This window comes from Arachis ipaensis, chromosome B3 (assembly GCF_059453495.1).
Source record: "Arachis ipaensis isolate K30076 ecotype BB chromosome B3, ASM5945349v1, whole genome shotgun sequence".
Lineage (NCBI taxonomy): Eukaryota > Viridiplantae > Streptophyta > Magnoliopsida > Fabales > Fabaceae > Arachis > Arachis ipaensis.
In genome coordinates, this window is record NC_142438.1 from 54255934 (window position 1) to 54328022 (window position 72089).

Genomic DNA, 72089 nt, shown 5'->3' on the forward strand with positions numbered 1-72089 from the left:
TGTTCCTCTCACGTAACTTTTGAAGGTGGGGGCCTTAGTTTTGTCTTCTCTGACCATATTTACATAGAATTCTTTGATGAGGTTTGCATTTATCTTTGCTTCTGGGTTCGTGAGCCTTTGCCAACCCCTTTGTTCGATCTTCTCTCGAATCTGTGGGCATTCATCTTCGTTGAACTGGAATGTTAACTCAGGCAATATCTTTTTGAGCTTTATCCGTTCAAATTCATGTTCATGAAATGCAGTTTTGAATTTCCCTTCATCAAAAAGGCTGCTCTCAACCGGTTCCTTTCTCTTTTGCCTCTTGGAGCTTGATGATGCCATGAATGATCTTTTGAAAAGTGAAGGTGTTGAGGTTAGTGATGAGTGGTAGAATTCGGTTGGGTTTGGATAGGGTGTAGCTTGGAGAATTGTACTTCGAGAGTGAGAAGTTTGAAGAAGTGGTTGCTGAAATGTGAAGGGAAATACGGACTAGGAATCACTTATATAGGGAAATGATGAGTAAATGAAAGGTGTAGATTGATGGGGTGGTTGTGTGATGGACGGATGGGGTTTTGCATGGGATGAGCACAAGGATCATCAACTTTATGATGGGGTTGGTTCAGTTTTCAAGCTTGTTCTCCTTCCAATGTTGCATGGCAATAATTTCCAATGCAATCCCCCTGGAGACACGTGTATAGTCTTCTCTTTTTGTGGTGGCCGAACCCTTCAATTGTCCCATCAATTCTCCTACAAAATAAAAGAAATGTGATTAAAAGAAAACTTGTGGAAAGTGGTGGCAAAATTTTAAAAAAGAAGAGAATAACTACTTTTTAAAGTTTTTGTTTCTAACTACTAAGTGCTGTTCATGAGTGCAAACCAACTGACTAACTGAATATCCATGTATACAATGTTGGCGACACCAAACTTAGTTTGGTGCTATGTGGTGTAAAAGATTTGTTCAAGGCTCTAAGAGTGATATGATATGGGTTACATTTATGTTCTCTTAGTGTGCCCTGAACACCAAACTTGTTCTTCACTATATGTTCCACAAAAGGGCTCATTCAAGTGCCTGTCGAAGTTGATTTGAAATTCATGAACCTTGCTTTATTAACTACTTTAAAAGCATGTAAAACATGGGTTGCCTCCCATGAAGTGCTTCTTTAGCGTCACTAGCTTGACGTTCTTCCTTTGTCAGGGTGGTTGGTAATGCCTCAGATCTTCCCCTCTTGCAGTAAACCTATGTCCATTGGCTTCATCAATGATCTCTATATGTTCTAGGGAGAGAACTTTGTTGATGGTGAAAAACTTAGGTAACTGAGATGGGATGGTGGGGAGATGAGGTGGGATATCTAGGAAGTAAGCTGAGATCACTTTATCCCCTGGAGAGAAATCTTCTGTAGGGATCTTTTGTTCCTCCATCTCCTTGGTATCTTCTTCTTTGTTTCTTTTGCTGTTATCCTACTCTTTGTGGTCTCTTTTCCTAGGGGGATTTTGTTGCTGGTCCCATATGATTCTGGTGGTTTTGGCTCCACTTGAGTTTCCTTTAACTGTGACAGCTGCTGATTACTTTGTTCATCACCCAAAGGAATTCCTGAGTGTATAGCTTGTGCCTCAATGCTTGTTTCTCCCACCATTGCTCTGTCATGCTCTGTCCTTAGTTCCTTGCCTTCCTGACTTGCTTCTTGTGAGGGTTTGAAGACATTGAAGGTGAGTTGTTCGTCATGTACCCTCAGTATTAGCTCTCCGCGCTCCACATCTATGAGCGCTCTGGCTGTAGCTAAGAATGGTCTTCCCAATATGATTGGGTAAAGATGACTTTCTTCCATTTCCAGTATGACAAAGTCTGTGGGAAGGAAGTAGTTCCCAACCTTCACCAGCACGTTTTCAACCACTCCTATTGCTTGTTTTTGAGTTTTGTCCGCCAGCCTGATGACTACGTCTGTGGGCATCAGCTCATTGATTTGCAGCCTCTTCATAAGGGATAAAGGCATTAAGTTGATGCTTGCTCCCAGATCACAGAGTCCTTTATCAAACATTGTTTCTCCTATGGCACAGGGGATATGAAAATTCCCTGGGTCCTTCCTTTTTGTAGGCAGCTCTGGTTGAATAAGAGCACCGTACTCCTTATTCATTACTATGGTTTGTCCTCCCTTGAGTGAGCTTTTCCTAGTCAGCAGCTCCTTCATGTACTTAATATATGAGGGCATTTGTTGGAGGGCCTTGATGAATGGTATGTTTACATGGAGAGATACAAATATGTCAAGAAACCTTGAGTCTATTCTCTTCTCTACACCACCATTGAGTAATTGGGGAAAGGGTGCATAGAGTCTCAGCAGCTCCTTCGGTGTAATTGTGGTTTCTTGATGATTATCTTCCTACTTTCCTGCTGATGTATCTTCAGGTTGTTCTGATGGTTTGTTCGGCTCTTCCTCAGTCTCCTTATCACTTATAGTAACCATCTTGCAATCTTCCCATCTGACTTTCTTTGCTTCACCTCTCGGATTTTTCTCTGTGTCACTTGGGAAGCTATCAGTAGGTTTAGGAATATTCTCAAATAGGTATCCCACTTGAAATTCCAGCCTCTTGATGGTGTCTCCCTGATTCTTGATATTGGCTCGCACCTCCTCTTTGAACACCTTGTTATCTTGAATCTCCTTGCATATGCCTTCAAGTAGAGTCTCAATCCTTGATAGTCTTTCTTCCGATGATGGAGAGTTGAGATTGGAAGGATGAGAAGGGCCATTTTGACTTTGGTATGGATGTTGAGAAGTGTTGTTGGGTGGGTGTTGGTATGGCCTCTGTGTGGAGTGTTGGTGAGTTGCATTGTTGTTGGGGTTGTGGCATCTCTGATCTTGGCCTTGGTCTTGTTGATTTCCCCATCCAAAGTTTGGGTGGTTTCTTCAACCAGGATTATACGTTTTGGAGTATGGGTCATGATTCTGCCTAGGTGAATTCTCAATGTAGTTGACTTGTTCCTGATCACCCTCTACTTCTTTATTCACTCCTTCTTGGGTTGCTGCTGAAGTGGTGATTGCTGCTACTTGATTCCTCTCCATCTTCTTGATGAGGTCAGCTAATTGCTTGGTAATCATCTTATTTTGAGCTAGCAGTGCATCCACATTGTTCAGCTCCATCACTCCTCTAGTGTTGCCTCTTTCAGAAGCATAGAAGTAGTCATTCTCTGCTACAGTCTCAATGACATCTATGGCTTCTTCAATGGTCTTCTTCTTGTTCAGAGATCCCCCAGATGAGTGGTCTACTGCCTTCTTTGATTCATACGAAAGGCCTTCATAGAAAATGTGCAACTGCACCCATTCATTGAACATATCTGGCGGGCATCTTCTTGTCAAGTCTTTAAACCTCTCCCATGCTTCATATAGAGTCTCACCATCCTGCTGCCTAAATGTTTGTACCTCAGCTCTCAACATGTTGATCCGTTGAGGGGGATAGAATATTGCCAAGAACTTGTTCACCACATCTTCCCAGGTTGCTAAACTCTCCTTTGGAAAAGATTCCAGCCATTTAGATGCTTTGTCCTTGAGCGAGAAGGGAAACAGAAGTAGTCTATAGGTGTCAGGATGAACACCATTAGACTTCACAGTATCGCATATCCTCAGGAAGGTGGTTAGATATTGATTGGGATCTTCTTGGACACTTCCTCCGAATGAACAATTATTCTAAACAAGGGTGATGAGCTGTGGCTTTAGTTCAAAGTTGTTGGCATGTATGGTTGGCCTTTGGATGCTACTTCCACAGTTTCCTGGGTTTGGGATGATGTAAGAACCCAGAACTCTTCTCTCTTGTCCAGCCTGATGCGCTGGACCTTCTCTGCCATGGTTGTGAGCCTCTTCTTCATGATGGTTCTCCATATTCTCATCCATGTCTGGTTCAAAGTACTCTTCCTCTTCCTCAGCGCCAACTACTCTCTTTCCTCTTGCTTCCCTCCTTAATCTAAGGAAGGTCCTCTCAGGTTCAGAATCAAAGGAAGTTGAAGCCCCGCTTCTTCTACCTGTCATACAACCAACAAGGCACAAGCAAGAAGGATAGGTGCAGACAGTAATTTCTACAGAAATGCTGTTAGCGTGAGTGATGTAATATATCAAACAGTTAGTGGGTTAGTGACTGAATTGTAAACAACTAAGAAAATGGGTAGGGGAAAGGGAAGAAAATAGCTAAACAGAAAGTAAATTACTCAAATGAACTTAAATCAAACAAAATAAAAACAAATGCTCAATCTAGTTATCCACCAATTTAATCATTGTTGATACAAAATCAATCCCCGGCAATGGCGCCATAAACTTGATGCACGGAAACTTGTCTCTCAACAATTTTCCCTTCGGCAAGTATACCGAATTGTCGTCAAGTAATAACTCACAAAAGAGTGAGGTAGAATCCCACATGGATTGATTGGTCAAGCAACTTTAATTGAAAGAATGTTCTAGTTGAGCTAAGCAGAAAGTGAGTTGAGAATTGCAGGAAATTAAATGGCGGGAAAGTAAATAGCAGAAAATAAATGACGGGAAGTAAATTGCAGAATCTTAAATGGGGAAGGGAAGTTTAGCATGAAAGTAAATGGTATAAAGTAAAGAGAATGGGTAAGATTAGAAATGGGGAATTCATTGGGCTTAGGAGATGTTGCATTCTCCGGATCAAGTTCATTTTCATCTCTTCCTCAATCAATGCATTCATTGATCTCCTTGGCAATCTTAAGTGATTGAATTCTAATTCCTTGGTAATTCAATCTCTCAAATCAGATCAATAGCCAATTCCTTGGTCTAATTGCTCATGAGAAGAGATGAAGTGTGGTAACTGATTATACCACATGTATTTCCAAATCAAAGTATTGGGAGAATTATATGTCACCATATCCGCCCAAACCCCAATTTGGTCCAATATGAGAAAATATTTCTAGCATGATCTCTTCATCCCTTTTCCAAGGTTTAGAAGAGATCCAAGTATGAATAGCTTCTTTTTCAAGATAACTACTCAATTGGATGAAGATTGAAAGCTTTCTAGTAAAATCAAGAGAAAAGAAAGAAGAAGAATAATGAAAACTATTATTGATCCATCAAATTACAACAGAGCTCCCTAACCCAATGAAAGGGGTTTAGTTGTTCATAGCTCTGGGAATGGAAAGAAAAAATGGAGACTACATTCTAAAAGTTAAACTAGAAGTGCAGAAAAAGTAAAATACAGAGAGTAATTCTAATAATGCCAAAAGCTCTTTTCTAGTTCAAAGCTCTCCTTATTTATACTATTCTTCTCATCTTCTAGTTGGCTCTTCAAGTCTTGGATATGGGCCTTTGGATCTTGAGTTGAAGCAGTTATCTTCTTCAGTGGGCTCAGCTTTACTTGCAGAGAAAGTGTGAAGTAGGCAGGGACTTTAGCTTAGGGCGTTAGTGGTGTTAACGTTAAGTGAAAATGTGGGTTGAGAACGTTAGTGACAATCACCTTTTTCACTAACGTTCCTAACCCAAAGTGGTCCACGTTAACTTCAACGTTAGTGGCACTAACGTGACCACTAACATCGACCCTTGGCCCTTCGCAAACGTTACTGGGGTTTACCTTTTTCAATAATGTTGAGAGTACCCCTTTCTCCCTACGTTAGAGTTCACGTTAGAATAGTTAACGTGGCATTTAACATAGGCTTGCCAAATCTTCGAGAGCGTTAGTGACACTTACCTTTGTCACTGACGCTTTAGAACGCCCCTACTTCCCACGTTAGAGTTCACGTTAACTAGATTAACGTGACTTCTAAGGTGGTATTGATAGCCATCTCCAACGTTAGTGACAAAGCTGAGTGTCACTAACGTTGGCTCATCATTCTCTCCTTCACGTTAGCTTCCACGTTAATTGAGTTAACGTGGCAACTAACGTGGCTCAAAGTGGCTCAAAGTGGCTTAGTCCAACGTTAGTGACAAAGGTGAGTGTCACTAACGTTGGCCATTCCTTGCTTTCCCACGTTAGAATCCACGTTAACTGAGTTAACGTGGCTCTTAACGTGGCCCTTATGAGCTTGGTCCAACGTTAGTGACAAAGGTGAGTGTCACTAACGTTGGCTTCATCTTTTTCTTCCTCGTTAGAGTTCACGTTAACTGAATTAACGTGACTCTTAATGTGGATAATTGCCACTTTGGAGCGTTAGTGGTACTTACTTTTACCACTAACGTTGGAGTTCTACTTCTCTTCCACATTAGCTTCCACGTTAACATAGTTAACGTGGCAACTAACGTGGGCTATGATGGCTCACGAAGACGTTAATGGCGATCACTTTTCTCATTAACGTTACAAGTTAGCCTCCATTCCACGTTAGTGGTCACGTTAGCTAGACTAACGTGGCTACTAACGTGGTTCTTCCATGCTTCCTTTGTCCTGAAATCAAGCAATAAGGTACATCAAAGCTCTAATCCAAGTTATGAGACATGCATCATTCAATTTGTCCTTTAATTCATGCATAATTCTCATGAAATCATGTAAAATTCACAATGTTTGTTTGAATCAAGATGTAAGTGATTATTTACCCAAAACTTGCTTATTTCCTAAGAAAATGCATGGAAACTACCTTAAAATCATAAAGAAAAGGTCAGTGAAACTGGCCAAAATGCCCTGGCATCACTCGTTATCGTCTTCTCTTCTGCAAGTTAGTTGTTCTTTCCTTTTGATAATCATCATTTCCTGCATGCTTTTATTTGTAAAGTTTTGATTTTTTCTAAAAAGGTTGCATCTTTGTGTCTGATTGTTTGGTTGTGACTTTTTCTTTGCTGCTTCTGTTTGGGGAAAATGTGTTCTTTCTGGTAATCTTGCTTTTTTTGTAGGGTTTTTTGCTTGTCACTGTTTTCATCCTTGCATGACATCTTGTTGCCCAAAGTTTTAGTTTTTGTTGAATTGTTGGTAGAAAAGGGTTGTAGCTTTCTTGATGATTTTTGTTGATGATGATGGCTTTCTTGCTGCTTATATGGGTGATGCTTATCAGGGAAGAATTGATCTTTTAGGAGGTGTTTAGGGCATAAATTGTTTCGACTTCTTTTTTGGAATTCTTGCCTTGTTGTTGCCTCCAAAGGGTGCCCCTGGACTTTGGTGTGAGTCCTGGGGTTTCCCTTTTACTGCCGTATCTGATACTTGCTGTTTTTTATTGTCCGAGTTATTTCCTTATTTGCCCGAGTTGTTTGGTAGTAATCCAATTTTTTTTTCTTTCTGTAGGGGTAGTTGGCCTATGTCTTCCTGAAAAAATATTGTTGAGATGTCTTCGAGAGTTCCCGCTGGTATGGCCGATAGGCTGGATTCGATAGTTCTTATGTGTGTGACTGTAGCTGACCCCGAGTATTGTGTACGACTTAGGAGATTTCATAGGATTTGTAGTAATAGAGATGATGAGAAGAACTATGAATTGGTGTCGCCTGACCCTGAGGAGAGGGTTTGTTTTCCTTCTTTAACTCAGGGAGAACGTCCCTTTTTCTATGCATATGACTACTTTTTTAGTCAGCTGGGTATCACCATCCCTTTTTTTGCTTTTGAGACCGACCTGTTATGGTCTTGTAATGTGGCTCCTTCCCAGCTCCATTCGAACTCATAGGGTTTCATAAAGATTTTTCAGCTGTTGTGTCAAGAATTGAGTGTTTGACCTACCCAAACTCTCTTTCTTCATCTTTTTGTGTTGACCAAGCCTGGGGTAGCTAAGAAGAAAGCCTCTTGGATTTCTTTCCGAGCTACTCAAGGAAAGAAAGTATTTTCGATGTATGAAGAGTCATTTCACGACTTCAAGAATTATTACTTCAAGGTCCGAGCTGTTGAGGGAGCTCGAACCTTCTTTTTAGATGAAAATAATGAACCTACCTTTCCTTTATCTTGGGAAGAGAATGTAGTAGTAGTAGTCAAGTATCCCTGAGAGAGTCTGAGTGAATTAGAACAAGCTTTGGTGGGTGTGTTAGAGGAGAACTAGGGGGAGCCTCCTTACTTGGACACGAAAAGGTTTCTGGGAGATCCTTCCCTTCTCTGTGCTGAACTGGATAGTGGCCGACTTCTTTTTAGCTTTCCTTTTTTGTTTATTTGCTAATTTACTCCTTTCTTACTTGTTTTTTGCCAGCTTCTTTTTTAGAATGGTGAAGTCCTCGGATTCCATGAAGGCCTTTCGTAGGGCAAAAAAGGCGACAGCTGCAGAGAATCTGTCTGCAAAAACTCCTACTGAAGGGTCTTCCCAACTACCTCCAAAGAAGCCGACCTCGAGTGCTTCTGGGCCGAGAAAGGTCATTCCGACCCCTCAGGTCCGGATGGTTCCTTCTGACCTAGTTCAACCATCTTCTGGTGCTACCTCTTCTCCTACTGCTGGTCCCCCTCCGAAAAAGCAAAAGACTATTAGTCCTTATAACCTGGATGCCTAGGATTTTGATGCTGTGGGGTTTGTTGATGAACAGATTGCTCCTTATGGCCAACTTCTAATGGATGATGTGTCCATCATTCGTCACTTGGATTTCATCACCCGCAACAGTGTTCGGATGGCCTATATGGGTGCGGCTTTATCGCAAATTGTTAGAGAGTCTCCCATTCGTGCCACTAAGGCTTTTATAGAAGATGCTAAGTCTGAATTTGACAGAATCACGGGTTTGAAGGATGAGCTTGATGCTAAGGTAATTAAACTGGAGTTGGATCTGGAGAAGGAAAAGTTCCGAGCTACCAGGGCTGAGGCAGCTGCGAACTTGGCTGAGGAAACGGCGAAAAAACACAAGGAGAGCTATACCCGCACATATGGTGAGCTGCTGGAGATCAGGGAAAGACTTCAATCTGCCTATGCTAATTATGCCGAGCTTCAGGGTCACATGGTGGGTTGTGTGACTGATGCCTATGAGAATTTGAAGGCCCAAGTCCGAGTTCTTGCCTCTGAGCTCGACCTGACTCTTTTTAGCCTGGATAATGTGGTAGAGGATGGCAAGATAGTGCCTGCCCCTGATGATGAAGATGAGGGTCCTCCTCCTGTGCCGTCAGCCAAAGCTTCTGCCGCTTCAGCCTTTTCAACTCCTTCAGCCGAGGTGGCTCCCCTTGGATACGATTTTGATGTGGAGATACTGAATGGCCCAGACGGGGTTGTCAATGCCGTCCCTCTTGTAACCAGACCTCCCTCTCCTAAGGATGCTACTACTGGGGAGAATTTGAACCCTTATGATCTCTGTGTTTTTGTATAGTCCGGCTTGTGGACTGCTGAATCTTTTATTTTTTTGTAATCTTTTTATATGGTTAACTATGGTGACACTTGGTTGCTTCTTTGTAACTTCATTTTGAAACACAAAACACTTTAGACTCTGAGGCTGCCTTTTTGGATGGCCTTTTGAGTCTTTAATGCTTGATTATGTTTTTTGCTGATATGTTCATCATCACTTTGCAACTCTTGTGGATTTTTATAGAGGTGTGGTATTTTTCCTATCTGACCTCTTTTGCAGTGTGGGCTTTTGGCCTTTTTGGATCATGCCTTGCTTTCTGCTTGAGCGAGGTCGTCCTTTGGTGTCTGGGGCTGACTTGTCTGATGACTTTTTAGTGTTCTTTATAGAACCTTTTTAGTCATCGACTTCCTTGTAGCCCTTTTCCTTTGTTTGAGCGGAGTTGTTCCCCTTTTGAGCCTTAAGTTGTTTCTCAACCTTTTGGCTTATCCTTTGAGATCGTGGTTTGCACCTTTTCTTTTCTGTCGTTCGACCTGTAGGACTTCATTATCCGGGCTTTTTAGTCACATTCCAACAACTTTTTAGGTAGTGTTCTGATTAGGAACCTTTTCTTTATAGTTTATTTGGATGACTTTTTAGCGCCGTCTTGACTTGTGCTTTTGCTTTTTAGGTAGTGTCTTTTTTGCAAGACTTGTACCTTTATAGCGGAGCAGCTCGGACCTTTTGGAGGTGTCTTTGTCCCTTTTTAGTGATCCTTTCACTGGTCCGACTTCTCTGTCGGGCCTTCTTAAGTTATTTTTAGCAATCCATTTTTAGTCAGACCTCGTCAGGTCTCTTTTTATGGACTACTTTTTATAAATTCTTGCATTAATATGCTTTTACGCTTTTCACCTTGCCGACCTTTTTGTAATCAGACGATGAATTTGGTTTTTACCTTGCCAACCTCTTCGTAATCAGACGATGAATTTGGTTTTCACCTTGCTGACCTCTTCGTAATCGGACGATGAATTTGGTTTTCACCTTGCCGACCTCTTCGTAATCGGATGATGAATTTTTGCATTTTATGAGCTTAGATTAATGCGTCTTGGTAGGAAACTTTTTAGGGAATCTGAAAACTTTATTCAAATAATAATAAAAGATAGAAATATGAACAAGAGTGTATAGATATGGGTGCTTACCCTTCTAGATCTCGACCTGGCGCCTCATTAAAAAAACCTTTCAGGAAAAAGAGTACACCTTGACCCCAGATCTTTTATTTTTTTCTAACTATAGTGCCTTCTTAGATTACAGGCATGCCATGACCTGGGTAACTCTCGTCCCTCGAGGTCGGACACCTTGTAGCAACCTTTTCCCAGCACTTCTATTACTCGATATGGTCCTTTCCAGTTAGCTGCTAGCTTCCTTTCTCCTGACCGACCTGCTCCGATGTCATTTCGAATTAAGATGAGATCATTGGTGGTGAAGCTTCACTGGACTACCTTCCGATTATATCTCAGAGCCATTCGATGCTTTAGGGCTTCCTCTTTAATCTGGACTCTTTCTCTGACTTCTGGAAGTAGGTCGAGATTTTCCCTTTGAGCCTGAGAGTTGGTATCTTCATTATAGAGGATCATTCTAGGAGATCCTTCTTCTATCTCAACGGGGATCCTTGCTTCCATTCCGTAAGCAAGTCAGAATGGTGATTCCCCAGTAGTTGAGTGTGGTGTTGTCCGATATTCCCATAGGACTTGCGGGAGCTCTTCAGCCCAAGCTCCTTTGGTGTCCTATAACTTCCGTTTTAACCCAGCCAATATAACCCGGCCAGATGAGCTCCTCGGGTGGAGCTATGTGGAAGTTAGCGTGCTTCTGGCATGGTGGGCATGGCTTGACAAACTCTGTAGCTTCCCTTTGTAAGGTCGGCCAGTAGAAACCAGCTCGGAGTACCTTTTTAGCAAGGGCTCGTGCTCCAAGGTAATTGCCGCACATGCCACTATAGACTTCTTCGAGAACTTCCTTTGTAGCGGAGGTCGGGACGCATTTTAGGAGAGGTATAGAGATTCCTCTCTTATATAGGGCGTCTTGTATTATGGTGTAGTACTGAGCTTCTCGTACTAGCCTCTTTGCCTCTTTTTTGTCTGCTGGGAGTGTTTCTGACTTGAGGTAGTTAATTATGGGAGTCATCCATCATTGATTCTATCCTAAGATGGTTAGTGTTCATACCACGGGTCGAGCTATGCGCCCGAGCTAACTTCGGATAGGAACGTCCGACCTCTTTAGGTTGGATGACCACCGACCTCTCACTTAAAGAGCTCGGCCAAATCACTACAAAGGCCCAAGTAGGCCCAAAGCAGAAGATCATAGCCCACTTAAAGGCGGCTAGCCAAAGTTAAGGGGACCCACCCACAAAAGATAAGATAACTAACTTATCTTAAAGGGAGGTCACTCCACACTACTATAAATATACTAGAGCACCCAGGTACAACTCATACTCTGATTCTACACAAAAACCTGCTTAAAGCCGGTGCTAACTTAAGCATCGGAGTCTCTTGCAGGTACCACCACCCTCCGGTGATCAAGGATCAACAGCTCTACCAGGATCAACAAGTCAGACGCAACTGCTCCGGCCACCACAACAGATCTCATCCGAGATCGACCTTCAGTTTCAGGTAACCCTCGGAATATTGGCGCCGTTGCCGGGGAACTTGGAAGTCATCCCCTCATCATAGTGGACAACCTCGACAACAATCACAACTCCGGTTTGGAAGAAAGAATCCCGCTAAAAAATACAGATGCTACATCAAAGGATGTACCTCAAAACAAGGGGGACAAGCAATCTCCAAACACCAAAATTTTAGATGCTCTCCGGGAACAGCAGAATCGCCTCAAACAGCTCGAACAGGATGCTGAACATCAGCGGGAAGCTGAGAGAGACCTCCGAAGAGAAGCGAGACGTCACCGAGAGCTAGAGGACAAGCTCGCAAAGCTCGAGGCCGATCTCAAAACCAAAATTGCTCATTCCAACCATGAAGATAACTCCCACAAAGATCAAGATCCATTCACTAAAGAGATCATGAAAGCTAAAGTCCCAAAGGACTTCAAAGCTCCTGACATGACTCCATATGATGGTACCTCTGATCCAAGCCATCATCTCAACAATTTCAGAAGCAGGATGTACCTCACAGACGCCTGATGAGCGGATAATTTATACGCTTTTTGGCATTAGTTTTACATAGTTTTCAGTATGATTTAGTTAGTTTTTAGTATATTTTTATTAGTTTTTAAATAAAAATCACATTTTTGGACTTTACTATGAGTTTGTGTGTTTTTTGGTGATTTCAGGTAATTTCTGGCTGAAATTGAGGGACCTGAGCAAAAATCAGATTCAGAGGTTGAAGAAGGACTGCAGATGCTGTTGGATTCTGACCTCCCTGCACTCAAAGGAAGACCTCTGCACATGAAAGCTTCAATACTCAGCCCAAGCACACACCAAGTGGGTCCGGAAGTGGATTTCTGCATCATTTACTTATCTTTGTAAACCCTAGTAACTAGTTTAGTATAAATAGAACTTTTTACTATTGTCTTTACATGGTGGAATTTTTGGATTATCTTTTAAACCTTTGATCACGTTTTGGAGCCTGGCCATTCGGCCATGCCTGGACCTTGTTCTTATATATTTTCAATGGTAGAGTTTCTACACACCATAGATTAAGGTGTAGAGCTCTGCTGTTCTTCATGAATTAATGCAAAGTACTACTGTTTTTCTATTCAATTCAGACCTATATCTTCTCTAAGATATTCATTCGCACTCAAGAACATGATGAATGTGATGATTATGTGACGCTCATCATCATTCTCACTTATGAACGCGTGCCTGACAAACACTTCCGTTCTACATGCAAACAAGCTTGAATGTGTATCTCTTAGCATTCTGATCGTGAGATCAGAGTCTTCATGGTATAGGCTAGAACTATTGGCGGCCATTCTTGAGGTCTGGAAAGTCTAAACCTTGTCTGTGGTATTCCGAGTAGGATCCGGGGAAAGGATGGTTGTGACGAGCTTCAAACTCGCGAGTGCTGGGCGTAGTGACAGACGCAAAAGGATTACCGAATCCTATTCCAGTATGATCGAGAATCGACAGATGAATAGCCGTGCGGTGACAGCGCATCTTGGACCATTTTCACTGAGAGGATGGGAAGAAGCCATTGACCACGGTGATGCCCTACACAAAGCTTTCCATAGAAAGGAGTTGGAATGGTTGGATGAAGACAGCAGGAAAGCAGAGGTTCAGGAAGAATGAAAGCATCTCTATACGTTTATCTGAAATTCTCACCAATGAATTACATAAGTATCTCTATCCCATTTTACGTTTTATTTATCTTTAAATTACTAAAACTCTATAACCATTTGAATCCGCCTGACTGAGATTTACAAGGTGACCATAGCTTGATTCAAGCCGACAATCTCCGTGGGATCGACCCTTACTCACGTAAGGTTTATTGCTTGGTCGACCCAGTGGACTTGCTGGTTAGTTGTGTGAAGTTGTGACAAAGTGTGTGAATTACGTTCCGAGCACCAAGTTTTTGGCGCCGTTGTTAAGGATCACAATTTCTTGCACCAAGTTTTTGGCGCCGTTGTCGGGGATTGTTCGAGTTTGGACAACTGACGGTTCATCTTGTTGCTCAGATTAGGTAATTTTATTTTATTTTATTTTTAAGCTTTTTACTTTTATTTATTTTCAAAAAAAAATATAAATTATTCTATGTTCTTCAGAATTTTTAAGAAGGAATTCTAGAGTTTCAAGAGATATGTTGAATCCTGGCTGGCTGTTAAGCCATGTCTAATCTTTTGGACCGAGGTTTCACTTATCCTTAAGAGAAGAGCTTCTTTGTCTTCTTCAGCAATTCAGCTATTGTATGCCTGATTTGTATCTGCTAAAGCTTGGCTGGCCATTGGCCATGTCTAGTGTTTTGGACCGGAGCTTTCACTGAAAGCTTGGCTGGCTAGTGAGCCATGTCTAATTCCTGGACCGGAGCTTTAGACTAACATTGAATGATTCCTGGAATTCTCATTAAAAATTTTGAAATCCTTAATTCTCTTTTTCCAATTAATTTTCGAAAATAAAAATTTAATAAAATCATAAAATCAAAAATAATTTGATGTTTCTTGTTTGAATCTTGTGTCAGTTTTTAAGTTTGGTGTCAATTGCATGTTTATCTCTTTCTTGCATTTTTCGAAAATCCATGCATTGCATTCTTCATGATCTTTAAGTTGTTCTTGGTAAGTCTTCTTGTTTGATCTTTAAAGTTTCTTGTTTGATGTCTTTTCTTGTTTCTCATACGCATTTTTGAATTATTAATGTCTCAACATTGAAAATTTCTAAGTTTGGTGTCTTGCATGTTTTTCTTTAATTAAAAATTTTCAAAAATAAGTTCTTGGTGTTCATCTTGACATTCAAAGTATTCTTGGTGTTCATCTTGACACTCATAGTGTTCTTGCATGCATCTTTTATTTTAATCCAAAATTTTTATGTTTTGCATCAATTTTATATTTTTCTCTTTCTTCAAAAAAATTCAAAAATCAAAAAAATATCCTTCCCTTTTTCACTCACAAATTTTCAATGTAAAAATTCTATCTTTTTCAAGAAATCAAATCTTTTTCATTTTTCTTTTATATTTTTCGAAAATTTCAAAATGATTCCCAAAAATCTTTTTCTTATTTTTGTTCCATATTTTCGAATTCATTGCTAACTTTTAATATTTTGATTCAAAAATCTCAAGTTGTTACTTGCCTATTAAGAAAGGTTCATTCTTTAAATTTTAAAATCCTATCTTTTTGTTTCTTCTCAGTCAAGTAATCAACTTTAATTTTCAAAATCAAATTTTTTTTTAAAAAAATTCTTTTTCAAATCTTTTTCAAAATAAATTTCAATCACATCTTTTTCAAAATCAATTTCAAAATCTTTTCTAACCTCTTATCTTTTCAAAATTGATTTTCAAATCTTTTTCAATTAATCGTATCTTTTTTATTGATTCTTATCTTTTTCAAAACTACCTAATTAATTCTCTCTCTCTAATTTTCGAAAATCACCTTCCTCTTTTTCAAAATTCCTTTTTAATTAACTATTTGTTTTAAATTTTAATTTAATTTAATTTCATTTTTCCTTTTTTTAAAATTTTTGAATTCTAACTTTAATTTTTTTAATTAAAAACAAAAATATTTTTTTTTATTTTAATTTTCGAAATTCTTCCCTCTCTCATCTCTTTCTAATTATTTATTTATCTACTAATACTTCTCTTCTTAAAAATTCGAACCTTCTCCCTCTTTATGTGTTCGAATTCATTCTCTTCTCTTCTATTCACATAAAGGAACCTCTCTACTATGGCAAAGAGGATCCCTATTATTTTCTGTTCTCTTCTTTTTCATATGAGCAGGAACAAGGATAAGAACATTCTTGTTGAAGCTGATCCTGAACCCGAAAGGACTCTAAAGAGGAAGCTAAGGGAAGCGAAAGCACAAGTCTCTGGAGAAAATCTTACTAAAATTTTTGAAAAAGAAGGAGACATGGCCGAAAATAATAATAATGGTGGAGATGCAAGGAAGATGCTTGGTGACTTTACTGCACCAAATTCCAATTTACATGGAAGAAGCATCTCAATTTCTGTCATTAAAGCAAACAATTTTGAGCTAAAGCCTCAATTAGTTTCTCTGATGCAACAGAATTTCAAGTTTCATGGACTTTGATCAGAAGATCCTTTTTAGTTCTTAACTGAATTCTTGCAGATCTGTGATACTGTAAAGACCAATGGGGTTGATCCCGAGGTCTACAGGCTTATGCTTTTTCCATTTGCTGTAAGAGACAGAGCTAGAATATGGTTAGACTCTCAACCTAAAGATAGCGTGAACTCTTGGGATAAGCTGGTCATGGCTTTCTTAGCCAAGTTCTTTCCTCCTCAAAAGCTTAGCAAACTTAGAGTGGAGGTTCAAACCTTCAAACAGAAAGAAGGTGAATCCTTCTATGAAGCTTGGGAGAGATACAAGCAACTGACCAAAAAGTGTCCTTCTGACATACTTTCAGAATGGACCATCCTGGATATATTCTATGATGGTCTGTCTGAATTACCAAAGATGTCATTGGACCATTCTGCAGGTGGATCCATTCACCTAAAGAAAACACCTGCAGAAGCTCAAGAACTCATTGACATGGTTGCAAATAACCAGTTCATGTACACTTCTGAAAGGAATCCTGTGAGTAATGGGATGCCTCAGATGAAGGGAGTTCTTGAAATTGATACTCTGAATGCCACATTGGCTCAGAATAAAATATTGACTCAGCAAGTCAATATAATTTCTCAGAGTCTGAATGGATTGCAAGCTGCATCCAATTAATAGTACTCAAGAGGCATCTTCTGAAGAAGAAGCTTATGATCCTGAGAACCCTGCAATAGCAGTGGTGAATTATATGGAAGGACCCTATGGGAATACCTATAATCCCTCATGGAGAAATCATCCAAATTTCTCATGGAAGGATCAACAAAAGCCTCAACAAGGATTTAATAATGGTGGAAGAAACATGTTTAGCAATAACAAGCCTTTTCCATCATCCACTCAGTAACAGACAGAGAATTCTGAGCAGAATCCATCTAGCTTAGCAAATATAATCTCTGATCTATCTAAGGCCACTTTAAGTTTCATGAATGAAACAAGGTCCTCCGTTAGAAATTTGGAGGCACAAGTGGGCCAGCTGAGTAAAAGGGTCACCGAAACTCCTCCTAGTACTCTCCCAAGCAATACAGAAGAGAATTCAAAAAGAGAGTGCAAGGCCATTACCTTACTTGGTGTGGCCGAACCCAAAGAGGAGGGGGAGGACGTGAATCCTAGTGAGGAAGACCTCCTGGGACGCTCAGTGACCAATAAAGAGTTTCCCTTTGAGGAACCAAAGGAATCTGAGGCTCATCTAGAGACCATAGAGATTCCATTGAACCTTCTCCTGCCCTTCATGAGCTCTGATGAGTATTCATCCTCTGAAGAGGATGAAGATATTACTGAAGAGGAATTTCTAAGTACCTTGGTGCAATCATGAAGCTGAATGCCAAATTATTTGGTAATGAGACTTGGGAAGATGAACCTTCCTTGCTCACCAATGAACTAAATGCATTGGATAGGCAGAAATTACCTCAAAAGAAACAGGATCCTGGTTAATTCCTAATTCCCTGTAACATAGGCACCATGACCTTTGAGAAGGCTCTGTGTGACCTGGGGTTAGGAATAAACTTAATGCCACTCTCTGTAATGGAGAAACTTGGGATCTTTGAGGTGCAAACTGGGGAACTGAAGAACTGAAGATTGATGGTTTAGAGGTTATAGTAAACTCTCGTTGCAAGTATAATTACTAAACCAAGCAATCAACCTTTCTTACAAACGTTTTGGTTGTCACAAGTAACAAACCCCTTTTAAAATTGATAACCGAGTATTTAAACCTTGGGTCGTCTTCTCAAGGAACTGCAGGGAAGTATGTTCTTATTATTGGTTATGGAGATTGTAAATTTGGGGTTTCAAGAATGAGAAATAAATATGACAAATAATTTAAACGACAATTAAAAATAGATAAATAACTGTAAAGCAACTTTTGGCAAGATGTGAGAAATTGGAAGTCCAGACTTAGTTATCCTTATCAATAATAATGAAAGTTGAATCTTAATTTCACTTGGTTAACCTTTACTAGAGCAAAGGGAAGTCAAGGGACCAATTAGCCGACCTTCGAATCCTATTTGTTTCCTAAGAAAAGATTGAGATTATTGAAGTTCAGTTCAATTAGCAAAGATAACGATTATCAATTATATTGTGCTAAGATAACTCCTGAGTTACTGGTTTCTTAACCAAGACCAAAAGGGGAAAATAAATAAATCTACTGGAATAAAAATGTCTTTAGAGTAAAAGCAATAATAGCATAAATAAAAGAGATCAATATTAAACTGAAATATCTCAAATAGCATTAATAAAAGAGTAATCTGTAACATGAAAGAATTCCTAAAGTAGCTTGCAAAAGTAAATAAAAGGAATATTGAACCTGATCAAAAGAGATAATCCTGAAAGCGAATAAAAATCCTAAATCTAAATCCTAATCCTAAAGAGAGAGGAGATAACCTCTCTCCAAAATTAATTCTAATTCATGGAAAGTAAAAATTGGCGAGCTCCCCATGAATGGATGCATTCTCCCACTTTATAGCCTCTAATCTGTGTGTTCTGGGCTGAAAACCGGGTCAAAAGTAGCCCAGAAATTGCCCCCTGCGATTTTTGTTACGTTCAGGTCGCGGGCAAGTGACGCGGAGGCGTCGTCCATGCGGCCGCGCGGGTTGAGGTTCGCAGATGCGACGCGGACGCGTCATTCACGTGTTCGTGTTGCCTAACTTCGGGGCAGCTATGGTAAATTATATATCAAATTGAAGCCCCGGACATTAGCTTTCCAACGCAATTGAAACCGCGTCGTTTGGACCTCTGTAGCTAAAGTTATAGTCGTTTGAGTGCGAAGAGGTCAGGCTGGACAACTTAGCAATTTCTCTAACTTCTTGTATTCCTTCCACTTTTGCATGCTTCCTTTCCATCCTCTGAGCCATTCTTGCCCTGTAATCTCCTAAAACACTTAACACACATATCAAGGAATCTAATGGTAATAAGAGAAGATTAATAATAAGCAAATATAAGATCAAAGAATCATGTTTTCAATCATAGCACATAATTAGGAAGGCAAATGTAAAACCATGCAAATAGTATGAATAAGTGGGTAAAGAGTTGATAAAATCCACTCAATTGAGCACAAGATAAACCATAAAATAGTGGTTTAATAGACACCAAAGCCATGATTCCACGGGATGATCAATACGTTCCTAACGGAAAAATATATCAGACCTCCAGCAGCCACTATCAACCGGAGCACAAAACCAGCGGAAGATATCCCTTCTCCTACCACATCACAAGCACCTTCAACAAATCAGCTACTCCTACAGATAATTCAAAAGTTAGACCGGCTTGAGGAGAAAGGAAAGCAAATGGAGCACCGTAACAAGCGTCGATTTATATACCTCAAGGAGCTGATTATTGGTAACCACCCACCTAAAGAAGACCCAGATACCCCGGACTCCACTTCATTTACTAGCACAGGGAGCCATGATGGTCCCGATGGTGGAGATGCTGCTACCAGTCCCCTTTGTTCCTGACTGATGGCACCGAGGACGGTGCAAAGCTTTAAGTGTGGGAGGTCGGTCAGTACCTGACTTCCGGAGGTAATTTCTCTTCCTTAACACCAATAAAATAGGATATTTATTTTATTTTTTCTTTTGTTAGGATAGGATAAATTTCATAGTAATAGGTTAATTGCATGCATGTTCTATTTGGCTAAAAAAAAATTAATAAGTTTCTTTTTAAAACCCTATTTTACTTATTTAAATCAAAATTTTTGTGTTAAAATTGTTAGAAGTTGTATTTGGAACATAGTTTAAAAAGCTAAGAACACACAACCCGTGAGATTTGAGCTTAATTACATGGTTACATTATTTAACCATAAATATTATTCTTGTGTGTTTACTTCTCTATGATTGTAATCTTTATTTTGTTCCATCCTATATGTCCAATGTTTAATGTATTATATGCATGCATATGATTGAGGCCATTAATTGTTTTAGCTCACTTATCCCAAAATAGCTGACCCTTCTTTTTACCTTTGTTAGCCACTTTGAGCCTTTTAAATCCCATTTGTTCTATATTTTACCACATTACTAGCCTTAAGCGGAAAAATAATTAAATATCTCAATTGAATCTTTGGTTAGCTTAAGATAGAAATTGTGTGTCAATTGAGTATGGGAAGATTGTGGGAATATAGGTTAATAAGGGAATGTGTCATGATAAAATAATGAGAATTTAGGTACCTATTCATATGAAACTAGAAAAATTGAAAATCCATGTGCATTGATAATGTTATATTTATTTTTATGCTAAAAAAATCCAAAAATATTCAAGTAATTACGTAATTAAATAAGGGGACAAAATTACCCCAATGCTAAGTTAAGTTAATAAAAAGATCAATGCATATGCGATAAAAAAAAATTAATGAAAAAGTTGATGCATGAGTATGTAATGAAAAAGTGAGAATTTTGGTAGCTAGGCATGAAAGTAAAGTATATAGAATGTGTATATAGGTAAGAGCTTAGGTTAATCAAGGATTCAATTTATAGCTCACTTAGCCATATATATACCCTCACCTTTACCTTGGCCCCATTACAACCTTGAAAAGACCTCATGATGTTTGTATTGGTACATTAAATATTTGTTGATTGATTATGTGAAGAACAAAAGTTAGAAAGTATGATTAGAGAAGAGTAGAGTGATTACCCTATACACTAGAGAGACTAGAGTGCATATACACCAGAAGTGAGGGTTCAATGCTTGATTCTATGTTCCCTGCTTTCATGAGCTGTCTTCTTAACAAGTTTACTTGTCTTTACTGTATAGTTTGAATTAGTGAGGTTTGAGTTATTTTTGTCTTGAAGAACTTATTTATTTTAACCAAGTAGACAGAATCATATAGTTGCATTCATATACATAGGTTGCATTGCATTGCATGAGTCTTACTTTTTCCTACTCATTTATTTTATCTCCTTAAGCTAAGCATGAGGACATGCTAATGTTTAAGTGTGGGGAGGTTGATAAACCACTATTTTATGATTTATCTTGTGTTTAATTGAATGGTTTCATCAAGTCTTCACCCACTTATTCATACTAATTGCATGATTTTATAACTCCTTCCTAATATTATTTTATGATTGAAAACTTGCTTCCTAAATATCTTTAATTAGTATATTTTAATTCTCCTTTATACCATTCGATGTCGCAATCCGTGTGTTAAGTGTTTCAGGCTTCATAGGGCAGGAATGGCTTAGAGAATGAAGAGAAAGTTTGCAAAAATAGAAGGAACGCAAGAAACTAAGGAGATGACCAGTGAACACCGACGCGCGCGCATGGCTCACGCGAGCGCGTGGAATGGAGAAAATCGCAGCGACGCGAGCGCGTGTCTGACGTGTACGCGTGGATTGGAGTCTGCACGAATGACGCCAACGCGTGGATGATGCGTACGCGTGACAAGAAAAATCGCTGAATGACGCGAACGCGTGGACGACGCGTACGCGTGACCTGCACGATCTGCAAAATTAACAGAAAATGCTGGGGGCAATTTTGGGCCACGTTTTAACTCAGTTTTCAGCCCAGAAACACAGAATAAGGCCAGGAAACAAGCAGAGACTCAACACACACACATAGACGGAGATACACATTCATTCATATTAGGATTATTTTTAGTTTTAGATCTGAATCTACAGAGAGAGAATTACTCTTCCTATAGTTTCACTTTACATTCACTGTTCATGTTTTTGGATATTGAAGAGTCATCACCGTTGAAGATATTATTCTAGTTTGTTTACTTTGTCCCTTATTCTTCCATATCCTTATTTACTTTATTTAGAGTTCTAATTGGATTATTTTCATGGATTGTTGATAAAGAGGATTACTTTCACTTTTAATTAATTTTTAGTCTCTATTTTATTTTAATCAATTTATTATGTCTTCTTATATTTTTTTGAGTATTATATTCATGTCAATGGATTATATTCCATATTTGAAATGGGAATTGATTAAAAGGAGACACTTGAGTTGGAAGGCTTAAGTGCTGATTAAATTGGAAGTTGTTGCCTAGTTCTGTATTTACTAACGCTAGACCTTCCCAAGGGAGAGGACTAGAATTTGCGAATAAGGATTAGCTCAATCCCTTGACTTTCCTTTATTTAGTAAGGGTTAACTAAGTGAAAAACAACAACCTTTTTGATACTACACTTAAGAGATCCCAACAAGGATAGGACTTCCAATTAATCATTCCCCCAGTCAAGGCTTTTTATTAGAATATTAATAATTATTCTTAGTTTTATTGTTTTAATTTATAATTATTCCCAACAAGGATAGCACCCTTTTCTGCAACTCGTTGGGAGACGATTTGGGACTCATACTCTCAGTATTATTATTTCTAAATTTCGTGAGAACTTTTCTAAATTGACAAGGTAGATCTTAGTTGGTTAAGAACTATACTCTCAACGCATTCTCTATATTGATTTCTTAATTAGCCGACTTTTGCCCTCACGTCAAGACGATCCAAGCAAAGCAACAAATATAGGACCAAATCTCAGAGAAGACTTAAAAGAACTGCTAATAAAGCTCCTGAAAGACAATTCCGACATCTTTGCATGAAAGGCCGCCGACATGCCTAGTATCGATCCCGGACTAATGTGCCACAAGTTAGCCGTATACCCAGGGTCACGGCCAGTACAGCAAAAGCGTAGGAAGCTCAGTCCGGAATGGTCGCAGGCTGTATAGGAGCAGATACAGGACTTGCTGGAGGCAGGGTTTATAAGAGAAGTAAAATACCCACTATGGCTAGCCAATGTAGTGTTGGTCAAAAAGATAAATGGAAAGTGGCAGATGTGCAACGATTACACCGATCTCAACAAAGCCCACCCAAAGGATCCCTACCCACTCCCGAACATCGACGCTTCGTCAGGCTATCAATACCTCTCCATCATGGACGCTTACTCAGGATACAACCAAATCCCAATGTATCAACCCGACCAAGAGAAGACATCATTCCTAACCCCAAAGGCAAACTATTGCTATATAGTTATGCCCTTCGGACTCAAGAACGCAGGGGCTACCTACCAAAGACTAATGAACAAAGTCTTTGCCGATCATATTGGAAAGCTAATGGAGGTTTATGTAGATGACATGCTGGTAAAAATACAAAGTGAGGAATCGTTGTTGTCCAACCTCACTAAAGTGTTCGACACCATAAGAAAACATGGCATGTGACTTAACCCCGCAAAGTGCACCTTTGCGGTAGAAGCTGGCAAATTCCTGGGCTTCATGCTCACCCAAAGAGGAATTGAAGTAAACCCAGATAAATGTCAGGCCATACTTCACATGAAGAGTCCGACCTATGTAAAAGAGGTCCAGCAGCTCAATGGAAGACTAGCGGCTCTGTCTAGGTTCCTAGCTGGATCAGCCTTAAGATCTCTCCCCTTCTATGTAACGTTAAGGAAGGGGAAGAGGTTTGAGTGGACCCCAGAATGCGAACAAACCTTCCAAGATTTTAAGAAATTTCTGGGGCAACCACCTGTCCTTACTTGACCTCGGAAAGGTGAAGAGCTCATACTATACCTCGCCGTAGGGAGTCGGGCAATAGCCTTAGCATTGGTCAGAGAGGATAAAAGTGGGCAACAACCCATCTACTTCATCAGTAAGGCTTTACAAGGGGTTGAATTAAACTATCAAAAGATAGAAAAGTTTGCCTACACCCTCATACTCACCTCCCCACGACTCCGACCATACTTTCAAGCTCACACCATCAGAGTACGGACCAACCAACCCATAAAGGGGATCTTACAAAAAACAGACTTAGCTGGAAGAATCCTACAATGGGCAGTTGAGTTGTCCGAATTCGACATCAAGTATAAAGCCCAAACAGATATTAAATCCCAGTACCTGGCTGACTTCATCACAGAGTATACTGACACCCTGGGCACCCCCAGAAAGTGGAACTTTTATGCAGATGGCTCCTCAAACAAAGCCGAGAGTGGCACAGGCGTCATTTTAGCTCCCCAAATCGAGCTATCCTTAAAGTTTGAGTTTCCGGCCTCAAATAATCAAGCTGAATATGAAGCACTACTGGCTGGTTTGAGGTTGGCTAGAGAAGTGGGAGCTCAAAGACTTACCATTTTTAGCGACTCCCAAGTAGTCACTTGACGAACGGATTTTTGATGGTTTAGAATTTCACAATAAACTCTCATTGCTAGTATAGTTTCTAAACCAACAAAGAATTCTTTCGTACAAAAACTTGTTTGTCACTAAAGCAAACCCAATAAAAATAATAACCGAAGTATTTAAACCTCGGGTCGTCTCTCAAGGAATTGCAGGGAGGTGTAGTTATTATTGGTTATGGAAAAGTATATTTTTGGGTTTTTGAAAGGTTGAACAAGGAATGTAAATGATAAGAAAATAAACCAATAATTAAGTGAACTCTTGGCAAGGAATGAGAATTAGACGTCCTATCCTAGTTATCCTTATCAATTGTGATGAGAATTGTTTGTTGCTCCCACTTAGTTAACCCTTGCTAAATAAAGGAAAGTCAAGTGGACTAATCAATTTGATTCCTCAAGTCCTAGTCAACTCCTAAGGAAAGACTAGATTTAGAGGGATCCAAATCAACCAGCAACTGTCAATTATTAATCAACAAGGAGTTTGATAATTCAAGTGTCTCCAATTACTCAACCAAAGCCAAGAATCATAACAATCTAACTTAAAACCCTCCCAAACATTTTGCCAAACACTTGGAAGGCAGAACATAAAAACATATAGGAAACTGATAGGGAATGTAAAATCTAAAACCAACAATTACAAGCATGAATGATAACAATTAAAGCAAGAAGCAATAAATCTGAAATACCTCAAATTGCATTAAATAGAAAATCAAGTCTAAAATTAGAATTCATAGACTAAATTGGGAAAATAAATAAACTAAAATACTAGAATAAATAAAAGTAGAAGAGAAACTAAATTAAAGGAACATTGAACCTGGAATTGAGAAGAAATAAACATAAGACTAAGAGAAATCCTAAAACCTAGAGAGAGGGGAGAGCCTCTCTCTCTAGAAACTACATCTAAACCTAAAATTCTGTGAATGTATGTTGTGTTAATCGTCTCTTGTGTTTCTCCCATTCTGCAGCTCTTTTTTTGTGTTTTTCGGGATTGAAACTGGGCCAAAAGGAGCCCAGAAATTGCCCCCAGCGCTTTCTGCAACTTTCTGCACGTGGCGCATGTCACGCGTATGCGTAGGTCACGCGTGCTCGTCATTTGGCGAAATTCCTTGTCACGCGTACGCGTCGCTTGTCTTCTGCGCTAGGCACGCGTACGCGTCATCCATGCGTACGCGTCGCTGCCTGCTCCTCAAAACTCTATTTTTTGCGTTCCTTCCACTTTTGCATGTTTCCTTTCCATCCTCTAAGCCATTCCTGCCCTATACAGCCTGAAAGCACTCAACATACAGATCACAGCATCGAATGGTAATAAAGGGTAATTAAAATTGACAGTTTAAAGGCCTAGAAAACATGTTTTCAACTATATCACAGAATTAGGAAGGAATTGTAAAACCATGTAAATTATATGAATAAGTGAGTAAAGAATTGATAAAAACCACTCAAATTAGCACAAGATAAACCATAAAATAGTGGTTTATCATCACTTCGCAAATTGAAGGGAGCTATCAAGCCAAGGATCCTACTATGAAAATATACCTTGACAAAACCAAAGAACAGCTTGGACAATTTAGGGGATATAAGGTCCGACACATACCCCGGGAACAAAATGCCCGAGCTGATGCACTTTCAAAACTAGCCAGCACCAAACCAGGGGGCAACAATAGAAGCCTCATCCAAGAGACGCTTTGAAATCCATCAACCTTGGAGGAAGAGAAGATTCTAACCATCTCAGGACAGGATCAAGGATGGATGACTCCCATAATTAACTACCTCAAGTCAGAAACACTCCCAGCAGACAAAAAAGAGGCAAAGAGGCTAGTATGAGAAGCTCAGTACTACACCATAATACAAGACGCCCTATATAAGAGAGGAATCTCTACACTTCTCCTAAAATGCGTCCCGACCTCTGCTACAAAGGAAGCTCTCGAAGAAGTCCACAGTGGCATGTGCGGCAATCACCTCGGAGCACGAGCCCTTGCTAAAAAGGTACTCCGAGCTGGTTTCTACTGGCCGACCTTACAAAAGGAAGCTACCGAGTTTGTCAAGGCATGCCCACCATGCCAGAAGCACGCTAACTTCTACATAGCTCCACCTGAGGAGCTCATCTGCGTTACTTCACTCTGGTCATTCGCAAAGTAGGGGCTCGACCTCTTGGGACCCTTCCCCCAGGGGCCCAGATAAGTTAAGTTTCTCATTGTAAGTATAGACTACTTCACAAAGTGGATTGAAGCAGAGCCATTAGCTAATGACACCGCCCAAAGAAGTCGAAAATTTTTATACAGAAACATTGTCACAAGGTTTGGGGTCCCATGCTCCATTACCACAGATAATGGTACTCAATTCACCGACACAGGCTTTAGAAATCTGGTAGCTGATCTAAAAATCAAGCACCAGTTCACATCTATAGAGCACCCACAAGTCAATGGACAAGCGGAAGCCACCAACAAAGTTATACTGGCCGGGTTAAAACGGAGGTTACAGGATGCCAAAGGAGCTTGGGCTGAAGAGCTCCCAACAGGTCCTATGGGAATATTGGACAACACCACACTCAACTACTGGGGAATCGCCATTCCGACTTGCTTACGGAATGGAGGCAATGATCCCTGTCGAGATAGAAGAAGGATCTTCTAGAATGATCCTCTATAATGAAGATACCAACTCCCAGGCTCAAAGAGAAGAGCTCGACCTACTTCCAGAAGTCAAAGAAAGAGTCTAGATTAAAGAGGAAGCCCTAAAGCGTCGAGTGGCTCTGAGATGTAATCGGAAGGTAGTCTAGCGAAGCTTCACCACCAATGATCTCATCTTAATCCGAAATGATATCGGAGCAGGTCGGTCAGGAGAAGGGAATCTAGCAGCTAACTGGAAAGGACCATACCGAGTAACAGAAGTGCTGGAAAAAGGTTACTACAAGGTGTCCGACCTCGAGGGACGAGAGCTACCCAGGTCATAGCACGCCTATAATCTAAGAAGGTACTATAGTTAGAAAACAATAAAAGATCTAGGGTCAAGGTGCACTCTTTTTCCTGAAAGGTTTTTTTTAATGAGGCGCCAATGGTGTGGAATTTATAACTACAAACTAACCGGCAAGTGCACCGGGTCGTACCAAGTAGTACCTCAAGTGAATGAGGGTCGAACCCACGAGGATTGATGGACTAAGCAACAATGGTTGATTAATTTACTTAGTTAGATAAACAGAAAATGGTGTTTGAAGGTTCAAAAATATTAAACAGTAATTCAGAAATTAAAATAGCAAGCAGTAAATTGATGAGAATAATATATGGAGAAACAGTTAAGGCTTCAGAGATATCTATTTTCCGGATTGACTTTTCTTACTAACTATTTTAATCATGCAAGATTTAATTCATGGCAAACTATATATGACTAAGCCCTAATTCCTTAGGCCTTCTTAGTCAACTCTAACTTTCATCAACCGTCAATTCCTTGGTCACTTAATTCCAATTAGAGGATGAAGTTCAATTCTAGTTTATATGCCACAAAAACCCTAATTATCCAAATATAAGAGGATTATACGTCACGTATCCCGTTAAGTCCAGATAATTAGAAGTTTAAGAGAAATTATTTTTAAGCTGTTGTTCAAGTAAAAAGCTTTTCCAAGTTATACAAGAACTCAATTAGAATAAGGGTCAAACTTTCGTTCCACCCAAATTCATAAGATAAAGAACGAAAACAATTCTTGAAATAGAAATCAGTACATGAATTAAAATAGAAAAATAATAGTATCAATCCATACAATAGATAGAGCTCCTAACCTTAACAGTGGAGCTTTAGTTGCTCATAGTACAGAGAGAAAACTAGGATTCCGGTAAATTGTAAATCGCGGAATGATGTTCAAGAGAAGAGATGAAGATTCCTTTTATATCTAATCCTAATTAATGTAAAATATATTTTCTGAAACTAAATAATATCTTTTCCTATTTGTAATTAAAATAAAAAATTTAATCAAAATTAAATCAAAAACAATTGTGTAGCATCAAGTAGATGGAAGGGGGACCACTGCTCCCTTTTTAACTGGCGCCTGTAATCTTGTGCTTTTGGAGAATTTGTGGTTCTGGCGCCTAACTTGAGAGATTCCAAGTTAGGCACCACCTTGACCATACAGATGGAAGAGAAGTGTATACTATCATATATCGTTGGAAATCTCTGAAAGTTAGATTTCTAATGCCGCTAGAATCACGTCAATCGGATCTCTGTAGCTTGAGTTATTCAGGTTTGAGTGAAGAGAGGTCAGGGTTTACAGCATCATTCGCCTTCTTCTCTTTTTCTGCGGAAACTCCATCAAATTCAGCCGAATGCTACCTAAAATAAACAGAATTGCACACGACTCAAAGTAGAATCCATAGTGGCTAAAAGATAATTAATTCTTGATTAAACTGAATAAATTGAATGCAAATTCACTAGGAAAAGATAAGAAAGATGCTCACACATCACAACACCAAACTTGAATTGTTGCTTGTCCTTAAGCAACCAAAATTAACATAGGCTTAAGATGTGAATTTGCATGAGAGTGAGAGTTCAATTAAGCTCATGTTTCTTCTTGAAGTGGGTTTACAACTGTGATCCTGAATAGTTTTGGCATCTCACTCTCCTTTGAATCAGAAGAATGTCACTGTCATTCGGAATTAGAATCCAGATAATATTATGAATTCTCTAATCTTTTATACTTCAGTTCAATCCTTAACACAGCAAATTCCTTTTAATTATTTTTTCTTTGGTGCTTTGCTCCTTGAGCCTAGCCGTGACTTTAAATGTTTTGTCTCAAGCTTCACTTGATACAAAAATACCACAAGCACTTAACTGGAGAACTTTCTTGAAGTTCTAATTTTTCTTTCAGCTACTCCCAGACAGTAGTGCTCAAAACCTTTGGCATACTCTGCTAAATGCACTTGGTCTCGACTCTAAGTGTTCTGTCTCAAGGATTACTTGACACAAAAATACCACAAGCATATGACTAGGGAAACAACTCTTTGAGCCTTTAATCATGTCTGACCTCCCTAGTCATTGATGCTCAGAGCCTTGGACCTTGTCTTTATTTTTCTTTTGCTGTTTCTTTTGCTTTAAGGATTAAACTTTCACTAACTTCAGAGAATTCATAATAGTTCTCTAAATTCCTATTTCTTATACATCAACATCTTTTGATTCAAATTTAGATATGCACTATTCATGTCATGCATTCAAAATCATAGAAAACACCACCACATTTAAGTGAATAAGACTATTCTTTGTTATAGACTCTAATTATCATGCAATGCATCCTTTTCTTCTTTTTCTTTTGGATTCAAACTCAGTGAGTGATACATGAGACACTTTTCAGAATTAAAAGCAAATAAGAGAATAAAAAAAATAGCAAAATAAACTGGAACCTAGGAATTGAAATAACAAAGAATAATGCAGACATTCAAGTAAAACAGCAGAAAACAGGAATATAACATAATAAGAATGAAAGAAAATATAGAATGAAAGGAACTCAACCACCTCAATTATCCTAATGGCCGTCTCATTCTTCAAGCTGTGCTCCTCCGTAAAGATGATTCGCCTCCCTTTTGGTGTCATTAAAATAAACAGAAAAACCACAAGCGAAGTGACAATACCAAACTTAAAAATTTGCTTATCCTCAAGCAAAGAAAATCTGAATATAGGGAGGAACATAAAAAAAATGTATGGAAGAGTAAAAACAGATATTAATGCAAAATAAGCCGAAAATAATAAAAATACAAGAAAGAGAAAAATTAAAACTTGTTGTTATATATATGTATATATATATATATATATATATATATATATACCCTCAAAAAGAAAACATAAATTTATATATATATATATATAAAGGGGGAGGGGAACGTATATATATGTATATAGAAAGGGTGCAGGGGACGATATATATATAAGGGGGCCGTATGCATATATATGTATATATAGGGTTACGGGTGGGGAGGGTCGTGTATGTATAAATTAGGGGATCATATATATAAGTTAGGAAGAATATATGGAGAAAGGCAAGAAAGGGTTGGCTAATGGGATTTGGGGACAAGAAAAAGAGGAAAGAGAATCAGACAGGTTACGGGGAAGAGATCATAAGATATGGTTCAGAAAAGGGGTGATTTGGTTTGAAAGAATGAAACATAAATAAGCTAGCGCCTAACTTCTGGGTGCACTCTTCACAAACGGCGCCTAACTTGATTGCCTTTCACCACACACGGCGCATAACTTGAGGCCTCCCGAGTGCAACAACTATTTCTGCGCCTAACTTCACTATATAGTGCGCCTAACTTCACCTGTCCCGAATGGAATGGACTTCCAACGCTGGATGTGGCACCTAACTTGATAGAGCTAAGTTAGACACCACCCTTCTCGAATCAACGCACTCTAGGGTGTCGAAACTCTGTTTTTAAATTTCTGTTCCTGTTCTAATTACTTTGCATGACCAAAACACATGTAAAACAAGAAAAACTCTAAAAAAAATGAGATAAAATAATTTAAAACTAGAACTAAAATAACTATAAAATTAAGACTAAAGTAACTGCAAAACCAAGGATACTAATAGTTGTGTTGCCTACCACAAGCGCTTCTTTAATGTTACTAGCTTGACACTTGATTGTTGAATTTTCTTTCTTTTCTTCCAGTTGGTTAAAAGAAATGTCTCCAAGAGGGGAGAGGTGAAAATTAGTGTCCTTGGACTTGGATTTCTCCTAACAAGCTTTCTTTTATTGTTATTAGCTTGATTTACCTTACTTGTTGGGGTAGAGGTTGGATTGCTTTTTATTGACCTTCTCTTTTTTATGGATACTGTCTTTTATTTCTTGGTCACAATCTCCTTTTTTGTGCTTTCTTTGATTGCCTTCACTTCTTTGATTTCAAAATTTGGGTGTTGTGTGATGGTTGGAGTGTAACCTTCATCAAGAATTTCTTGAATTGGTGGTTCAATAAACTCACCTTCTATGCCACTTTCTGCTTCATTAGGACCAAGAAAAGTATATTTAAGTGTTGGGGGAGAAGACTTCAATTCAAATGTGGGTAGTGCATTCACATTTTTCTTCTCAAGAGCTTGCATGCATAGACTTATAGGGACTTGTATGGCTTCCTCTAGAATTATTGGAATGTGCACGCATGGAGTGTACATGGCTTCCTCCTTTGTTTGTGTATCATTGGAATGTGCACGCATGGAGTGTACATGGCTTCCTCCTTTGTTTGTGCATCATCCTCCTTTGTTTTTGCATCTTCCTCTTCTTCTATGTGTGAGGGTGAAAAGTTCTCTAATTTACTAGAGTATGAACTCCTGTGATTGATTCCCTCACTTTCTTCTATAGGATCTTGCATTATATCTCTTGGGAAGGAATTTTCTTGTTCCTCTTCCTGGGGCTTGATAATCAACTGCACATATTTCTCTACATTTTTGACACTCGTCCTTATATCATGTATGAATTCTTTTATGAGAAGCTCAATAGATGATAGTTCTTGACATGAATAAGAAGGAGATGATGGTTCTTGATAAGAGTAAAAAGAGGATGGTTCTTGGCATGAATAGAGAGATGGTGGCTCTTGATATGGGTAGAAAGATTATGGTTCTTGATATGGATAGAGAGGTGGTGGTTCTTGGTATGAATAGGGAGATGGTGGCTCTTGGAATGAATATGGAGATGGTAGTTTTTGATAGTTGGAACATGGAGCACTGAAGTTTCTTTGCGTTTGACTTTGCCAACCAAAATTTGGGTAGTTCTTCCATCTACAATAATAAGAATCACTCCCTGGGTGTGAGTAGTAACCCATGTGATCTCTCTCCATTATTTTGTTTTAGCACAAAACACCAAATAGAATTAAACGCACCATGTGGTAAACAGGCAAGTAAAGAAGAAAAAACAGAGGGAAAATTTTTTTTAATAGAATAAAGAAAAATAAAAATAAAAAATAAAAATAAAAATAAAATAAAACATAAAGAAAAACAAAAATAAAAGAAGAAAAATAAATAAAATAAAAAAAAGAACGCAAGTTTTTTTTTAGACGAATTAAAATTGAACTAAATGATAAGGTAAAAAGAAAAAAAAAAGGACATAGTGGAAAGGGGGAAAAACGGAACTAGATGACAATTAAAAAAACAAAAAGAAAATAATAGAAAAAATAAAAAATAAAAATAAAATTTATTAATAGAAGAAAATTAATTGAAAAAGAAAAATTATCTAATCTAAGTAATCAAATAACTGAGGCAACACCAAACTTAATTTCAAAAATTAAGAGAAAAAAATTTTAAATAAATCAAAACGTTTTTTTTTTTAATTTAAAGGAATAAGTTAAATGAAATTAAAGCAAAAATGCCTAATCTAAGAAATCAAGCAACTAGTAGTTGTCAATCACAGTCAATCTCCGGCAACGGCGCCAAAAATTTGGTGTAGAATTTATAACTACAAACTAACCGGCAAGTGCACCGGGTCGTACCAAGTAGTACCTCAAGTGAATGAGGGTCGATCCCACAAGGATTGATGGTCTAAGCAACAATGGTTGATTAATTTACTTAGTTAGACAAACAGAAAATCGTGTTTGAAGGTTCAAAAGCATTAAACAGTAATTCAAAAATTAAAATAGCAAGCAGTAAATTGATGAGAATAATATATAGAGAAACAGTTAAGCCTTTAGAGATATCTATTTTTCGGATTGACTTTTCTTACTAACTATTTTAATCATGCAAGATTCAATTCATGGCAAACTATATATGACTAAGCCCTAATTCCTTAGACCTTCTTAGTCTACTCTAACTTTCATCAACTGCCAATTCCTTGGTCACTTAATTCTAATTAGAGGATGAAGTTCAATTCTAGTTTATATGCCACAAAAACCCTAATTATCCAAATATAAGAGGATTATACGTCATGTATCCCGTTAAGTCCAGATAATTAGAAGTTTAGGAGAAATTAATTTCAAGCTGTTGTTCAAGTAAAGAGCTTTTCCAAGTTATACAAGAACTCAATTAGAACAAGGGTCATACTTCCGTTCCACCCAAATTCATAAGATAAAGAACGAAAATAATTCTTGAAATAGAAATCAGTACATTAATTAAAATAGAAAAATAATAGTATCAATCTATACAATAGATAGAGCTCCTAACCTTAACAGTGGAGGTTTAGTTGCTCATGGTTCAGAGAGAAAACTAGGATTCCGGTAAATTGTAAATTGCGGAATGATGTTCAAGAGAAGAGATGAAGATTCCTTTTATATCTAATCCTAATTAATGTAAAATATATTTTCTAAAACTAAATAATATATTTTCCTATTTGTAATTAAAATAAAAGATTTAATCAAAATTAAATAAAAAACAATCGTGCAGCATCAAGTAGATGGAAGGGGGACCACTGCTCCCTTTTTAACTGGCGCCTGTAATCATTTGCTTTTGGAGAATTTGTGGTTTTGGCGCCTAACTTGAGAGATTCCATGTTAGGCGCCACCTTGACCATATAGCTGGAAAAGAAGTGTATACTATTATATATCGTTGGAAAGCTCTAAAAGTTAGCTTTCCAATGCTGCTAGAATCACGTCAATCGGACCTCTGTATCTCTAGTTATTTAGGTTTGAGTGAAGAGAGGTCAGGGTTGATAGCATCATTCGCCTTCTTCTCTTTTTCTGCGGTAACTTCATCAAATTCAGCCGAATGCTATCTAAAATAAACAGAATTACACATGACTCAAATTAGAATCTATAGTGGCTAAAAGATAATTAATTCTTGATTAAACTCAACACATTGAATGCAAATTCACTAGGAAAAGATAGGAAAGATGCTTACGCATCAGCCAGGCTGAGATCTAGAAGGGTAAGCACCCATATGTATACACTCTTGTTCATATTTCTATCTTTTATTATTATTTGAATAAAGTTTTCAGATTCCCTAAAAGTTTCCTACCAAGACGCATTAATCTAAGCTCATAAAACGCAAAAATTCATCGTCCAATTATGAAGAGGTCGGCAAGGTGAAAACCAAATTCATCGTCCGATTACGACGAAGTCGGCAAGGTGAAAACCAAATTCATCGTCTGATTACAAAAAGGTCGGCAAGGTGAAAAGCGTAAAAGCAGATTAATGCAAGAAGTTATAAAAAGTAATCCATAAAAAGTGACCTGACGAGGTCTGACTAAAAATGGATTGCTAAAAATAACTTAAGAAGGCCCGACAGAGAAGTCAGAACAGTGAAAGGATCACTAAAAAGGGACAATGACACCTCCAAAAGGTCCGAGCTGCTCCGCTATAAAGGTACAAGTCTTTAGAAAAAGACACTACCTAAAAAGCAAAAGCACAAGTCAAGACGGCGCTAAAAAGTCATCCAAACAAACTATAAAGAAAATGTTCCTAATCAGAACACTACCTAAAAAGTTGTTGGAATATGACGAAAAATCCCGGATAATGAAGTCCTACAGGTCAAACGACAGCAAAGAAAAGGCGCAAAGCACGATCTCAAAGGATAAGCCAAAAGGTTGAGAAACAACTTAAGGCTCAAAACGAGAACAACTCCGCTCAAACAAAGGAAAATGGCTACAAGGAAGTCGATAACTAAAAAGGTTCTATAAAGAACACTAAAAAGTCATCAGACAAGTTAGCCCGGACACCAAAGGACGACGTCGCTCAAGCAGAAAGCAAGGCATGATTCAAAAAGGCCAAAAACCCACACTACAAAAGAGGTTGGACAGGAAAAATACCACACCTCTATAAAAATCCACAAGAATTGCAAAGTGATGATGAACATATCAGCAAAAAACATAATCAAGCATTAAAGACTCAAAAGGCCATCCAAAAAGGCAGCCTCAGAGTCTAAAGTGTTTTGTGTTTCAAAATGAAGTTGCTAAGAAGCAACCAAGTGTCACCAAAGTCAACCATATAAAAAGATTACAAAAAACTAAAAGATTTAGCAGTCCACAAGCCGGACTATACAAATGCACAAAGATCATAAGGTGTTCAAATTCTCCCCAGTAGTAGCATCCTTAGGAGAGGGAGGTCTGGTTGCAAGAGGGACGGCATTGACAACCCCGTCTGGGGCTTTCTGTATCTCCACATCAGGATCAGATCCAGGGGGAGCCACCTCGGCTGAAGGAGTTGAAGAGGCTGAAGCGGCAGAAGCTTTGGCTGGCAGCACAGGAGGAGGACCCTCATCTTCATCATCAGGGGCAGGCACTATCTTGCCGTCCTCTACCACATTATCCAGACTAAAAAAAGTCAGGTCGAGCTCAGGGGCAAGAACTCGGACTTGGGCTTTCAAACTCTCATAGGCATCAGTCACACAACCCACCATGTGACCCTGAAGCTCGGCATAATTAGCATGGGAAGATTGAAGCCTTTCCCTGATCTCCAGCAGCTCGCCATACGTGCGGGTATAGCTCTCCTTGTGTTTTTTCATCATTTTCTCAGCCAAGTTCGCAGTTGCCTCAGCCCTGGTAGCTCGGGACTTTTCCTTCTCCAGATCCAACTCCAGTTTAATTACCTTAGTATCAAGCTCATCCTTCAAACCCTTGATTCTGTCAAATTCAGACTTAGCATCTTCCATAAAAGCATTAGTGGCACGAATGGGAGGCTCTCTAACAATTTGCGATAAAGCCGCACCCATATAGGCCATCCGAACACTGTTGCTGGTGATGAAATCCAAGTGACGAAGGATGGACACGCCATCCATTGGAATTTGGCCATAAGGAGCAATCTGTTCATCAACAAACCCCACAGCGTCAAAATCCTGGGCATCCAGGTTATAAGGACCAACAGTCTTTTGATTTTTCGGAGGAGGACCAGCAGTAGGAGAAGAGGTAGCACCGGAAGATGGTTGAACCGGGTCAGAAGGAACCATCCAGACCTGAGGGGTCGGAATGACCTTCCTCGGCCTAGAAGCACCCGAGGTCGGCTTCTTTGGAGGCAGTTGGGAAGACCCTTCAGCAGGAGTTTTTGCGGACAGATTCTCTGCAGCTGTCGCCTTCTTTGCCCTACGAAAGGCCTTCATGGAATCCAAGGACTTAACCATTTCTGAAAAAGAAGCTGGAAAAAAACAAGTAAGAAAGGAGTAAATTAGCAAATAAACAAAAAAGGAAAACTAAAAGGATGTCGGCCACTACCCAGTTCAGCATGGAGAAGGGAAGGATCTCACAGAAACCTTTTCGTGTCCAACTAAGGAGGCTCCCCCCAGTTCTCCTCTAACACACCCACCAAAGCTTGTTCTACTTCACTCAGACTCTCCCAGGGATACTTGACTACTGCTACATTCTCTTGCCATGATAAAGGAAAGGTGGGTTCATTATTTTCCTCTAAAAAGAAGGGTCGAGCTCCCTCAACAGCTCGGACCTTGAAGTAATAATTCTTGAAGTCATAAAAGGACTCGTCATACATCGAAAACACTTTCTTTCCTTGAGTAGTTCGGAAAGAAATCCAAGAGGATTTTTTGTTAGCTACCCTAGGCTTGGTCCACACGAAAAGGTGAAGAAAGAGAGTTTGGGTAGGTCAGACACCCAATTCTTGACACAACAGCTGAAAAATATTTATGAAACCCCATGAGTTCGGATAGAGCTGGGAAGGAGCCACGTTACAACACCATAACAGGTCGGTCTCAAAAGTGGAAAAAGAGATGGTGATACCCAGCTGACTAAAAAAGTAGTCATACGCATAGAAAAAGGGACGTTCTCCCTGAGTTAAAGAAGGAAAACAAACCCTCTCCTCAGGGTCAGGCGACACCAATTCATAGTTCTTCTCATCATCCCTATTACTACAAATCCTATGAAATCTCCTAAGTCATACACAATACTCGGGGTTAGCTACAGTCACACACATAAGAACTATCGAATCCAGCCAATCGGCCATACCAGCAAAAACTCTCGAAGACATCTCAACAATATTTTTTCGGGAAGACATAGGCCAACTACCCCTACAGAAAGAAAAAGAAAAATTGGATTACTACCAAACAACTCGGGCAAATAAGGAAATAACTCGGACAATAAAAAACATCAAGTATCAGATACGACAGTAAAAGGGAAACCCCAGGACTCACACCAAAGTCCAGGGGCACCCTTTGGAGGCAACAACAAGGCGAGAATTCCGAAAAAGAAGTTGAAACAATTTATGCCCTAAACACCTCCTAACAGATCAATTCTTCCCTGATAAGCGTCACTCCATATAAGCAGCAAGAAAGCCATCATCATCAGCAAAAATCATCAAGAAAGCTACAACCCTTTTCTACCAACAGTTCAACAAAAACTAAAACTTTGGGCAAGAACATGCAAGGATGAAAATAGCGACAAGCAAAAAACCCTACGGAAAAAGAAAGATTACCAGAAAGAACACATTTTCTTCAAACAGAAGTAGCAGAGAAAAAGTCACAACCAAACAATCAGACACAAAGATGCAACCTTTTCAGAAAAAATCAAAACTTTACAAATAAAAGCATGCAAGAAATGACGATTATCAAAAGAGAAAGAACATCTAACTTGCAGAAGAGAAGACGATAACGAACCAGGTAAAGTAGAACGACGAAGTCCACGTTAAACAGTCGCTTTGAGACAAAGAAAGGTAAAGGGCTTGGAGACGTGAAAGCAAGCAGACAAACGAAACACCTCAGCAAGTAACAAACGAAGAGCGAAGGGAGAAGAAAGAAGAAACGGAACAATGAGGCTTTGAAATTCAAAATGAAAATACATAGAGGGAAACGGCGAAGGGGAATTAATGAGCCTTTAAAACCCTCGCGCGTTCCCAAGAAAAGAACAAACATGTGCTGCAATTAAAAAGAAAAAAGGAAGAAAAACACTACGCATTCAAGGAGTCCTAGCAGGAGTTATACGGAAAGACCAATTCAAGACAAAATGCTCGAGCTCGACTTCCTCAAAAGGGTCGAATTCCAAATACACGACCTTAAGGGTGAAATCAAGCCCAAGCAAGAGCACTGTTCATACCACGGGTCGAGCTATGTGCCGGAGCTAACTTCGGACAGGAACATCCGACCTTTTCAGGTTGGATGACCACCGACCTCTCACTTAAAGAGCTTGGCCAAATCACTACAAAGGCCCAAGTAGGCCCAAAGCAGAAGATCACAGCCCACTTAAAGTCGGCTGGCCAAAGATAAGGGGACCCACCCACAAAAAATAAGATAAGATAACTAACTTATCTTAAAGAGAGGTCACTCCACACTACTATAAATACTCTGGAGTACCCAGGTATAACTCATACTCTGATTCTACACAAAAATCTGCTTAAAGCCTGTACTAACTTAAGCATCGGAGTCTCTTGCAGGTACCACCACTCTCCGGTGATCAAGGATCAACAGCTCCACCAGGATCAACAAGTCGGACGCAACTACTCCGGCCACCACAACAGATCTCATCCGAGATCGACCTTCAGTTTTGGGTAACCCTCGGAAGAATTAGGATCTTCTCTTCCTTCAAGGTTGATGTATTTCGAAGAGTCTCTTGGATGAGGCTTCTATTGTTGCCCCCTTGTTTGGTGCTGGCTAGTTTTGAAAGTGCATCAGCTCGGGCATTCTGTTCTCGCCGTATGTGTCAGACCTCATATCTCTTGAATTGTCCGAGCTGTTCCTTGGTTTTGTCAAGGTATTTTTTCATAGTAGGATCCTTGGCTTGATAGCTCCCTTTTATTTGCAAAGTGACTACTTGGGATTCGCTAAAAATAGTAAGTCTTTGAGCTCCCACTTCTCTAGCCAGCCTCAAACCAGCCAGTAGTGCTTTATATTCAGCTTGATTATTTGATGCCGAAAACTCGAACTTTAAGGATAGCTCGATTTGGGTTCTCTGATCGCTTTCTAAAATGACGCTTGTGCCACTCTCGACTTTATTTGAGGAGCCATCTACATAAAGGCTCCACTTTCTGGGGGTGCCTGAGATGTCAGTATACTCTGCGATGAAGTCGGCCAGGTACTTGGATTTAATAGATGTCCGGGCTTCATACTTGATGTCGAATTTGGACAACTCAACTGCCCATTGTAGGATTCTTCCAGCTAAGTCTGTTTTCTGTAAGATCCCCATTATGGGTTGGTTGGTCCGTACTCTGATGGTGTGAGCTTGAAAGTATGGTCGGAGTCGTCGGGAATTGAGTATGAGAGCGTAGGCGAACTTTTCTATCTTTTGATAGTTTAATTCAGCCCCTTGTAAAGCCTTACTAATGAAGTAGATGGGTCGTTGCCCACTTTTATCCTCTCTGACCAACGCTGAGGCTATTGCCTGACTCCCTATGGCGAGGTATAGTATGAGCTCTTCACCTTCCCAAGGTCGAGTAAGGACAGGTGGTTGCCCCAAAAATTTCTTAAAATCTTGGTAGGTTTGTTCGCATTCTAGGGTCCACTCAAACTTCTTCCCCTTCCTTAACGTTGCATGGAAGGGGAGAGATCTTAAGGCTGATCCAGCTAGGAACCTAGACAGAGCCGCTAGTCTTCCATTGAGCTGCTGGACCTCTTTTACACAGTTCGGACTCTTCATGTGAAGTATGGCCTGGCACTTATCTGGGTTTGCTTCGATTCCTCTTTGGGTGAGCATGAAGCCCAGGAATTTTCCAGCTTCTATTGCAAAGGTGCACTTTGCGGGGTTAAGTCGCATGCTATATTTTCTTGTGGTGTCGAACACTTTAGTGAGGTCGGACAATAGCGATTCCTCACTTTGTGTTTTTACCAGCATGTCATCTACATAAACCTCCATTAGCTTTCCAATATGATCGGCGAAGACTTTGTTCATTAGTCTTTGGTAGGTAGCCCCTGCATTCTTGAGTCCGAAGGGCATAACTATATAGCAATAGTTTGCCTTTGGGGTTCGGAACGATGTCTTCTCTTGGTCGGGTTGATACATTGAGATTTAGTTATATCCTGAGTAAGCGTCCATGAAGGAGAGGTATTGATAGCCTGATGAAGTGTCGACTAGTGTGTCGATGTTCGGGAGTGGGTAGGAATCCTTTGGGCAGGCTTTGTTGAGGTCAGTGTAATCGGTGCACATCCACCACTTCCCATTTGTCTTTTTGACCAACACTACATTGGCTAGCCATAGTGGGTATTTTACTTTCCTTATGAACCCTGCCTCCAGCAAGGCCTGTACCTGCTCCTCTACAGCCTGCGACCATTCCGGGCCGAGCTTTCTATGCTTTTGCTGTACCGGCCGTGACCCTGGGTATATGGCTAACTTGTGGCACATTAGTCCGGGATCGATACCAGGCATGTCGGCAGCCTTTCATGCAAAGTGGTCGGAATTGTCTTTCAGGAGCTTTATTAGCAGTTCCTTTAAGTCTTCTCTGAGATTTGCTCCTATATTTGTTGCTTTGCTTGGATCGTTTCCAATTTGAACTTCTTGAGTTTCACCTTCTGGCTGAGGATGGAGTTCTTTGCGAGCTCGGATTCCTCCGAGTTCTATGGCGTTGGTTTCTTTCCCTCTGGGGTTTCCTTTAAGGTTCAGACTTTCGTTGTAACAATGTCGCACGAGTTTCTGGTCTCCTTTTATGGTAGCGATCCTTTCTTGAGTGGGAAACTTCATGCATAAGTGTGGAGTGGAGACCACTGCGGCGAGCTGATTTAACGTTGTACGACCTATTAATGCATTGTAGGCCGAGCTCATGTCAACTACAATATAATCTATACTCAACATCCTAGACCGACTTCCTTTCCCAAAGGTTGTATGCAAGGAGATGTATCCTAATGGTAGAATCGGGGTGTATCCCAGTCCGAACAAGCTATTCGGATACGCTCTGAGCTCTTTTTCTTGTAGGCCGAGCTTGTCAAAGGCCGATTTGAACAAGATATCCATTGGCCAGTATTATGGTAATGACCATGAGGTCATCATGCCCTGGGATGATGCCCACGGCGTCTTCTTGAGTGAAGGTGATATTGGGGAGGTCGACCGACCTGTCTCTTCCTCCAACATGGTACACCTCTTTGAGGTGTCTCTTCCGTGATGACTTAGAGATTCCACCTCCTACGAATCCTTCATTGATCATGTGGACGTGCCTTTTCGGGGCGCGATTGGGACGTTCAGCTCATCTGGCCTCGTCATCCCTTCTTCTTTTTCTTGGCTCGTCTGTTTTATTAGCTAGGAACCGATCTTGTCGCCCTTCTCGCGCCAGTTTTTCAATGATGTTCTTTAGATCAAAGCAGTCATTGGTGGAATATCCATAGATTCGGTGATATTTGCAGTACTCTGACCGATTTCCTCCTCCTATTTTATGTTTAATCGTATGAGGGGCAGGATCTTTTCAGTGTTGTATATCTCTCTGTATACATCCATAAGTGTCACTCTGAGCGGAGTGGAGTTGTGGTACTTTCGAGATTTCTCAGCAAGCTGATCCTCCTTTTTCCTAGGCTCTTTATCTTTATCTCGAGGTGGGTAGGAGAATCCGGATTTTGAGGTTTCTCCTAATTGAGAATTTTCCTCTATATTGATATACTTTTCTGCCCGTTCTTGTATCTCATTCAGAGATGTTGGATGTTTTTTGGATATTGAGTGATGATGGGTGGAAATCAGATTCCACACCAAAACTCACCGACAAGTGTACCGGGTCACAACAAGTAGTAATTACTCACAAGAGTGAGGTCAATCCCACAGGGATTGATGGATTGAGCAAATTTAGTTAGATGATGAATTTAGTTAAGCGAACAGTTGATGAATTGAGTGATTTTGATTGACAGAAGCTAAACTGCAAGTAAATAGAAGTGTAGAATGTAAATTGAACAGGAAAATAGAGTGCAGAAGGTAAATTGACTAAATCTAAAGGTGTAGAAAGATTAAATTGCATGAAACTTAGAGTGCAAGAAAGTAAATAAACTGAAACTTAAATTGCAAGAAAAGTAAATAGCTAAAACTTAAAGTGAAAGAAATGTAAATTTGCTGAATCTAAATTGCTGATAAATGTAAATTGCTTGAAGAGTAAAATGATTTGGGTGCTGGGATTTAAAATTGAACAAGAAATTGTAAACTAAAGTAAATCAGAAAGCTCTGAGATGCAAGAATCCAGATCTAGATCTCAGTAGCAAGAACAGAAATGGAAAATTTCTTCATGAGACAAAACAGCAAGAACACTTGAGTCAATTGTGAAATCTTAAAGAGAAATTAAAGATAAAAAAAGAGCAATGAGATTTGAAACAGATATAAATCTCAATTACTCTCTTGATCAAGCAGTAGAGAAATTTGCAGAAGAAATTTAAATTGAAAATAGCAGAGAAGATTTAAACCCAATCCTTAGATCAATTGAGAGGAAGAGTAAAAGATGATTCTCAGAATTTGAATCAATGGAGCTCTTCAATCTCAATTCAAGATCCAAAATAGAAAAGTAAAAGTTGTAGAAGAATGAAAATAAAAACAGAAGGAAAAACTCAGATCCAAATTCCCAAATCCCAAATCCAAAACAATTGAAAATTAAAAAGTGAGCTAAAGGTAAAACTAAAAATTGAGCAAAAGGTCCTTTACAAATCAAACTTAATCCTATTTATACACTTTCTATTTTGGTCTTCCAAGCTTGGAGTGGACTTTTCAAAGTTGGCCTTGAATGAGAAATGGATTTGAAGAAGGATAGGTCCGGTTTGGCTTTGGTTCAATTGAAGTGGAAGCATGGGTCCGATTTGGCTTTAGTTCAATTGGATTGTGTGTGGGGACCTTCCAGGGGAGCGCTCCGTTTGGTATAGTGAGCATAGTGTTCACTCTTTGCCTTGTCAATTTGGTGTGCCTCCCTAGCCAATAGCGTTCATTAAGTGAGCGCTGCGCTCAATTTTTGAGCGCTACACTCCCCCTTGTCTTGGTGCGCATGCTTAGCCCCTTTGATGCTCCCAAGCTCCACGAAAAGGTAGCAAAAGAGAGCGCTACGCTTGAGTTTTTGAGCGCTACTCCTGGCCTTTGCTTGGTTCCCCTCTTCGAGCCTTGGTGAGAGCACTTGGCTTCCTTAAATTTCTTGGGCAAGAGCCTTGTGTGCCTTGGTTGAGCGCGAGAAAGTGAGAGAAATAGAGCGCTGCGCTTAAGTTTTTGAGCGCTGGCCCTTGGCCTTTGGTTTGTGCTGCACCATTTGGTGCTTTCTCTTTGATGAAAGGCACACAAAAATGAGGAAAATGGAGCGCTACGCTCAAATCTTTGAGCGCTACTCCTTGCTGTGCTTTGCCTTGATGCATGCGCTTGGTTCCTCTCTTGGGCGCTCAGTTTGAAACTTTGAGCGCTCCTTGTGAGCTTTGATGCGCCACGCTTTATTTTCATGGGCCACGCTTTTCAAAGCCTGGCCTAAGGTCCAAAGCGTGCCCAAACTTCAAAAGTGTGCCAAAAATTCCTCTTTCCACCATTTCTTCACCTACAAGCAACCAAACAACTAATCAAATCTCCACCAAAATCACTAGATATTTGCATTATTTATAAAATCAATGAATTCTAGCATAAAACCTATGATTTTGTGTAAAATGAATGATGTTTGATTGATTCAAGATAATCATAAAAATTCACTCCAATTACTTACTTATGGTGTAAGAAAGTGCATAAAACCTAATGAAACTAATGAAAAATGCTTGTAAAACTAGCATAAGATGACTTGTCATCAAGTGACTAAAGGGTCCCTCTTTCAGGCCGTTGATGAGTCCCATGATAGTTGCTTCTGTCGAGAGACTTTGTATATCGAGACATGCTTTATTGAATCTTTCCATGTAGTTGCGAAGGCTCTCCCGATCTCCTTGTTTACTCCCAGTAAGCTTGGAGCATGTCTGGTCTTGTCCTTCTGTATGGAGAATCTGGCGAGGAACTTTTTGGCTAGTTTGTCAAAACTTGTGATTGATCTTGGAGGCAAACTGTCGAACCACTTTATCGCTATTTTTGTCAGGGTAGTCAGGAAAGCTTTGCATCGAATTGCATCTGAGGCATCTGTGAGGTACATCCTGCTTCTGAAATTGCTAAGATGATGGCTTGGATCAAAGGTACCATCATATCGAGTCATGTTAGGAGCTTTGAAGTCCTTTGGAACTTTAGCTTTCATGATCTCTTTAGTGAATGGATCTTGATCTTTGTGGGAGATATCTTCATGGTTAGAATGAGCAGTTTTGGTTTTGAGATCGGCCTCGAGCTTTGCAAGCTTGTCCTCTAGCTCTCGGTGACATCTCGCTTCTCTTCGGATGTCTCTTTCGGCTTCCCGCTGATGCTCAGCCTCCTGTTCGAGCTGTTTGAGGTGATTCTGCTGTTCCTGGAGGACATCTAAAATTTGGTGTTTGGAAATTTCTTGTCCCCCTTGTTTTGAGGTACATCCTTTGATGTAGTATCCGTATTTTTAAGCGGGGTTCTTTCTTCCAAACCGGAGTTGTGATCGTTGTCGAGGTTGTCCGCCATGATGAGGGGATGACTTCCAGGTTTCCCAGCAACGACGCCAATGTTCTGAGGGTTACATGAAATTGAAGGTCGATCTCAGATGAGATCTATTGTGGTGGCCGGAGCAGTTGCGTCCGATTGTTGATCCTGGTGGAGCTATTGATCCTTGATCACCGGAGGGTGGTGGTACCTGCAAGAGACTCCGATTCTTAAGTTAGCACGGGCTTTAAGTAGGTTTTTATGTAGAATTAGAGTATGAGTTATACCTGGGTGCTCCAGTGTATTTATAGTAGTGTGGAGTGACCTCCCTTTAAGATAAGTTAGTTATCTTATCTTATCTTTTGTGGGTGGATCCCCTTATCTTTGGCCAGCCGCCTTTAAGCGGGCTGTTATCTTCTGCTTTGGGTCTACTTGGGCCTTTGTAGTGATTTGGCCGAGCTCTTTAAATGAGAGGTCGGTGGTCATCCAACCTGAAGAGGTCGGACGTTTCTGTCCGAAGTTAGCTCGGGCGCATAGCTCAACCTGTGGTATGAACAGTAAGGGAGCATCGACACGATAGAACTACGATGGATGAGGTACCTTGATGATTTGATTGAGTTGATGATGTTAAGTAGCAGAACTCTTTGTGGAAGGAGGAGTCTTGAAGATATAACATGCGATTTGAATTTTAGGGAGAAAATTCTTAATTAGGAGGGGAGAATGTAAGAACTGGAATCAAACTAACCGTGTAGTTAAAATAAAATAATAATTTAATTACCCAAAATAAGTTCAAAAAATTAGATATCTTAATTTAAAAATTTAAAGGTGAAATTTGAATTCAGTAGATTTTTCTGAGTGGGAAAATGTATCATTTTGTAGAAAATTTTTGTAAAAATGTGTATCAGTACTTAAGTCAGCAGTACCTTCTCTAGTCTGTCTGGTACCGCATATGAGAAAAAAATATAATATTTTGAAAATTGAATTTACTAATTTAGAAAGATAAAAATAATTTAGAATTGAAAACCAGGCGATAATCTTAAAGGTTTTGGCCCAAAGTTAGGTCAAACAAACCTAAAATGCTAAGCGATTGGACCGGACCCAAGTTGGGCCCAAGCCCAACATATATATACACAACTAATGAGCATTTCAGCTCATTTTCACCCTAACATGAAGAAAGGGGCGCTGAGTTCAGGGAAGAAGAAACGATGTTTACCTTGTTTTGGCCATATTTTGAGCTACAATGCTCCGATTTGTGTGCCGTTTGCGGTCATACGAATCTCTCGTCGAGCTCTTCATTTTTATCTAAACAAAGTGATAAGATTTTTGAAATCCATATTCCATTTTCCATCCCTAACAATTTTGTATTTTTGGGTTTTGTTTTTGAATAGTTTTTGTGGTTTTGGTTATTTAGGGGTGATCTAGCATTAGAATATTATTGGATTTCGCCCCTAATATGGTTGGGTAAGGTAAATCTCTTCAAAACCCTTGTAGTTTAATGTTTTTCTTAGCCCTAGTATTGATTTTGGTATATTATATGATGTTAGATTGAGGTTTGGTATTTGTTGGAGTTGTTTTGGCTACTTGGAGCTTTGAGATTGAATTTGAAGCTTTCGGACTAAGCTTGGTGGCCTTAGTTCGGTGTTTTGAGCGCGTTGGAAATCGGCCAAGGTATGGTTTCGGTTTCCTTTAGGTAACTTGTAATGTTTCGTAAAAGTTAGGCTAGTGGACCATAGGATAGGATTGAATTGAATATATGGATGTTTGAATCGTGTTTATGGTATATGCATGTTAATGGAGATTGAAGAAATTGTATATGTTGAGGCATGATTATGGTAGATTATAATATGATGATGAATTGGATTTGTGCAAATTTGTTGAGAGTGTAGTCTTAATTTAGAAATTATTGATTTTGTTATTTTTCAGATGTAGGTCGCAATCCACTGATGAGCGGATATTTTATATACTTTTTGATGCTATTTTCCTACTGTTTTGAGCATATTTTGTTAAGTTTTATTATGTTTTAGTAGATTTTAATGTAAAATTCACTTTTGGGATACTACTTTGAGCTTTTGTATTTTTCTTATGATTTTAGGTGATTTTTGGGTGAATTTGGCAAGTTTTGGCAAAGTCTTATTCAGAGGCAAAGAAAGGAGTGTAGATGTTGTCAAATCCTGACCTCCATACATTCAAACGAGCATTTTTGGAGTTACAGAGGTCCAATTGATGCGCTTATAGTGGCGTTGGAAAGCTAACTTCCAGGACTTCTCAGCAATATATAATGGTCTATACTTTTCTTTGGATTAGACTACCCAAATTGGGCGTTAAACGCCCAAAGCACCCCTTTCTGGCGTTCAACGCCACAAGAGGACTGAAGCTAGCGTTGAATGCCCAAGACTGGCATTCAACACCACAAGGGGAGCAAGGGAGCAACATATTTACCAATGCCCACTCCTTGAAGTTGGACGCCAAGCTCAATCCAAACACTCACCAAGTGGGCCCAGAATTAGATTTTCTCATCCTTAGCTTAGTTTACTTTGTTTTTGTAATTTCTAATTATTATTAATGTCTTTTTAGGTTTAGTATTAGTATATATAAGGGAATATCACCATTGTTTAGGATCCTCTCCCCCACATTCAAACCTTACACATAAATTTCTGTACAGTATGAGCAACTAAACCTCCTAGGTTAAGTTTAGGAGCTTTGCTGATTCCTATGGATTAATACAATTAATTTCTACTTCAATCCATGTTTGATTATATTCTATGATGTATTGTCGCTCTTCATCTTTATGAATTTAGGGTGGAACAAAATTAAGACCCTTGTTCTACATGAGTTCTTTACCAGTCCTGACCCGGATAGTATTGAGCTATAGCTTGAGAGTGCATCACGGGTTCCCACAAGTTACTTGGGCTAATTGGGATATGTGACATGAAATCTCATTAGTCAGGGGTAATTAAGGTTCCTGTGGCTTTAAGGGCTAGAATCATAGAGTTTCATTCTTCGATCCGGAAGATCCGACCTCTTCTATGGCGTTTTGAGTAGGATCATCATAGATTGAATTACATGAGCTTTACCCTATCCCAGATTGATCTAGCCTGTTCGGGTGTTTGGTTTGGATCAGAGGAGATTAATGACAACGAGTCATGGCTTAATCACTTACAGCCTTGCCATTGAAGGAATCATTCATTGTTGGAGTACTTAGTATGACGTGTTAATCTAGAAGAATAAGCATCTCTGAGGCCTTAACTGATTTCTCATTACTGTTTCTACATCAATTCTTTATTGCTTTTGTTATTGCTTGTTTATTCACCTACAACAAATAACAACTATCTTTTTATTCGCCTGACTAAGATCTGTAGGATAACCACAGCTTGCTCAAGCTGGCAATCCTCGTAGGATTCGACCCTCACTCACCTGAGGTATTACTTGCACGACCCGATGCACTTGCCGGTTCAGTTGTGCGAGTCACAAATTTGCGCACCACCCCTCTGTGAGTTTGCGGACGTGGTGACAGGGCGGAGGATGTTTCAGCTTTGTTTTATATTTTAATTTGTTATTAGTTCTCTCTCTTTTGATTTATTATATTCTAATGCCTTAGAGGTTTTACTTCTAAACACTTTGATAGATAGGAAGTAAGAGTTTTATAAAACTCTGTTGTATTTCTTGACTAGTCAGCCTAAACTCCGCAGGCTGTGATTAGTCCTCTTTTGTATATCATACATATCTATATCTCTTGTGTACTTTGATTATTATTACCTTGTGTATCCTGGAGCTATCTACAAGGTTTTATTGTATATTATGTGTTGTTCCTCTCGTGCCAACATGTTTGGTTATCGTGTCTGAATGCTTCGTGCTTTGTAATTCTACTTTATGCGACTTTGAGCTTTTATTCTTTTGTCAGGCTTCTAATACTATTACTTCTTTTTATATATAGTATATTATGAGGTTTAGAACTTTCGTGGCACTTTGTTACCCTTCGCTTTACGGCTAGAGGTAAGGCTTAGGGTGATAGGGTGTTATGTTTAGTGGTATCAGAGCTTGGTTTGTCCTCGTGAGCTTGAGGGATGGACCGATTGTGCTTCATTGCATACTCTGGGTCATTTTTTCTTTCGTTCTATTTGGGATATCTACTTGATATGCATAGTATGCTTATCTGTGAGTTCCTTTTTGGGGATAATTGAAGCACTAGGCTTGAGAGATTGAGACTGATTACCTCGATATCGATTGCTTGGTGTAGACAGGACCCCGAATGGTAACTCATGGACGAGGTAGATCACGTACATGGAGAGATAGTAAGGATGACCAATCGGCCGATAACCATGCTGAGTTCATGGCGGCTACAACTAACCTAACTAACTTGATGCAAGCGAGTGCTGATGCGACAATGCAAGCTGTGGAACGGATGGGACAACCAGCAGGAAATAGGAAAAAAATAAATTATGGTGGATGTAGCTAAGCAAGTCAGATTCTTAGTGACAAATAATCAGAGTGATGCAGTGAAAAGCGTGACCGAGCATCGACATGATAGAAATACGATGGATAAGGTGCCTTGACGACTTGATTGAGTTGACGATGTTAAGTAGCAGAACACTTCATGGAAGGAGGAGTGTTGAAGATATAAAATGTGATTTAAATTTTGGGAACAAAATTCCTAATTAGGAAGGGAGAATGTAAGAACTGGAATCGAACTAACTAATGCAGTAATGCGTGAGCATCTTTCTTATCTTTTCTTAATGAATTTGCATTTGAATTTGTTGAATTAAATCAAGATTTAGGTGTTTTAAGCCACCATGAATGCTACTTTGAGTTGTTTTTCAATTTGATTCATTGCAGGTAGCATTCGGACGAATTTGGCAGAGTTTAGAAAGAAAAAAAGGAAGCAATTCCAAGCAGCCATGGTGGCGCCAAATGCCACCTCACCGGTGTTTGGCACCGGATCAGAAATTCTCAATAAACGCCACTACCATGGTGGCACCAAACGCCACATTCCAGTGTTTAGCACGAAGAGCTTAGGAATGCATGCTTCAATGTACGTGGCGCCAAACGCTACTCAGCTCAAGTTTGGTGCCAGTATGCTGAAAAAGAAGGGCTTCCATGTGAATCTGCACCAAATCTTTAAGAATTAATTTAATCTTTTATTTAGTTTTGAATTAAGAAAAGATATTTTAGGTTTTAGAAAATACATTTTATATTAATTAGGATTATATATAAAAGAAAAAGTTATCTTGGCCTAGAGTTTTCTTCTTCTCCCTTTCTATACTTTCTCATTTTTTCTCTGCGAGAGTTTTTCTGCACCATGAGCAACTAAACTCCCATTGTTAAGGTTAAGAGCTCTGTTTATTTGGATAGATTAATACTATTATTTTATTCTTCTGATTAATACATTGATTTACATTTAAAATCAGTTTTATTCCCCTGCCCTCTCTACTCGTGACTCCAGCCTCTTACCCCTTTCATTCCCCATATATTCCCCTTCCCCCCTAACCTACCCGTGACCCCCTTCTTCATACCTCACACCATTCCCTAAACAAACCCCTCCAACCCGTGACATACTACCCTCTCCCAATCTATATAAAGCCCCTCCCACTTCAACATACACACAACCCTTCACTAACATAAACCCTCTCAAATCCCTCTCTTCGAGCACCACACAGCCCATCCCCTTCCCTCGTCCCCAACCCTCTTCTATACAAAAATTCAAAGCCCTGCCCCACCCCCACTCCTCCTAACCCAGAACATATTCCGCACATCAACCCTGCATCGTAACCCCCCCCCCCTCATAGAGCACCTCATCCCTCACCACCCTCCTGCAAGACCCCAACATCCCCTCTTATTTTCTTTTTATTCTGTATTTATTCAGTAAAAAAAAGAGAAAAAAATATTTTAAATTTAATTTTTATTTCCTTATTTCAGATTCTTTACTTCTCTCGGTCTTCCTCTTTGTAATTTTCTAATTTTCTCGAGGACAAGCAAAAGTTTTAAGTTTGGTGCTGTCGCTTCACTTGTTATTTTTCTGTTCATTGTAATGGCACCAAAAATCATTGAGTCCTCAAAGAAGAGGAAAGGCAAAGAGCCAGCCACCAGTTCTTATAATGCACAAAGATTCCGCTCCAAGCTCCATGAGAAACACTTTTATGAGCATACTTACGAGAAAGCTGTAACTCCGGAAGTGGGATTTGCGCTCCAACTGAATGAATATCCAGAAATTCAATTTCAGATTCAGAGGAGAGGGTGACAATTTCTGTGCAACCCGCACACTGAGGTTGGACAACTGATGGTCCAAGAATTTTATGGCAATCTCTGGGTCACTTAAAAGGATGTTGATGGGGTCAATGGAAAGAACTATCAAAGCTTTGTGAGAGGAAAGGTCATTGATTTCAGTCCGAAAAGCATCCGACAGGCCCTCCATCAGCCACCTCCAGATCATGTATCTGCTTGCTACATTGAGAGGATGCATAGAGATCAGCAACTGGACCAAGTACTTGAAGAAATATGCATTCCGGGTTCTCAGTGGAGCATAGGTGCAGAGGGGAAGCTGAACCAATTGAAGAGCACTGATCTTCTACTTATGGCTAGGAGATGGTTAGACTTCATCCGAAGGTCTATCATGCCTATTAGCAACCGATCCGAATGCACTGTGGACCGGGATATCATGATTCACTGTATCATGAAAGGAGAAATAGTGGAGGTAGAGGACATTATTCCATAACAGATATAGAACATTGCCTCCAATCCTCTTAAGAAGACTAGGCTTGGTTTTCCACATCTGATTTACTGCCTGTCTGAAGCAGTAAAGGTAAAGGTGGATAATGACTTCTGCATAACTGTTGAGAGGCCAATTACTAAGAAGACCGTGGAGCATCTTAGGGAACATCACAGGGTCTCCAGAGAAGATCAAGTTGAGGAGAAAGCTCAACAGGACCATCCTCCATTACTTTAGGGACATTACTTCCCACCTCAGGGGTACCGGCAACAGCTTACTTTCTCTATTGAGCATATGAGAATCACACAAGATAGCCGCTGGCAGCAGTTCAATGATTCCATGGAGCAGATGAGGCTGACACAAGACAACCAATGGGAGTATCTTACCACCACCCTTGATCAAATGAGGGCCGCCCAAGATTCTCAGCGCCAGGAAATTTCGCAGCTGAGACAGGACTTTGGCCATCTTAGAAGACCATATTTACCACAGCCAGAGGAGAGAGATACCCACCATGAAGACTGAGGTGGCTTAGTTCCTTTTTCACTTCCTATTTTATTCTGCTATTATTATGTTATATTCCTATTTTCTGCTATTTTGTCTTAGTGTCTGCATGATCTTTGGTTATTTTAATTCCTAGGTTCTAGTTTAATTTTGCTATTTTTAAGTCTGTTATTTACTTTCAATTCTAAAAGGTTGTCTCATGTACCGCTAATGCCTAGGCATCTTAGGCTAGTTTCACAAGCCTTTTTTATTTGTTTTCATTTGGTTTCATGCACTTTTTTAAGCAATAAGTAAGTATTTGGATGAGAATTGCATGCATATCTTGATTCAATCAAACATGGTTAATTATGTGCATTTTCATGAGATTTATGCAAGATTTACTTGATGTAATGAATGATGCAAAATCTTGTGATTATGGCAAGACTTTGATGCATTTGTTTGGTTGATGATAGGTGAGGAAAAGTAGAGGAAGAGCAAATAAGAAGCAGAGAAGGCAATGTTGGTGGCCAAAGTTGGCTCACCAATGTTGCCTGAAACGTTGCTAGAGGAGAACAAAGCAACGTTTGTAGCCAAAGTTAGCTCACCAACGTTGCTGGTAACGTTCCAAGGCTTGATGTGCAACATTAGTGGCCAAAGTCGGCTCACCAGCGTTGCTAGCAACATTACAAGCTAAAAGGGTGCCAACGTTGGTGTGCCAACGTTACCACAAACGTTGCACACCAACTTCTTCGATAAAATCTCAATTTGAAGTTGGAAAATTTTGATGTGACGCGTACGCGTGGATGACACGTACGCGTGAAAGTGGAAAAATAGCAAGTCTCGCGCACGCATAGGCGACGCGCACGCGCAAAATGGCAAAAATCCAGCTTTGACGCGAACGCATGGGCAATGCGTACGCGTGACCAGGCAAACGTTGGTGGCAACGTTGGTGCACTAACATTGCCACAAACGTTCCTCAGTGATTTTAAAGGGAACGTTGGTCACCGTTAGTGCACACCAACGTTAGTGACTAATGCCCATGCTAAGCTCATTTCCAATGGCACCCTAATAAACCCCATTTTTAGGGTTTATCTTGTGCTTAATTTAGTGGATTTTATCCACTAAACTTACTTATTCATATAATTCGCAAGTTTTACATTTTTCTTCCTAATTTTATGTTATGATTGAAAACATGCTTCTTTGGCCTTAAACTCGCTAATTTTAATTCCCTCTTATTACCATTCGATGCCGTGATATGTTTGCTGAGTGTTTTCAGGATTTATAGGGCAGGAATGGCTTAGAGGATGGAAAGAAAGCATGCAAAATTGGAAGGAATACAAGAAATTGAAGGAATTGTTAAACTATCAACCCTGACCTCTTTATACTAAATCGATCATAACTTGAGCTACAGAGGTCCGAATGAGGCGGTTCTAGTTGCGTTGGAAAGCTAAGATCTGGGGCTTCAAAATAATATGCAATTTTTTATAGTTGCCATGTAGTTAGGTGACACGTACATGTGAATAACACATACGCGTGACCTTGTGAAAGTTCAGCGACGCGTACGTGTGGGTGACGCATACGCGTGACAGAGCCACGTGCTGCACGTATCAAAAAATGCTGGGGGCAATTTCTAGGCTATTTTTGACCCAGTTCCAAGCCTGAAAACACATAATAAAAGCTGCAGAGTGGGAAAAACAAAAAGATACAAGATAGTGAACGTTAGTTGACTAACACCCATGCCAACGTCACTAAAAGGCAGTCTTCACTTGCTTCAAAAAAGGGCAAAGCCCACATCCAAAGACTTGAAGATTGATTGGAAAAGTATATAAATAGGATAGATTTTGAGTTAAGAAAAGGAGGCTGGGAAGCAGGGACCCTAATTGGGAAACCTTAAGATCATTTTCTTTTGTAATTTTCTTTCTTTCACGTACTTTCTTTCCCTTTTTGTTTTGATTGAGGAATGATGAACTAAACCCCCATTTCATTAGGGGGAGGAGCTCTATTGTAATCGTAATGAATGAATGAAATTCTTCTTCTTTTTAATTCGCTTGTGTAGCTATTGGATACCTTCTATGCTTATTGAGATTCGCTCACTCCAGAAGGGGGTTTGAGTCAATTGAATGCTTGTGTGAGCCTCGAAAGGGGAATCATAAGCATTAGAATTGGAGCTCTATCCTTCACAATTCTCTTGACCAACACTATTTGGGAGGAATTGAGGTCTTGAGAGTTTGTGTGGCTTATGGATAAGAGAATGTGCTTAACCTCTTCTCATGACAATTAGATCAAGGAATTGGCAAGATTGATTGTGATTAGAGATATTGGATTGCCAAGGAATTGGGATCCAATCAATTACAATCCGCCATAGATCTACTCATATGATTGAGAAGGAAGTTGAGACCCATTTGATTCATGATGGATTATGATATCTCCAATCCCTAATGAATCATTCTCTTTGATTTTCTTCAATTTAGATTACTCTGAATTTACTTTAATTGCAATTGTTTACTGCTTTCTTGATTCCCAGCACCCAAGTCCCCATTTACATTTCATGCAATTTAAATTTCTCTTGCCATTTACATTTGTGCCTTTACTTTCTTGCAATTTAAGATTCAAGTCATTTACATTTCTTACAATTTAAGATTCAGCTCATTTAACTTTCTTGCACTTTAAGCTTCAGCCCATTTACATTTCAGCATTTAATTCTCTAGTCCTTTACTCTCTAGCATTTACATTTCCAGTACTTGCTCTATTTTTATTGTGTATTTAATTTCTTCTCATTAAATTTCACCAAACTCCTTTCAATATTAACTTGATTAGACTCATCACCCAACTAAAATTGCTTGATCCATTAATCCCTGTGGGATCGACCTCACTCTTGTGAGTTTTACTATTTGATGCGACCTGGTATACTTGCCGGTAGTTTGTGCAGATGTAAAGGACTAGAGAATTAAATGTTGAAAAGTAAATGGGCAGAAGCTTAAAGTGCAAGAAACTTAAATGAGCTAAATCTTAAATTGCAAGAAATATTAATGACTTGAATCTTAAATTGCAAGTCAGAAAAGGCACAAATGTAAATGGCAAGACAAATTTTAATTACATGAAACGTAAATGGGGACTTGGGTGCTAGGAATAAAAAAAGCAGTAAACAATTGCAATTAAAGTAAATCCAAGGTAATCTAAATTGAAGAAAGTCAAAGAGAAAGATTCATTAGGGATTGGAGATATCATAATCCATCATAAATCAAATGGGTCTCAACTTCCTTCTCAATTATATGAGTAGATCTATGGCAGATTGTAATTGATTGGATCCCAATTCTTTGACAACCCAATCTCTCTAATCACAATCAATCTTGCCAATTCCTTGATCTAATTGTCATGAGAAGAGGTTAAGCATATTCTCTTATCTATAAGCCACACAAACTCTCATGACCTCTATTCCTCCTGAATAGTGTTTGGTCAAGAGAATTGTGAAGGATAGAGCTCCAATTCTTATGCTTATGATTCTCCTTCTGAGGCTCACACAAGCATTCAATTGACTCAAACCCCCTTCTGGAGTGAGTGAATCTCAATAAGCATAGAAGGTATACAACAGCTACACAAGCAGATTGAGATGAAGAAGAATTTCATTCATTCATTAGGATTACATTAGAGCTCCTCTCCCTAATAAAATGAGGGTTTAGTTCATCATTGCTCAATCAAAACAAAAAGGGAAAGAGAGTACGTAAAAGAAAGAAAATTACAAAGGAAAATGATCTCAGGGTTTCCTAATTAGGGTCCCTGCTTCCCAGCCTCCTTTTCATAACTCAAAATCTATCCTATTTATACACTTTTCCAATCAATCTTCAAGTCTTAGGATGTGGGATTTGGCCTTTGCTGAAGCAAGTGAGGAGTGGCTTTTAGAGACGTTGGCATGGGTGTTAGTCAACTAACGTTCACAATCTTGCACGGGTGCCATTGGAAATGAGCTCAGCTTGGGCATTAGTCACTAACGTTGGTGTGCACTAACGGCGACCAACATTCCCTTTAAAACCATTAAGGAACATTTGTGGCAACGTTAGTGCACCAACGTTGCCACCAACGTTTGCCTGGTCAGGCATACGCATCGCTCACGCGTACGAGTTGCTGACCACTTTCCCATGCATTTTTCTTTGAAACTATCGAAGTCGTTGGTGGCAACGTTTGTGGCAACATTTGCATACCAACGCTTTCTTGGTCACGCGCACGCGTCCCCGTCAAAGCTGGATTTTTGCCATTTTGTGCGTGCGCGTCGCCTATGCGTGCACGAGACTTACTATTTTTCCACTTTCACGCGTACGCGTCAACCACGCGTACGTGTCTCATCAAAATTTTCCAACTCTAAATTGAGATTTTATCGAAGACGTTGGTGTGCAACGTTTGTGATAACGTTGGCACACCAACGTTGTCACCCTTTTAGCTTGTAACATTGCCAGCAACGTTGGTGAGCCAACTTTGGCTACCAACGTTGCAGATCCAGCCTTGGAACATTGCTTTGTTCTCCTCTAGCAACGTTTGAGGCAACGTTGGTGAGCCAACTTTTGCCACAAATATTGCCTTCTCTGCTTCTTCTTTGCTCTTTCTCTGCTTCTCCTCACCTATCATCAACCAAACAAATACATCAAAGTCTTGTCATAATGACTAGATTTTGCATCATTCATAACATCAAGTAAATCTTGCATAAATCTCATGAAAATACACATAATTAACCATGTTTGACTGAATCAAGATATGTATGTAATTCTCATCCAAATACTTACTTATTGCTTTAAAAAATGCATGAAACCAAATGAAAACAAATAAAAAAGGCTTGTGAAACTAGCCTAAGATGCCTAGGCATCAACCGCTCACTAAGCTTGAATTCAAAAAAAAAAAAGAGAAGTGATGTATTGCATGAAAAATTGAATTGTTATTAAAGAGTAGTCTTATTTACTTAAAGTGGTGGTATTATTTGTGATTCTGAATGCATGATATGAACAGTGCATATTTGAGTTTAGATCAAAGGATGTTGATGTATGAGGAACAAGAATTTAGATAACTATTATGAATTCTCTGAAGTAAACAAAAGCTTAATCCTAGAAGCAAAAGAAACAGTAAAAGAAAAATAAAAGCAAGGTCTAAGGCTCTGAGCATCAATGACTAGGGAGGTCAAACATGATTAAAAGTTCAAAGAGTTGTTTCCCTAGTTCTATGCTTGTATGTAAATGTGTCAAGTAATCCTTGAGACAGAGCACTAAAAGTCGAGATCAAATGAATTTAACAGAGTATGCCAAAGGCTTTGAGCACCACTGTCTGGGAGTAACTAAAAGAAAAATTAGAACCATAAGAGAGTTCTCCAATTAAGTGCTTGTGGTATTTTTGTGTCGAATAAAACTTGAGACAAAGCATTTAAAGTCACGGCTAGGCTCAAGGTTCAAAGCACCAAAGAAAAGAGAATGAAATAAAGTTTCCTGTGTTCAAGGATTAATCCAAGGTAAAAGGCCAGAGAATTCATAATATTATCTGAATTCTAATTCTAAATGACAGTGACATTCCGCTTATTTAAAGGATAGTGAGATGCCAAAACTATTCAGGATTGTAGTGTATATACCCCACTTTAAGAAGAGACATGAGCTTAATTTAATAATCATTTCTCATGCAAATTCACATCCTAAGCCTATATTAGTTTTGGTTGCTTGAGGACAAGCAACAATTCAAGTTTGGTGTTGTTTCTACAGAAACTCAGTCAAATCCATCCAAATGCTACCTGAAATTAATAGAATTGCACACAACTCAAAGTAGCATTCATAGTAGCTAAAAAACATTTAAATCTTGATTAAACTTAACAATTCAAATGCAAATTCACTAGGAAAAAATAGGAAAGATGCTCATGCACCACAACACCAAACTTGAATTGTTGCTTGTTCTCAAGCAACCAAAACTAATATAGGCTTATGATGTGAATTTGCATGAGAAGTGAATGTTCAATTAAGCTCCTGTCTCTTCTTAAAGTGGGGTTTATACACTAAAATCCTGAATAATTTTGACATCTCACTATCCTTTGAATCAGAGGAATGTCACTGTTATTTGGAATTAGATTCCGGATAATATTATGAATTATATGGCCTTTTTACCTTGGAATAATGCTTGAACTCAGAAAACTTTATTTCATTCTCTTTTCTTTGGTGCTTTGCACCTTGAGCCTAGTCGTGACTTTAAATGCTTTGTCTCAAGTTTTACTTGACACAAAAACAGCACAAGCACTTAACTTGGAAACTCTCTTTTGGTTCTGATTTTTCTTTCAGTTACTCCCAGACTATGGTGCTCAAAACCTTTAGCATACTCTATTAAATGCATTTGATCTTGACTCTTAGTGCTCTATCTCAAGGATTACTTGACACATTTACACCACAAGCATATGACTAGGGAAACAACTCTTTGAGCTTTTAATCCTGTTTGACCTCCCTAGTTATTGATGCTCAGAGCCTTGGAACTTGCTTTTATTTTTCTTTTGCTGTTTCTTTTGCTTCAAGGATTAAGCTTTTGTTTACTTCAGTGAATTCATAGTAGTTCTCTAAATTCTTGTTCCTCACACATCAATATCCTTTGATTCAAACTCAAATATGCACTGTTCATATCATGCATTCAGAATCACAGATAATACCACACCACCTTTAAGTAAATAAGGCTACTCTTTAATAACAACTCAATTTCTCATGCAATACATCACTTCTCTTTTTTTTTTGGATTCAAGTTGATGCACGAAAACCTGTCTCTCAATAAATTTCCACCGGCAAGTTTTTGGCGCCGTAGCCGGGGATTAATTTTGTATTGACAATGATTAAATTGGAGGATAACTAGATTGAACACTTTTCTTTCTTTTGTTAATTAGTTTTAATTTCAACAGTTTACTGTCACTTCCTGCAATTTAAGTTGATTCTCTTTGTTTATTTACATTTTAGCATACTAATCCACTAACTGTTTGATCAATTGCTCTAACCAAGCTAACTATAAATTTTAGTGAATTCTTCACTTGCTGTTTGCCTGTGTTTGCTGAGTGCATGACAGGAAAAAGGGGAGAAACATCAACCTCTTTTGATAGTGAACCTGAGAGGACCTTCCTTAGAAAGGAGGGAATCAAGAGGGAAGAAGGCTATTGGTGCAAAGGAAGAAGAGGAGGACTTAGATATGAATATGGAGGATGACATGGAGAACCATCATCAAGAAGAAGTGCATAATCAGGCCAGAGAAGGTGCAGCTAATCATGCTGGACAAGAGAGAAGGGTGCTAGGCTCCTACATTAACTCAATTCTGAGAATTGTGGGAGCAGCACCCTAAAACCAACCATCTATGCCAATAATTTTAAGTTAAAGCCTCAACTCATCACTCTTGTCCAAAACAATTGTTCATTTGGAGGAAGTGCCCAGGAAGACCCCAATCAACATTTAACCACGTTCCTGAGAATATATGATACAGTGAAGTCCAATGGTATTCATCCTGACACCTACAGATTGCTTCTGTTTCCCTTTTCTCTAAGGGATAAGGCATCAAAGTGGCTAGAATCCTTTCCTAAGGAGAGTTTGACATCTTGGGAAGATGTAGTGAATAAATTCTTGGCAAGATTCTATCCTCCCCAAAGAGTTAACAGATTGAGGGCTGAGGTACAAGCATTCAGGTAATAAGATGGTAAAACTCTCTACGAGGCATGGGAGAGATACAAGGAGCTGACAAGGAAGTTTCCTCCTGACATGTTTAATGAATGGGTACAACTACACATTTTCTATGAAGGTTTGTCACAAGAGTCAAAGAAGGCCTTAGATCACTCTTCTGGAGGCTCTCTCAACAAGAAAGACAATTGAAGAGGCTATAGATGTCATAGAAACAGTGGTTAACAATGAATATTTCTATGCCTCTGATAGAAGTAACAACAGAGGAGTGATGGAGCTAAACCACATGGATGCTATACTAGCTCAGAACAAGATGATCACTAAGCAATTGGCAGATCTCACTAAGCAGATGGAGAATAATCAAGCTGCAGCAATCCATACTCAGCCGCCAACACAAGAGGAGTTGAATGTAGAGGAAGGAGGAGACTGGGAGCAAGCCAATTATATTGGAAACTCATCAAGACAACCTCATGATCTATACTTAAAAACTTACAATCCTGGGTGAAAGAATCATCCAAATTTTGGGTGGGGAAACCAGCAAAACTAGAACCAAGATCATAGACCTCACAACTCCAACCACTTCAATAACTCTACTTACCAAAACTCCAACCAAAGACCATATCAAACGCAAAACACTCCTTCCCAGCCGCCATATCAAACCCAAAATAACCATTCTCAACCTCCAATTTCTAACTCACCATCTGAGGATAGATTATCCCGGATTGAAGCCTGGCTTGAAAACCTCTACAAGGAGGTTCAAGACAATAGAACCTTCAAAGATGAAGTAAGGTCCAGTATGAAAAGTCGAGGAGAAACCATCAAGAAGATTAAATCTCAAGTAATATACCTTTCTCAGTAATTTCCTAAATCTACTGACAGCTTCCCAAGTGATACTGAGAAGAGCCCAAGAGGAGAGATAAAGAATGTGAGATGGGAAGAATGCAAAGTGATCACTCTAAGAGATGAAGAGATTTAGGAGGAAAAAACTTACAGGCACTGAGAGCATAACACAGAGGAGTCAAAGAAAAATGTAGAAGAGGCAGAACAAGGAATTGATCTTGCACTAATGAAGGAGAAAATCCTGAGACCACATGTGCCAAAAGCACCATACCCTCAGAGACTTAGAGGGGGTGAAAAAGAGAAGACATACTCTGAGTTCCTAGATATATTCAAGTCTCTCCACATTAACATTCCTTTCATCGAAACACTTCAACAGATGCCATCATACATCAAATACTTGAAGGAGTTGCTAACTAAGAAGAGTACCTCAAAAGGTGGACAAATAGTAGTGATGAATAAGGAAAGCAGTGCCCTTATTCAGAAGGAGTTACCCTCAAAAAAGAAGGATCCAGGGAGTTTTCACATCCCTTGTGCTATAAAAGACACAATGATTGATAGCGGATTTGTGATCTGGGAGCAAGCATAAATCTAATGCCCCTGTCTCTCATGAAGAAGCTGCAGATCAATGAATTAAAATCCACTAATGTAATTCTCCAATTGGCTGACAAGACCCAGAAACAAGCAATAGGAGTGGTTGAAAATGTACTGGTGAAGGTATAAGAAAGTATTTCCTCCCTGTAGATTTTGTTGTTCTTAAGATGGAAGAAAACCATCTCCACCCAATTATTCTGGGGAGACCATTCTTGGCTACTGCTAGAGCACTCATAGATGTGGAGCAAGGGGAGTTGATATTGAGAATACATGATGAACAACTCACCTTTCATGTTTTCAAACCCTCACAAGAATCTGAACAAGAGAACAAAGAGTTGAAAGATGATCACAATGAAGTGTTCTTGGAGGAAACAAGCAGTGGATCGCAAGCAGACCCTCTGAAAACCTCCCTGGTAGAAAAACAAGAAGTCCAATAGTTACAACAACCAAGGAACTCCCAAGAGAAACTGAACTCAGAAGATTCAAGAGAAATGGTCAAAAGGGATCCTCTGGACACAGGAATCACCAGAATACCACTTGAAGAAGAGAAAATAATTGAGAAGAAGATACCGAGGAGATGGAAGAACAAAAAGATCCCTACAGAGGACTTTTTCCCAGGGGATCAAGTGATATCAGTCCACTACCCACTGATCCCACCTCATCTTCCTACCATTCCATCTCAACTGCCTCAAGTATACACAATCAATAGAATTTTATCCTTGGAGCATGTAGAAATTCTCAAAGAAGCAAGCGGAGACAAATTCACAGTTAGAGGAGATGATCTAAGACATTACAACCCTCTCTCACAGAGAACTAATGTCAAGCTAGTGACAATAAAAGAGCGCTCCGTGGGAGGCAGCCCATGTTTTAAAATTCTTGCCTTTACTGCTTTAATGTCAATAATCAATGGTTTCCTAGCATGAAGTAGAGCTTTCATAAACAAATTTGACACTTGCATTAAACATGAAGCATATGTTTGATCCCTAAGTTTGGTGTGCCTAAGGGTACTCTAAGATGGTTTTCTAAGCATAGATCATATAGCCATCTTGGAATATATGCTCATTCATTTCTTGAAGTATATAACTGTTCATAACCTGGGTCGAGCTATCCGACCCGAGATGTTTAGACCTAGAGGACAGAACGCCGCACAAAAATGCGGACGCTACGCCAAAAGATACTCCGGAATCTAACGGAGACAAAAACTCATCAAATCCAGGAGTAATAGAAGCACTTCAAGATCGTTTAACGTAACTTAAAAAAGAAAGCCAGCATCAACGATAAGTTGGCAAGGATCTACAAAGAGAGGTAAGGCAGCGTCGAGAGTTAGAAGATAAAATCCTACAACTCGAAGCCGATCTCAAAGCAAAGGCTACCCGGACCACCCCTGAGGACAATTCACGCAAAGATCAAGATCCATTCACTAGGGAAATCATGAAAACTAAAATTCCTAAGGACTTTAAACTCCCGGATATGACTCTGTATGATGGCACTACAGATTCCAACCATCACCTCAGCAACTTTAGAAGCAGAATGTACCTCACCGACGCCTCAGACGCTGTTCGCTGCAAAGCTTTTCCAATGACTCTCACGAAGACAGCAATTAGATGGTTCGACAATTTACCTCCTAAGTCCATCTCAAGCTTTGACGACCTAGCCAAAAAATTCCTGGCTAGATTCTCCATCCAAAAAGACAAGGGCAAGCATGCCCTCAGTCTACTAGGAATTAGGCAAGGAGATCGGGAAAGTCTTCGCAACTACATGGAGAGATTCAACAAAACATGCCTAGACATACAAAGCTTGCCAACAGAGGCCACCATCATGGGCCTCATCAATGGCCTATGAGAGGGACCTTTTAGCCAATCTATATCAAAGAAATATCCCACATCTCTGGATGAGGTGCAGGAGCGAGCGAAAAAATATATCAACATGGAAGAAAACTCTCGGTTAGGAGAAACCTCAAAATCCGGATTCTCCTACCGAGATAAAGATAAAGAATCCAAAAAGAAAGGAAGATCGACAAGGGGAGAAAATTAAAAAATATCACAATTACACTCCTCTTAGGGTATCTCTGGTAGATGTCTACAAAGAAGTCTGCCATACGGAAAAAAACACCCTCAGCTCGACCCCTCAAAGGCAAAAGAGGAGGAGGAAACCGGAATGAATATTGTGAATACCATCGAGTCCATCGGCACTCCACCAAACGAATGCTTTAACTTAAAAACCGTCATAGAAAATTGGTGAGAGAAGGAAAACTAGATCGGTTCCTGGCCACCCGAGATGATGAGCAAAGAAAGAGACGAAGGGATGAAGATGTCAGACGAGCTGAGCGATCACCTCGTACACCAGAAAGACACGTCCACATGATACACGGTGGATTTGCAGGAGGAGGAATCTCCAAATCATCTCGCAAAAGATATCTCAAAGAAATATATCATGTCGAAGGGAAGGAGGAAGCACCCGACATCCCTGCGATCACGTTCACCAAAGAAGACGGAACAGGTATTGTTCACACCCTGGGTCGAGCTATCCGACCCGAGATATTCAGTAACAAAGCGACCAACCTCTTCAGGTCAGGCTATCCGACCTCTTCTTAAACAGGTCGGCCAAATCGACAGGAAAGCCCAATAAAGGGCCCAAGTAAAGGAACGCGACCCAAATCCAAAGGCAATCCAAGCCTATAGAGATAATGGTGGTTCCCTTGAAGATAAGCTGACTTCACTCAAAATAAGATAAGATAAGATAAGATAACTAACTTATCTTATCAGAAAGGTCAGCCCACACTACTAAATACACTAGAGCACCCAGGTATAACTCATACTCTGATTCTACTAAAAACCTGCTTAATACCCTTGCTAACTTAAGCATCGGAGTCCCTTGCAGGTACCCCTACCCTCCGGTGACGAAGGATCAGCAGCATAGCCAGTCGACAATTCAGATACAACAGCTCCGGCTGCCACTCACCGGCCGGACACATTAGTACCGACTAGTACAGGAGATCTCGTCCGAGATCGACCTCCAGTTTCAGGTAACCTTCGGAACATTGGCGCCGTTGCCGGGGACCTAGAAGTCATCCCATCACCATGGCGGACGACCATGACAACGACCATGATTCAGACCTAGAGGACAGAATGCCGCACAAAAATGTGGACGCTACGCCAAAAGATACTCCGGAATCTAACAGAGACAAAAACTCATCAAATCCAGGAGTAATAGAAGCACTTCAAGATCGTTTAAAGCAACTTGAAAAAGAAAGCCAGCATCAACGAGAAGTTGGCAAGGATCTACAAAGAGAGGTAAGGCAATGTCGAGAGTTAGAAGATAAAATCCTACAACTCGAAGCCGATCTCAAAGCAAAGGCTACCCGGACCACCCCTGAGGACAATTCACGCAAAGATCAAGATCCATTCACTAGGAAAATCATGAAAACTAAAATTCCTAAGGACTTTAAACTCCCAGATATGACTCTGTATGATGGCACTACAGATCCCAACCATCACCTCAGCAACTTCAGAAGCAGAATGTACCTCACCGACGCCTCAGATGTTGTTCGCTGCAAAGCTTTTCCAACGACTCTCACGAAGACAGCAATTAGATGGTTCGACAATTTACCTCCTAAGTCCATCTCAAGCTTTGACGACCTAGCCAAAAAATTCCTGGCCAGATTCTCCATCCAAAAAGACAAGGGCAAGCATGCCCCCAGTCTACTAGGAATCAGGCAAGGAGATCGGGAAAGTCTTCGCAACTACATGGAGAGATTCAACAAAACATGCCTAGACATACAAAGCTTGCCAACAGAGACCACCATCATGGGCCTCATCAATGGCCTACGAAAGGGACCTTTTTGCCAATCTATATCAAAGAAATATCCCACATCTCTAGATGAGGTGCAGGAGCGAGCGAAAAAATATATCAACATGGAAGAAAATTCTCGGTTGGGAGAAACCTCAAAATCCGGATTCTCCTACCGAGACAAAGATAAAGAATCCAAAAAGAAGGAAGATTAACAAGGGGAGAAAATTAAAAAATATCACAATTACACTCCTCTTAGGGTATCCCTGGTAGATGTCTACAAAGAAGTCTGCCATACAGAAAAAACACCCTCAGCTCGACCCCTCAAAGGCAAAAGAGGAGGAGTAAACCGGAATGAATATTGTGAATACCATCGAGTCCGTGGGCACTCCACCAACGACTGCTTTGACTTAAAAACCATCATAGAAAAATTGGTGAGAGAAGGAAAACTAGATCGGTTCCTGGCCACCCGAGATGATGAGCAAAAAAAGAGACGAAGGGATGAAGATGTCGGACGAGCTGAGCGATCACCTCGTACACCAGAAAGACACATCCACATGATACACGGTGGATTTGCAGGAGGAGGAATCTCCAAATCATCTCGCAAAAGATATCTCAAAGAAGTATATCATGTCAAAGGGAAGGAGGAAGCACCCGACATCCCTGCGATCACGTTCACCAAAGAAGACGGAACAGGTATTGTTCACACCCTGGGTCGAGCTATCCGACCCGAGATGTTCAGTAACAAAGCAACCAACCTCTTCAGGTCAAGCTATCCGACCTCTGCTCAATGAGGTCGGCCAAATCGACAGGAAAGCCCAATAAAGGGCCCAAGTAAAAGAACACGACCCAAATCCAAAGGCAATCCAAGCCTATAGAGATAAAGGTGGTTCCCTTGAAGATAAGCTGACTTCACTCAAAATAAGATAAGATAAGATAAGATAACTAACTTATCTTATCAGAAAGGTCAGCCCACACTACTATAAATACACTGGAGCACCCAGGTATAACTCATACTCTGATTCTACTAAAAACCTGCTTAATACCCTTGCTAACTTAAGCATCGGAGTCCCTTGCAGGTACCCCCACCCTCCGGTGACGAAGGATCAGCAGCATAGCCAGTCGACAAGTCGGATACAATAGCTCCGGCCGCCACTCACTGGCCGGACACATCAGTACCGACCAGTACAGGAGATCTTGTCCGAGATCGACCTCCAGTTTCAGGTAACCCTCGGAACATTGGCGCCGTTGCCGGGGACCTGGAAGTCATCCCATCACCATGGCGGACGACCATGACAACGACCATGATTCATACCTAGAGGACAGAATGCCGCACAAAAATGCGGACGCTACGCCAAAAGATACTCCGGAATCTAACAGAAACAAAAACTCATCAAATCCAGGAGTAATAGAAACACTTCAAGACGTTTAAAGCAACTTGAAAAAGAAAGCCAGCATCAACGAGAAGTTGGCAAGGATCTACAAAGAGAGGTAAGGCGACGTCGAGAGTTAGAAGAAAAAATCCTACAACTCGAAGCCGATCTCAAAGCAAAGGCTACCCGGACCACCCCTGAGGACAATTCACGCAAAGATCAAGATCCATTCACTAGGAAAATCATGAAAACTAAAATTCCTAAGGACTTTAAACTCCCAGATATGACTCTGTATGATGGCACTACAGATCCCAACCATCACCTCAGCAACTTCAGAAGCAGAATGTACCTCACCGACGCCTCAGACGCTGTTTGCTGCAAAGCTTTTCCAACGACTCTCACAAAGACAGCAATTAGATGGTTCGACAATTTACCTCCTAAGTCCATCTCAAGCTTTGACGACCTAGCCAAAAAATTCCTGGCCAGATTCTCCATCCAAAAAGACAAGGCCAAGCACGCCCCCAGTCTATTTGGAATCAGGCAAGGAGATCGGGAAAGTCTTCGTAACTACATGGAGAGATTCAACAAAACATGCCTAGACATACAAAGCTTGCCAACAAAGGCCGCCATCATGGGCCTCATCAATGGCCTACGAGAGGGACCTTTTTGCCAATCTATATCAAAGTAATATCCCACATCTCTGGATGAGGTGCAGGAGCGAGCGGAAAAATATATCAACATGGAAGAAAACTCTCGGTTGCGAGAAACTTCAAAATCCAGATTCTCCTATCGAGACAAAGATAAAGAATCCAAAAAGAAGGAAGATCGACAAGGGGAGAAAATTAAAAAATATCACAATTACACTCCTCTTAGGGTTCCCTGGTAGATGTCTACAAAGAAGTCTGCCATACGGAAAAAATACCCCAGCTCGACCCCTCCAAGGCAAAAGAGGAGGAGGAAACTGGAATGAATATTGTGAATACCATCGAGTCCATGGGCACTCCACCAACGAATGCTTTGACTTAAAAAACGTCATCAAAAAATTGGTGAGAGAAGGAAAACTAGATCGGTTCCTGGCCACCCGAGATGATGAGCAAAGAAAGAGACGAAGGGATGAAGATGTCGGACGAGCTGAGTGATCACCTCGTACACCAGAAAGACACGTCCACATGATACACGGCGGATTTGCAGGAGGAGGAATCTCCAAATCATCTCGCAAAAGATATCTCAAAGAAGTATATCATGTCGAAGGGAAGGAGGAAGCACCCGACATCCCTGCGATCACGTTCACCAAAGAAGACGAACATGTATTGTTCACACCCTGGGTCGAGCTATCCGACCCGAGATGTTCAGTAACAAAGCGACCAACCTCTTCAGGTCGGGCTATCCGACCTATTCTCAAAGAGGTCAGCCAAATCGACAGGAAAGCCCAATAAAGGGCCCAAGTAAAGGAAAACGACCCAAATCCAAAGGCAATCCAAGCCTATAGAGATAAAGGTGGTTCCCTTGAAGATAAGCTGACTTCACTCAAAATAAGATAAGATAAGATAAGATAACTAACTTATCTTATCAGAAAGGTCAGTCCACACTACTATAAATACACTGGAGCACCCAGGTATAACTCATACTCTGATTCTACTAAAAACCTGCTTAATACCCTTGCTAACATAAGCATCGGAGTCCCTTGCAGGTACCCCCCACCCTCCGGTGACGAAGGATCAGTGATGAGCGGATAATTTATACGCTTTTTGGCATTGTTTTTAGTATGTTTTTAGTATATTTTAGTTAGTTTTTATTATGTTTTTATTAGTTTTTAAATAAAAATCACTCTTTTAGACTTTACTATGATTTTGTGTGTTTTTCTGTGATTTCAGGTATTTTCTGGCTGAAATTGAGGGACCTGAGCAAAAATCTGATTCAGAGGCTGAAAAAGGACTGCAGATGCTGTTGGATTCTGACCTCCCTGCACTCAAAGTGGATTTGTTGGAGCTACAGAAGCCCAATTGGTGCGCTCTTAATTGCGTTGGAAAGTAGACATCCTGGGCTTTCCAGCATTATATAATAGTTTATACTTTGCTCAGGATTTGATGGCCCAAACAGGCATTCCAAGTCAGCTTAAGAATTCTGGCGTTTAACTCCAAAATTGGCACAAAAGCTAGAGTTAAACGCCCAAACTGGCACAAAAGCTGGCGTTTAACTCCAAGAAAAGTCTCTACACATGGAAGTTTCAATGCTCAGCCCAAGCACACACCAAGTGGGCCCGAAAGAAGATTTCTGCATTAATTACTCATTTCTGTAACCCTAGGCTACTAGTTTTCTATAAATAGGACCTTTTGCTATTGTATTTGGAGATCTTTGATAAGTCTTATGCTATCTTAGACACGTTTGGAGGCTGGCCATTCAGCCATGCCTAGAACTTGTTCTTATGTATTTTCAACGGTGGAGTTTCTACACACCATAGATTAAGGTGTGGAGCTCTGCTGTTCTTCATGAATTAATACAAAGTACTATTGTTTTTCTATTCAACTCAAGTCTATTTCTTCTCTAAGATATTCATTCACACCCAAGAACATGATGAATGTGATGATTATGTGACACTCATCATCATTCTCACCTATGAACGCATGACTGACAACCACTTCCGTTCTACATGCAAACAAGCTTGAATGTGTATCTCTTGGGTTTCTAATCTAAGATTGGAACTTTCGTGGTATAGGCTAGAATTATTGGCGGCCATTCCTGAGATCTGCAACATCTAAACCTTGTCTGTGGTATTCTGAGTAGGATCTAGGAAGGGATGGCTGTGACGAGCTTCAAACTCGCGATTGTTAGGCGTGTGACAGACGCAAAAGGATCAATGGATCCTATTCCAACATGATCGAGAACCGACAGATGATTAGTCGTGCGGTGACAGCATATTTGGAACATTTTCACTGAGAGGATAGGAAGTAGCCATTGACAACGGTGATGCCTGATGATGAGTTTTGCTCGATGGTTTAGAATTTCCCTCATAGAAATAACAACTTCGTTGTAAGCATAGCTCCAAACCAACAAACAATTCTCACATAAAAAATTTAGTTGTCACAAGTAACAAACTCCAATGAAAATTAACCGGAGTATTTGGACTTCAGGTCGTCTCACAAGGAATTGCAATGAAGTGTTTAATCATTGGCTACGAAGATGAAAAGGGGGGGTTTGATTTGGAGTTTGACAAGAGAAATCAAATGACAAGAAAGTAAAATGACAAGAACTAATAAAATAAAGGAAAAGTACTCTTGGCTAAGACATAGGTAATTGAGATCACCATCCTTGTCTACAAACCATATATTGATAATTATGAGAGGTCAAGCTCATTAAGTCTACTTCCAAAAGTCTTAAGTACGTAATATCTACTCCTAGACTTGAAGTACGTCAAAAGGCTTTGATCACATCAACCCATAAGTCCCAACCTACCTACTAATTAGATTAGTAGTGGGTTGGCGTCAATGAGTATCAAATTGATCACCAAGGGTTCTCAAATAATCAATTTAGTGAAACCCAATGACTCAAGGTCACTCAATTCCCTTAGCCTAGGCCAAGAGTAAAGAAAACTACCCAAAAACTAGAGGAAACATTTTATCAAACACCTAGAATGCAAGAAAAGTAAACATAACAAAATGCAAGAATTAAAGGAAGCCCATAACTATCAATAGCAAGAAATCAATAATAGTAAGCAAGATCAACATAAAAGAACATGGAAACATAAAATTGCATCAAAAGAAATTAAGATCCAACAATGGTTCATCAACATTAAAGAGAGCAAAATAAGAAAATGACTAGAGAAAATAAGAAGATTAAGACAATAGAACACTAAAATATGAAGAGACTTGAAATCAAAACAAGAATTGAAAGAGAAAATTTGAGAGTGATTAACCTAACTCTACCCTAATTTCTATCCTAAATCTAGAGAGAGGAGAGAGCCTCTCTCTCTAGAATTCTACCCTAAAAACATGATGAAAAACTAAACTATGACTACTTGGTTCATTCCCCCTTCAATCCTTGGGTTCAATAGCATCAGAAATGGGTTGGATTGGGCCCAAAATGAGCTGCAAAATCGCTGGGGACGATTTCTCTTTAGTGGACCCACGTGCTCCATCGGCGCGCACGCGTACATGGCGCGTGCGCGCCCCTGAGCGCAAAGCAACATATGGCAAATTTTATATCATTGCGAAGCTCTGAATGTTAGCTTTCCAACGCAACTAGAACCGCTTTATTTGGACCTCTGTAGCTCAAGTTGTGGTCGTTTGAGTGCGAACAGGTCGGGCTTGATAGCTTTACGGTTCCTTCATTTCTTCATGAGTTCTCCCACCTTGCATACTTTTCTTCTCACTCTTCCATCCAATACTTGCCTTATGAACATGAAATCACTCAACAAACACATCAAGGCATCGAATAGAATTAAAGTGAATTAAAATCACCAATTTTAGGGCCTAAAAAGCATGTTTTCACTTTTAAGCACAAATCAAGGGAGAATTGCAAAACCATGCTATTTCATTGAATAAATGTGAGAAAATATGATAAAATCCCCCAAAATAAGCACAAGATAAACCACAAAATTGGGGTTTATCAAATCTCTCCACACTTAAACCAAGCATGTCCTCATGCTAAGAATAAAGAAAGACAAGAAAAGGGTTATGAACATTTATTCAATGCAAATAAACTATATAAACCTATCTACATGCATGCAACTAAATGCAAAATGATTCTACCTACTTGGTTAAAAGCAAATCAATCTCCAAGAACACATATAAGCAAGTAGGGCAAGGGTCATATGACGACTCACAAACTCTACCAATTCAAATATCAAAATGAAGTACAAGTAGACTTGCAAGAAGAAAAGCTCATGAAAGTCGGGAACAAGGAATTGAGCATCAAACCCTCACCGGAAGTGTATCTGCTCTAGTCGCTCTAGTGTATAGGGTCGATCACTCAATTTTCTTCTAATCATGCTTTCTATGATTTATTTTTCATCTAACAATCAACAATTATTCAATGCATGCATACATTCATCACGAGGACTCATTCATAGGTTGTAATGGGGCTAGGGTAAAGGTAGGGGTGTATATGGTCAAGTGAGCTTGAAATTTGAATCTTTGATTAACCTAAGCTCTCACCTAACACATATAATAACCTATACAATTCTAATACAATACCTAGCTACCCATGATTCCCACTTTTTTTCACATGCTCATGCATTCTTTTTAATTAACATTCCATATGCATTGATTTTTATTGAACTTTACTTTGGGGCATTTTGTCCCCTTTTTTATTTCTTTTTCTCTTTTTTTTTCTTTTTTTTCTTTTAATATATATATTTTTTTCTTTTTCTTTATTTTGTAATTTTTTTAAAGTATATACAAGCGTATCAATGCATATGGTTTTACATATAGTGTATGAGTATGTACCCAATTCCCAATATTTTTAACAAAAATAAAAGTTACACTTTTATCTCAACCAATGTCCCATGTTTTCCATACCCAAATGATACACACCCTCACTAGCCTAAGCTAATTAAAGATCCAAATTAAGGAAATTTATTATTTTTCACTTAGGGGTAGTGATGTGCTAAAATTAAGAATAAAAGGGATTAAATAGGCTCAAAATTGGCTAACAATGGTTGATGAAAGGTAGGCCATTTGGGCAAGTGAGATAAATAAAATGATGGCCTCAATCATATAAATGCATGTATACATGGAATAATGGACATAAAGAATCAAACAAATCAAAGATTACAATCATAGAAAGAGAACAATGCACACAAGAATGGAAATAAGTGGTTATAAGATGTAACCACGCAATTGGGCTCAAAACTCACATGCTTGTGTTCTTAGCTCAAAAACCATGTTCCAAAATAAATTCTTCAAGCAAGTTCAACAAAAAATTTTTTTTTCAAATTGGTAAGGTGCCCTAAAAACAGTTTCTTGGAAAAGAAATCATCACCCTAACCAAGTAGTCCTAACATAAAAAGAAGTGGTAAAATATGTACAATTTCTAACTAGCATGCAACCTATCATGTAATGCAACGACTAACTAACAAGGACAAAAATTAAGAATTGGTGTTGAAAAAGGAAGTTGTTACCCATGGAGGTCGGTCGGACGACCTCCCCACACATAAAAATTTGCACCGTCCTCGGTGCATGCAAAGAAGAGTAAGGTGGACGGGTTGCTACAATTGATGAGCTCCTTCAGAAAGTTATGCGGGTGAACTTGTTTGTTTCCCCATTTAGAAGCTTTCTCATTCCTTTCCTTCTTGGTGGCCAACCTAAAAGGAAAGAAAAAGAAAGAAAATTAAGCCTACAACAAAGATATGAAAGCAATTAGAACATAGGCGGGGGCTAATGCCAAATAAGAATAAGGTTCTCACTACATGTTAGCCACGCATGTGAGTGAGAAAATAATATA

The 72089-nt window shown here is 39.6% G+C and overlaps 2 non-coding genes and 1 pseudogene across 2 annotated transcripts; 2 read left to right on the forward strand and 1 right to left on the reverse strand.

The window, feature by feature from the left end:
• The first annotated feature begins 3300 nt into the window (after positions 1–3300).
• LOC148570674 (small nucleolar RNA R71) lies at positions 3301–3407 on the forward strand. The gene has a single exon (XR_015907883.1). It is a non-coding gene; the product is annotated as a small nucleolar RNA R71 (small nucleolar RNA).
• A 12663-nt stretch (positions 3408–16070) lies between these two features.
• LOC148570675 (small nucleolar RNA R71) lies at positions 16071–16179 on the reverse strand. Its single transcript, XR_015880291.1, has one exon. It is a non-coding gene; the product is annotated as a small nucleolar RNA R71 (small nucleolar RNA).
• Positions 16180–50236: 34057 nt separating this feature from the next.
• Positions 50237–51436, forward strand: LOC148570676 (uncharacterized; annotated as a pseudogene).
• Positions 51437–72089: the final 20653 nt, after the last annotated feature.